Source organism: Azolla caroliniana, unplaced genomic scaffold (genome assembly GCF_043228905.1).
Source record: "Azolla caroliniana isolate FFs.n. ecotype wild unplaced genomic scaffold, voAzoCaro1.0.p SCAF_2, whole genome shotgun sequence".
NCBI lineage: Eukaryota > Viridiplantae > Streptophyta > Polypodiopsida > Salviniales > Salviniaceae > Azolla > Azolla caroliniana.
This window is the reverse complement of record NW_028230437.1, coordinates 10311805-10383893: the sequence shown is the minus strand read 5'-3', so window position 1 is coordinate 10383893 and position 72089 is coordinate 10311805. Positions and strand designations below refer to the sequence as shown.

Below are 72089 nucleotides of genomic sequence, written 5' to 3'. Positions count from 1 at the left end.
TGAAGGCGAACAAGTGTACGACTGAAGCCTCGAAAGCAACGATCAGTCCACTACCCAATATATTACTCACAGCCTTGAACCTGAGCATGCGAGTGGCAACCACATGCAACCCTGTGCATCCTCCATGACTGCAAGAAAACAAAGCTCCAGATCTGAGAATATGGATCTCGGCCGCCTAAAAACCTACAACCTCTCCAAAACAATCTTAAAAGACAAAGAAATTAGGGCTAAAAAGACTAAGGTAAGGTTACTTAGTGATATCTATGATGCAACTAAGGACGAGGTTCTTGAAAAGTCAACATGTCACTTCGTAACAGAGACAGAGTCCAACATATCCATCTTTGCAGCCATCATCGAAGGAGACAACTACGACACAACTCCAATTCTCACCTTCAAGCAAGCATTAAAAAGTAAAGAAAAAGAAAATTGGGTTGCGGCTATTAAATCTGAATTCTCAGCACTCCAAAAGAATCACACATGGACATTAGTACCGTGGCCTTGTCACTCCAATGTCATCACTTGTAAGTGGTTTTTTACGAAGAAATATGATGCCCTAGGTACTCCCGTGAGGTTCAAAGCAAGATTAGTAGCTTGAGGATTCTCACAAATACCAAGTGTGGACTACCATGAAACTTTTTCACCCACTCTAAAAATCACTGCACTTCGATTGATTCTTGCCATTACAGGCATATTTAAATCTTGAACTTCACCATGTTGATGTTGAAATAGCGTTTTCACATGGTGATTTAGAAGAAGATATATATATGGAACAACCCCAAATGTTAGATAATTATATAGACCCTAATTATGTGTGTAAACTTAATAAACCTCTATATGGTCTAAAACAATCCCCTAGACAATGGTATGCCAAGTTTCATAGGTTCCTCTTATCAATCAAATTTCCACAACTTCTATCGGAACCTAATCTATATATTTGGAAAACAAAAACAGAATTCTTACCCTTGGGAGTCTATGTGGAGGATTTAACTATTGTTGGGACATCGGAAGACTTGGTGGTGGAATTTATTGCAAAGTTATGACAACAATTCCCTATCAAACATTTGGGCCACTAGAACATTTTCTTGGGATTCATGTAAAAAGGAATCAAACTCTAGGTACACTCTCCCTATCACAAGAAAACTTTGTTGATAATATACTAACCAAGTTTGATATGTTTGAGTGTTCTCCAATCTCCACTCCCGTCACAGTACCATGCAAATTATCATCCGAATATTCACCACATACAACTAAATAAACTTGCTTTATGAAGAATATCCCGTATCGCCAAGTGTTGGGGAGCATTCAATACCTCGTCAACTGCACCTGACCCAACTTATCTTTTGCCACTAGATACCTATCAAGATTCATGGAAAATCCAGGAGTTAACCATTGGAAAGCGCTTAAAAGAGTATTACAGTATCTGAAGTACACAAGGGATATGACACTTACTTACACATCATACTCTAAAACCCAACATTCAAATATCCAAGCTTGGCTATCTACACCACTACATGGTTGGACGGATGTAGATTGGGGGGGTGACAGGGATACCTCTCGATCCACCTCCGGCTATGTATTCCTATTTGCAGGTGGTGCCATTTCATGGCGAGCAAAGAAACAAGCTATCGTCGCCCTCTCTTCCACTGAAGCAGAATACATAGTAGCTACTCTCACTACTAAGGATTATGGTTGAAGTCCATCATTGATAAAGTTGCCATCCTCAAAATCTTTGAATTCAAGTTATGGTGTGACAACCAATCTTGCATCAAAATCACTAAGGATCCCAAGATCACAGAGCAAAACAAGCATATCCGCACACGGCATCACTTCATCTCAGAACTTCTTGAAGAATCTAACCTTTCTATTGGACATACTTCAACACAAGCTATGTGGGCTGATTTTCTTACCAAGCCAGTACCCAACGCAAAACATTGGAGTTGCTACCACCATATTGGATTAAGTATTCATCCAAATAGATGAGTTGGTGGTGTCACAACTAAGAGGGGGGTGTTAAGATTACCTGCTTACACCACAAATGATAAAACATTAGTTATGAGGATAAAGACAAAATATGAGTTACAAAGAATAATAAGAAAAAGACAAAACAACAGTTACAAAGAAGTCGTTACTTCTATGTATATATATGTATGAAGTATTGTTTAGTGGTGTGTGTGATACTATATCTAGAGTTGTTACTGTAGGTTCTTACATTGTAATACACCTGTCTTAATCTAATATCTTACCTTGTTCTACATTGTTCCAAAACTCTCTCTCTTTCTCTATTGTCAATCCAGCCCATTATGTTCTAAACTTTTCTTGCATTCCTTTCAGCCATATCCTTTGTTGCTCGTCGTACGATAGAAAATTCCTTTGACATTTCAACTAAGGCCGTGTCTAACTTTTTGCTTCGGCATGATGGCTTTCTGAATCATCTCCCTTTCCTCACTTTCTATTATCATCCGGGAGGCTACCAATGTCGTCTAAAATCCTAGCCATTTTATTGTCGCGAATTCATGGGTGGGTGCTAGGATGTCCGGATACTAGAGCATTGCTTCCTCTTATGCTTGTGATGCCTGACCTTCATAGAACTCTTCTCTGTTTATCTGTATAATGGAGGTATTGATTGTGGTTTCCCCCTCGTACACCATTGTTGTCGGCACAATTGCTAGCTGACTTCCCTTCTGCTTTTCTATTGTCTATTCGCTCCTCTCTTGAGCTTCTTCAACCGGTTGGAACTTTGTCTGAACATTTTGAGTTGGCCCATCCGTTGTCCGCACCACCACTGCCAGCTTTGTTTCGCCCGACACACAGTCCTCACCCTGACTCGGCTCAACACTGTTAGGAAACAGATCCCTTTGGATGGGAAGGAGGGCATGAGCCGGACTAGAGTTCAAGGAATCAACAAGATGAAGAAGCGAGACCGCATCCAAATCCGGATAGGATCTGGAGAGGCATTCGGAAAAGGCCAAATTTGTAAATAGGTTTAATCGCGCCTCTTCAAGCCATAATTGTAAATAGCCCAAAAAGATGTATTAGTATAAATACAACTAGGGCAAATCATTTTGCATGAGTAAATAGAGTCATTGTGTAAAGTTATTGTTGGTTTTTGCCTTTGTAACTAAGAGAGCGTAAGATAGATAGATATATAGATAGATTATATTATCGTCTTCGAAGGTACAATATGACCTATGAGACCAAAAATATTACATTTCACGTGATACATGTGAAAGTGAGTAGTGACTCTCGATGTTCAAGAACTTTACCAATGAATGTTGCAATCAAGAGTGCACATTGTGGTTGTGAGAGAAATTCGTGCAAGGATTGGGCTCAGTTGAAGAGATGTGGAAAGCATGATCGAATATGATCAAAGGCAGAGCATTGTATCAAAGTCTGATACTCAAACTCTCGAACTTGTTTAGGGAAAAGTGGGCATAGCCAACAACTCTCATCACTTGTGCCCTAATGCCTCGTCTCACATCACAATGCATGTGAGCTAAGTCACATGGAAGCAATGGTTTGAATGGCAGATAACGGGATGGGCTCTACGGTTTCCTCGTTCCGCGAAGAATATGGTTTTGTAGTTAGGTGCAACATGTGTAGTATAATGTGTGAAGTGTGAGCCTCCACATTTGTCCCATATCATGATACATTGGCATTGCAAAAAGGCCTCATTTACTAAGGAATCTAGTGATGCATCATGAAGCAAGTGTCTTGCATCCCATCTACCAAACCATTTTTCTATATCTTGCATCCAACCGGAACACAAAATTTTGCTTTTATGCAAGAGAGAGAGAGAGAGAGAGACTCCCTTGTAACCGTCGAGCTGACTAAGAAGAACTCAAGGTTGTTGCCTTGAAGTTTCTTATTGTATACCTTACTCATATAGTGATATAGTTCAGAGTTTGAGGACTCCCGTGGTTTTTCCCTTTAGGGGTTTTCCACGTAAAATACTTGTCTCTAAGTGTCTTCTGTTTTTCTGACATTTTTTATCTTTCCACCCGCATACGCACGAGTATCAACCAGTTGTGGCTGGTAGTATCCTCACAAACTAGTATCAAAGAGATGGATGGACATTTTGGTGGAATGTTCCAGTTAACCGGCTCCAACTATTCAAAGTGGAGGTCAAAGATGCAGGATATGCTCGTGTGTAAAGATCTATAGTTGCCGGTGTCGTGAAAATCCGCCAGCTAGTGCGGATCGTGAGGTGGAACCGCTGGGGTTCTGGACTGGAAGGATTTAGGGCTAAATGATTTACGCACTTTAAGTTTTAAAACGAGATATTTCCCTCGAATAAGAGTAAGATAGTATGAGAGATCAAATCATACTTAATTATATTTATGCATAAGAAAATCTTCAAGTAAGAGATTATGTGAGATCGAATAATACTTAATTATGCTTATGAGTAAGAACGATTAGAGTAAGAGAGTATGAACACCACTTAATTTTAGTTATACATAAACAAAATTGTTAAAGTATGAGAGAATGAGAGAATAAGAGAGGAAACACGAAAAGCTTTTTATTACTCAAGGGATGATTCTAATTCCCTTTTAGGGTATAGGAGTATGAGAGAGGAAACATAAATCTTTTCTTCTTCAAATCCCCATCCATCTCCCCTCTTCTTAAGAATAGCTCTTATTTATGGTTTTCTATGGCTTGCTTTTTTTTTTCTTCTAAAAAACGTTTTGTTATATGAGTCGAGTTTTATTTCTATCACTATTTCTCTTTTGTAAGCCCAAATTAGACATTCAAGATATTCTTAGAAAGCTCTTGATGTTATCTTTCTCATATATCTTTCCATTTCTAATTTGAACATCGGACGAGGCAATTACGAGCTTCTTACTATACCTTGCTCCTCATATCCACGCCTAGCTTTTCTTTTCCCATTTTTTTCTCTACTTTTGAAAAACCGTTTCTACGTTTCTATCTTTTCATCTTTTGTTACAAAAGTTGACTTCACAATATTAGTTTACTACTACTTTTTTCTCTTTCGATGGTGGTTTCACACTATGTGTTGAAAACATCACGACACCGGTGCAATATGGCAAGACCAAACCTGAGAAGATTGATGCATCGACTTGGGAAGTCATGCATCTAAAGGTAGCAGCATACATAAGGTAGTTTATTGACATGAGTCTATATGTAAAGAATCAGGAGTGATTCTATGAGGCAGAAGAGATGTGTGTGTGTGTGTGTGTGTGTGTGTGAGAGAGAGAGAGAGAGAGAGAACACAATGTATACAGAAAACAAGAAAATTGTATTAACAAGAACCTGCAAGAATGAACCAACAGTTACAAAGAGGAGGAGAAGGTGCTTATGTAGTCACCCTCTCTACGTTCTCTCACTACAACCACCACTTGAAAAAGAGGTGGAGACTTAACTACCTACTAGATATGTGTCATAGGACTTAACTTCTATGACACTTAGTTTATGATACAAGGAGGTGGGATGTTCACACACTTGGGTATTTCTAAGGTGTGTTCCCACACTAGAGAAGTTGGGTTTGATTCTCAACATGCCCCTTCAAACTCAACTTCCAATCGTTGAATAGTTGGTTAGGACTAGTGTTCGGGTCAGCTTCGTGTCGGCTAACTTCCCGTCGTTGAATAGTTGGTTAGGACTGGTCTTCAGGTTAGCTTCATGTTGGGTACGGATTGTCAGACGACTCTTTATCCATACTCCCCCTCAAGCTCAGCCGGTTGGTGAGCGAAAGACCTAGGTTTGTCATGTACTGTCGTAACTTGTTGGCTCCCATGGCCTTCGTGAAGATGTCGGCCGTTTGCAGATTCATATTGATGTGTTGCAGGTCAACATCTCCACCCAAGACAAACTCTTGGATGAAGTGATAGTGCACCTCAATGTGCTTGGTTCAAGCGTGAAAGACTGGGTTCCGAGCCAGATGAATCCTGCTCATATTGTCATAGTAGAGGACAATCGGATCCATGATGGGAACGCCCAAGTCCTTCAAAATTCATTTAATCCAAACGACTTCACATGTAGCGACGGTCGCGCCCATGTATTCGGCTTCAATGCTTGACATTGCAACTGTTGGTTACTTCTTACTACTCCATGATATGGCGAATCCTGATGTGGATTGCATGTTGGCTTTGAACCTGGCCCAATTAGCAACGGTGTACCCTTCGAGTCAAACCGGTGTGACTGATTTGTAAAGGACATCGTCTCCACGGTTCCACTCACATAGTGTAACACTCGCTTAGCACAATCCAAGTCAATGTTTCGTGGTGTCTGCATAAACTGGCTAAGGAGGCCGACCGGGTAGTTGAGATCAGGTCAAGTAATAGTGAGGTAGATCAGACTACTAACTAGTTGTCGGTAGTGAGTCGACTCACACTCTTCTATGATGAAGTCAACATCTAGCTTCAGGTTTCGATCGAGAGGGGTAGCAATGGGCTTACACTCTATCATCCCAAACTTGAAGAGCAATTTGAGGATGTAGTGTCGTTGGGAGATCATGATGCCGTCAGGAGTCCGAATTACTTCTTTACCTAGAAAGTAATGGAGTTCCTTCATGTCCTTCATTTCGAATCAGTTGGAGAGTAGCTTTTTGATATGTTTGATATCTACTATGTGCTCTCCTCCAATAACCAAGTCATCCACATATATTATGATAAATAGCTATCATCAAGAATTATGATAAATAGTTGACATTTGGAATCGCTCCGAATGAACAGGGAATTGTCAGACTTGGATATTTTGAAGCCGATTTGGTGAAGATATTGTGTTATCTTCGAATGTCAAGCTCTAGGTTGCTTGCTTGAGGCCATAGAGAGAATTTTTGAGTTGGCATACCACTTGTGGGTGTGTGCTTGACTTGAAGCCGGGTGGTTGTACCATGTACACCTCCTTCTCTAATTCGTCTTGAAGAAAGATGTTCTTTACGTCCATTTAATAGAGGTGCCACCCTTTTGTTGTTGCAAGCGCATTCATGGTTCAGATGGTAGTCATCTTTGCCACCGGGGCAAAGGCCTCTTCGTAATCAACACCGTGTGTTTGCGCATGGCCCTTTGCTACAAGTCAGGCCTTATACCGATTGACAGTGCCATCGGCATTGTGCTTTACTTTGAATATCCATCGGCATCTAATTGCCTTCTAATGGGGTGAAGAGGGGACGAGATCCCACTTCTCATTTTTGGGACATTACCGACATACTGAATGGGGTGAATCGTGTCATCCCCAATTTCCACATAGTCGGGTCATTCGGGCTTTTGTAGCTCTCGAAACCGATCTTCATGAGACTTCATATGATTGGATGCACTCGAGTCGACAAACAATACATTTTTTGAACTGGAGGTGCTGGTTGGGCACGATGTCATCATCAAATTCGTTCTATGTTGCATCATAAACATTTTGTCACGATCATCGTAGTCGGAGTTTCAGGCGTAGTTGGTAAGTTGTGGGCTTGTGAAGGCAGCCTCACTTTTCTTCTTCCGGCACTCTACCTTGTAATGACCGAATTTGTCATAGTATCTGACCTGGATGGAGTTGTGTTGTCGGTTGGATCTAGTGTGGTTGCTCCCCCTTCTTCCAGACATTCCACCTCATGTGTTTGCAACATCTTGCCGGTAGTAAAGATTCTTCGCGGGGTTGTCCCTAGTTGTGTCGACCTTGGCCAAATCGGCCTTTTCTTCCACAACTTTGTCCCCTTTCTCCATTCAAGTTTCAATAGAGCATGTGTCCTTCTTGCACATTGCTCCTCGTTCAGACATGATTTTCTTCGACCAACAACATTGATTGAAAATCGGAGGGAGGATTCTCCCTTGCGAGGACAGTCAACCTTATTGCACCAAACTGGGGTGTTAGGCCACCGAGGCATATCTGCACCATTTCATCATCGTTAATGTTAACATTGATTGACCCGAGGGAGTTGCACATCTCCTTGATCTTCAAGGTATAGCTGCCGATTGACATATCCCTCTTTTGGATACTATTCAACTCTTGATGTAGTTGAAGTTTTCATGCGGTTGTGTTGGTTGCGAATATCTTTTTGAGGTTCTCCCATGCCTCCTTTGGCGTTTTGGCCTCTCTAATGTAGCCGAGCATGTGATCATGAATGGATGATGCAAGGCAATACAGGATGCAACTCGCCACTTGCCCCCAAGATGGGTGGTCGACATGTGCTGGGTTGGGTTGATTTTCTTGAGCTCCCTCAACATAACTCCAATAGCCTTGATGTGTGTGTGTGTGTGTGTGTGTGTGTGTGTGTGTGTGTGTGTGAGAGAGAGAGAGAGAGAGAGAGAACACAATGTATACAAAAACAAGAAAATTGTATTAACAAGAACTTGCAAGAATGAACCAACAGTTACAAAGAGGAGGAGAAGGTGCTTATGTAGTCACCTTCTCTCTACGTTCTCTCACTACAACCACCACTTGAAAAAAAGGTGGAGACTTAACTACCTACTAGATAATGTGTCATAGGACTTAACTTCTATGACACTTAGTTTATGATACAAGGAGGTGGGATGTTCACACACTTGGGTATTTCTAAGGTGTGTTCCCACACTAGGGAAGTTGAGTTTGATTCTCAACACTATACAACAACTTCAACGAGGAGACAAATGTTGAACTCCAATAGAAGAAGATCAATATAATGTTCGAGAACAAAAATGTTGTCAACAAATTCTCTGTATTCCGGAAGACTGTGACACTCCGGTATCATGATGGCTCTAGCATGGCGGAGCACCTGAATGCCTTGCAGGGACTGATAAATCAAACCACCTCTCTAGAAGTACCTCTTGTGGATGAAGCATTGGCTCTGTTGCTGCTGGGATCCCTTCTAGATAGTTGGGAAACATTGGTTGTCACATTAGGCAACACCGAACCGGAAGGGAAGCATCTATCCCTAAAGATGGTGAAGCTAAGACAGAACACAACCAGCTCAGTCGTACAGCAAGAGAGAGAAAACTAGAGATACATAGAACGTGGGAGAGATAGAGAAAGCAAAAGACTCAAGTCTAACCTCAGATTCAAAATAAACCTATGATTCAAACTTCGTAGACCATGTGAAAATTTGTGTTTTCTACATGTGAACCCATCCATTTCATTCCTTAAAGATAAAGTACCACTTGTGGTGATAATTTTGGTGCTATTGTCCAAGTGTTGAAGTGTCTTCCAAATTTGATCTGATTCTTTTTCATCTATAAAATTTGACTGCATATATATATACACCCTTGAAGTATGTAGAGTTCTTGTATGAGCATTTATGTCACATGAGGAGGGTAGTTTGCGAATTTGAAGAAAATTGTAAAGATGTGGAGAGGGGTATTTTGGAGTTAAAATATTTCTTCTTTTTCTTCTTCTTCTTCACCACGGACTATTTCTACCTCTTAACTCACTGTCTTTGCTGAGGTTTCGTAACTTTGAGACAGAGGCGATGGCGATGGCGATGGCGGAGACGACAACAGGAACTGATCCTGTAGCAAAGACGAGGAATAACCCTCCTCCTGTTCAACAGAGGAGACCTCCTCCTCGCGTCCCTTTTGTCGTCGATAGAGAGAAGGTATGTTTCTTCCTCGCCATACATGTATCTTGAGACACAGACAGACAAAAAGAGAGAGAGTAGAGAGAGAGAGTGTGTGTGTGTGTGTGTGATATTTTACTGCCTTCCTCCCGGTTTCCAACCCAAAGAGAAAAAGAAAACGGTACAGAGCTATCTGATATTACGTACGTTATGTACTAATGCTGGATTGTCAATGTCTCACGAGTTGCGTGAAAAACTAGAAAGAGTAATCCCTGAGAAAGAAGAAGAGAAGGGGATTACTTTCCTCACGAGAACAAAAATATGCCAACATACCATGATTATTTATCTCTCGTGGTGTAATCTTGAGAGTGTAATTGGCTCTTCCAAAAGTATTCTTGGTGTGTGAGTGGTGTAAATAAATAAGAAAGCATTATCTTTAGAGAGAGAGGAGGTTCAGAGTTCCTATCTATGAATAGCTTCCCTCTAGAAAAAGCCAGAGAGAGAGCAAAGTTTGAAAGGGTTTAGGGATCTTGTTGACTCAGAACACAAGCCTACATATTCACAAATAGAAAAAACTCAACCATGACCATTCAAGACATAATGGAGAAGACAGGGATACCTTAGGCCTAAAAACTATAAGGAAAAGATTGACGCTGACTCTCTTGATTTTAGGAATCAGACAAATAGGTGTTTACACAGATCTACATTTAAAGTTGAAGAAGATGCATTAGATGGCAACTCTTGTCATTGGAATCAAGAAAATTCTCTTGTAATATCTGGTGTGTCTGTGAATACAAGGAAGCTTGCTGGAAACTCAGGAACACAAATCAGGTAGCACTCAAAATAGAAAGAGCTGAAACAAATGTACAATGCAGTCGCAAGGAGGAAGCAGAAACATAAAGTAGTACAGAAGGAGAAAGAAACTGGCCGCTCTTATGGACGAAAGCCATGAAATGCGTGAAAAATGGCCAGAAGTTTGATTGAAGAAGATATGCCCATATACTATGCACCCACAATGCAAAACCAATGCATATATTTGCCTCCCTGATTGGCATGATAATTGTTGAGGAGCAAAGGAAGGCACTCTCTAGCTAGCAGGAAAGCATCAGATGCACTCCACACAATATTGGAAATCATCAATTCGACATAGTCCTCCACGAGAAAATGTATATGCACATTGCTTAATCAAGTAAAAACCTCAAGAGAAGGCTCCAATGGAATGGCCAAGAAAAATTAAGGGTGGAAACAAAAGTGGGATCTCTACATACTACACTATCGTGGTAGACTCTGTTGTGGAAAAACTATGACACGATCATGTGAAAGTAAGATAGTCAATTGGCAGAGGATCGTGAGAAGGATACATTTTCCAAGCTAGTTTAAGTCCGAACTTATCCATAACAAATCATCATTTTACACTCCTAGCCTTAATGGAAGATAGTGGTCTCTATCCAGAGACTATCTATTGTTGTGTTGTGGATTTCAAAAAAGTGCCTCGAAAAGAACTCAGAGAACATTGAGGATACCAAATTGTGGTAGCCAATGACTGTAAACAATGCATGATGTCTCCAAAATCACAACTTTGTTCTGTGTTCATTTTGGAAGCACCTTCAGGGTAAACCAAGGATGCCTACTCAGGCATGGATGTACCAGAAAACCTTAATCAGGAAAAATGCACTAAACATTAGTGAAAAGAAAGATGGGTCAGTTACCTTACTTCAAGCATAAATGCAATATTAATAACCTTCATAAGTGATAGACAAAGATCAGACACTTCGTTGCATTGATAAATCTTATTCTTTTTATTTTGCATAAATTTTGTGAAGGAAGTATGTTTCTTTCCTTATGGGACAATATTGAAATGATGCAAACATGACATTTGGGTAAGCCAACGTGACATTTAGGTAAGGCGATTAGCCCTTGTTCAATAATTTCTCTTAAAAAATGGGGATTTGTGTCTGAGACCTATCTAAATAGAGGCCATGATGGCACATGATGTAGGTTGCTAGTGACAAAATGTAGGAGAAACAAAAGCAAAATTCTCTCTTTTAGCTACACAAATGGTTTTAAGGGATTGAATGTGGACACTGGATAGCTAACAATGGATGCTGAATCATACCTTGTAAATGCCTTTGCAACCAAATGGAACAAAGATGCTAGAAGAAACAAATTACTGTCCTATTGCAGTCACATCAACCCAACATGCTTGGACACCTACAAGGAACTGATGGATGCACCCAACCATTGATTATCATGCTCATGCTATTCAAATTTATAGGGGCATGTACTCTTCTCTTCACTTGTAATCATTCTTACAATTGAGAACGGAGCATGGAGAGAAGGAGAGGATCAGACCGCATCTGCACACTTTCCCTTAGTCAGGATAAAGAGCACCTTACACTGCGATTGAAGAATATAGAAACCTTATGACCTACTTGTAAGTGGCAACAAGTAATTTGTATGATGAAAGTGTTGGGAATAAAGGGCCATCGTGCCTTTTATTAGTGCACGAGTGTGAACGCACTCGTAGCACACTTTTGACTTGTATATACATAATATCTAAAAACCAAAAAAGAGGTACACTCTTTGTACCCAAGACAGCATGCATCTCTCTCTCCCCCTTTGTCTCTCACTCAGACTGTCCCTCTCTGTTTTTGACCTAAACCCTAATCCTTGTGCTGCCTTCAGAAAGGCAGAAGACTGTCAAGAAAATGTTTAATATGAACGAACCAATTTGAAAGTTAAAAAATATAACTTAAAATCTGCTACACTATATGTAATAGATATTAACCCCGGGGTTATGCAGAACCATTAGAAATAATTCTCCTTAGCAGCTAACTTCATCACTGTAGTATGTTGCTTTCTTTTTTTTCATTGTGTTCCGTGTTATGCAGTTTCTGTTGCTTCTTTAATGCAATGTTATTTAAATGTATGATGAGAAATGTCAAGAAAATGTTTAATATGAATGAACCAATTTGAAAGTTAAAAAATATAACTTAAAATCTGCTACACTATATGTAATAGATATTAACCCCGGGATGTATGATGAGAAATGTGCAAAAGATGGATATTTCATGAAGCTTTAGTCCAAATGTTTGGCCACTTCTAGAGCTTCTCAAAAAAATTCAAGACAAAAAACAAATTATCCTTAAGTTAAACTTTTGATAATGGGTTATCATTTTGTCTTGCTGATTTTCATAAAGATGTGCCCATAATCAAAGAAAACCCCAGGGTTACTCCAGAGGTTTTTTCAAAAGTTTAACGGATTGCATATTATTTTCTTTTTAGATGCTTCAAGATAACAGAAATTTGATTATGGGTTGTCCTTCCCTCTCTCTCTTACACATATGCTCTCTACTCCCTTCGACTCACTCTACTACTACAGGTAGTTTTGATAGTAGCAGGAGCAGCAGTTGAGGTAGTTGTAGTTGTAGTAATAGTAATAGTAGTTGTTGTTGTAGTAATTAATTATTGTTGATTGCAATGCAGATATGCCCACTGCTCATTCGTGTTTTTACTAAGGTAAGTCTCTTTCAACTCTCTTCAAACTTCATCCTCTCTCAATAGGGGTGCAAATGAGAGCAATTTTGCTAAACCTCTCCTTGTTTCCTATGATAAGACTGGGGAGCATCATACAATGGAAGATTATGCTAACAGAGGCAAGGTGCCCAAAAATGAAGTTCAAATATATACATGGATGGATGCAACATTGAGGGAGTTGACGGACTTGGTATCTTAATGTCCCACATAAAACACTATATATATGTATATATAAATATTTTACTACTTTGGTTTCTTACTTTTCATGTATACCCCTTAGGTTAAAGAAGTGGCACCAGAAGCTAGGAGAAGAGATGCAAGGCTGTCTTTTGCATTTGTTTATCCTGATCGTCGAGGTCGTAATATTGTTCGCAATGCAAGTCTCCTCCACATTACTCCATTTTTTTTTATTTTACTTTAACAAAGCTCATGCGTCTCTTCCCTGTTTTCATTTCTTTCTTTCTCAAAATTCCCTTGGTTGTCCTCTGGAAAGCAATTACGTGCACTATTTGAGCAATTATATTGTCCGTCCTTCCTCTATTATCTTTTTCAGAGGTTAACCAAGGGCGTTTATGGGAATTACGAAAAGTCAGGAGCATTAAGAAAATAAAGAAAACCACAGAAGTATTTCAGAGTTTCTGTTTTTGCTTTGATAAAGTTCATTTGTCTCTTCATATATCTTAAACTTTTAAGCCACTGCTTGAACTTCCAGGTGGGAATAACAAATGCAAATGGAGCTAGGAGAGGAGGAGATGATCATCGAACACTCTCTGAACTTGGCTTTCAGGTATTTGATTTATTGATTTTTGGGGGAAATCATCAATATATGCCTTAATGTTTTCATATTTGCACAGACAACAACCAATTGTGATACCCCTTGGTCTTAAATTTGACCAGGATGCCCCTCAAGTCATTTTAAATATTACCATAATACCACTCAAATTTAACTAGGCGTAATCAACTATTCATTTGGTTATACTCAGAAATTGGTTTACTAGGCTATTAAGTACATTGCACTCTAAATAACGTGAATTGGTTGCTAATTAAATCAATAAGTTCTCTATTGTATGCCTAAGGTAAGTATTTAGTGACATTAGAAAAGCTGAGGGGCATTGAGTATATTGTTAAGTTTGAAAACTGAGGGGAATATCCAGGTTAATCTGTGAAACGTTCGGGATGTAAGGGTTGTTTGCTTTTTCAATGATGTGAACCTTCTCTTATTCTGTTAAGTTGATTCATGATTTTTGGTCTTGCAGACCGGGGACTTTCTTGACGTTGCTATACTTTGATGGATGACGTATCCTTGTTTTTAGCGATTCAACCAAGTCAATATCAGAAACATTGGTGTTCTTTGCTGAGTAACATTCTGCTAGAAAATATTTCTGCTTAGGTAGAAGAGATTTAATGTCCGTCCCTAGATTGATTACTCTCAACACTTCTCAGGAATCTTAGTATAGAAAATTACTTGGCTTACTTTGTAATACTAAAAGTAACAGACCAATGAACATTATTATATTAATTTTAGAAAAGCCTATTTTGCGCAATGGTGTCATATTGATCTTTCATTGCCTCTTTGGTTGTATGTGGGAAGTACAACAAATCATTTGTTAAACGCTGTATAGTTAGACGCAATATTTAAATGCTCTGTGACTCTAGGTTCAATCTCTTATATGCCCATGGCCCATGATCGTGCGTTGCGTGTGTGTGAACATTTTCTATTGTGAAATGTGATTACATCAAGCGATTCTTTAGCTTCTACATGTCTGGATTGAATACCCTCTGTAATCATATTGATCATTTCAGGTACATTTGATTGCATCTTTTCTTTCGTAGATCCTATATCTAAAGGTATATTACACTGTTGTGATCGTATTGATCGTTTGTGCGGTACATATCTGATCAGTTAGTGCGTGAATTATCCATGTAGCATTTTGTTTGCATGTAATGTCGAATGCTTTTACTTTGTAATTAAAGATTTTGATAATTTGAGTCTATGAATGCACCATACTAGTCATGGTTTTCAATCAGAGTTTTATTTATGTTGCAATTGCCAATAGGAACATTGTGTCAAAAGTTGGTTTACTTGTTTAGTTGTTAAGAAGATGGAAAACCAACATTATTGACAGAGTCAATGGATGTTATTTATCAATATCCATGTAAAACGCATGGATGCCCAAGGTTTCTTTAAGGAATTTGAGAATAAGACCAGATGTACTTTCTAGAAAAGGGCATTCCCACATCTATTTCAAACCTAAAATATTCATTTGTAGGTGTTAAATGGTAGTTGGCAAAACATGTACAAACATGGACCATGTGTTTCAAAAACGAATTGTTTTTTAATTATCTTTTGTACAATGCCTTGTAGATATGGTCTGAGTTGGGTTAATGTGAGTTACCTTGTATCCTTTTGGGAAGTGTTCGGATTGGATTGTGGGCAAGCATTGTAAACTGTTGTATGCTGATTTGTGGAAGTCCAAAACAAAAAGCATTGAAAATATTGGAACTTGTCCATAGGAAATTATCACTATACTTATTAAAAGAAAAGCTCTAGGGAAATTCCGATATTATATGCTGATAGATCTATTATGATTGGATTAGAAAGGTGAGCTGAAATTAATGAACAGAAAAAACTTTATGAAAGACAAACACCGGCCATTTTAAGGAAAGGCAAAGCTTACATCTAACATTCTTTATTTAAACTAACGAGTAACTTAGTGTTTGTATTAATTAAATCATAGAAAAGAAGCAATTTGGATTGGAATTTGGCATTTATGATCAATGTCATATACTTCACCCTCAATATAATAAATGATTTGAGATAAAGACTTAAATTCAATATTGGTATACGACATCAAATCATGGATTTGACAACGGATCCAATCCGTGTTGCCATCCAAGAAATCGTGATGAAACATGTGAGAACATGTTGTGTTCACGTTGTGTATACTTCTACACCATGATTCATGAATATGGCCATAGACATAACAATTATTATGAGACGTGCAACAAGTGGACCTTGATTCCACAAAATAATATGCAAGAATAGATAGTTTTCCGTTTTGTGCTTGTATAGGGAGCCCGAATAAGATGGAAAATTATTTATTACATCATAATTTTTAATGTGTTCACATGTAAAACCAAAAGGCCAAAGGAATATAACCGCAATACTTTCTATACATTCCACACTTGCCCGTGAACCAATGGGATAGTATCATCAATTATATCTAATTATGATAACCACACGAGAATTAAAAGTAGGCCTCTTTTTTATATATCTAGTTGTAAGGTGTTATGGAAAAGCATCTGTTTTAAGTCGTACTAGGCATATACTCAACAACTTTTTCATTCGCGCATTACTTTCTTCAAACTTCCATTCCTTTTTATGTTTCACTTTGATGATGAGCATGTTGCATTATATTGTCGAAAGTAGTCATGGGACTTTCTAACCATCATCATAGTAAATTGGTTCGTCAATTGCCATGAATGAGTTCCACAATCAATTTTACACTATCTTAGAAAAAAGTTAAGAGTAGGTCAAACCAAGTAGTCGCTATGTGGATGTTGACATAAATGATATCCATTCGTGTTTATTACACGAGGATTGAGATGGGGTAGTTTTTTAGGATTTTGATCCCAAATTTACTTCTCAGATTTTAATGGTGATGAATAAAGTAATAACACATATTGGTTGTGTGTGATACAAATTAATGTTTCTCATCACCTCTCTGAATATTTGTTTAACAAAAAATCAACTAAAATTAGAGTTGTTGGCCTAGAAAGATACTTCGTTTGGTCGTCTTTTTTTAAGCTAGCCTAGAAATCACGCATACTAGCATTAAAATGTGCAAAGCATGTGTTTAAGATCCACATAACATGCACACACAACATTTCCAACAATACACCTTTATTACTTTGGAACCTCAATACGGCATGAAAACGTAAATATTTACACCATGTCAAATTCAAAACTTTCAAAAAAATGAGACATAAATATGCCCATCAATATATGATAGACGTAATACCGAGCGCCAAAGCCTCCATAATCCATATGGATCGGAAGTTGATTACACACGTCTCTAGTTGTTATGAATAGACTAGGGTGTCCATACATCCCAATATTGGATCAATGCAAAAAAATGACACAGGGCTCAAGTTCCCATGGTAAAACACATAAACGCCAAAAGAACTTCTAGAATTATGACCAAGGCTGTACAAATTTGGTTAATTTGATGTAAGAAAAGTCCAGAGTAGATGATGAGCACACACTCAGCCACACATGTATGCATGCAAACACATGTATATGTGGTCCCCATAATACACACACACAATCATCTTTTTGCTTGCACATGGAACTTAAATATATCTCTTTACTCCTACCAAAGTCTTTGATATGCTTCTTAAATAAGGGAAGATGGAAGGATTGTACAACACTATAAACAAAACATTTTATTTGGCATAAATGTTAGGGCTTTACCTTTGTAACTCGCTCATGCACTACTTATATGTACCAACCTTATCTTGTTGGTTGTAGTGCATGTACAATTTGAAAATACTACACATTTGTCATATCTTCCTCTTGATTTTTCTATGCCTTGTTTACAGTAAGGAGGACAATGGTAAGTGAATGCTTAAACCACATAATGCAAGGATGTTGATTGAAAATGATATTCTGTATGGCTTGCATGTGAGGTTTCGATTTAGCCCCTGTGAAATGGAAAGTGAGTCACCTGAGGTTGTGCGAACGAAATTCTAGTATAGTTGTCCTAATTGACATGATTTCAATGATCATGACAACTAGAGAACTTTTAAAGAGATTTACTTAAGTGGATGTGTGTAAACATAGGGTGGGAACAGTATCATAGGACAATGAGTGGCTACCTACTTTGGTCTTGAAAAGTAAAAAGTTTCGTTGATGAAGGAAGGGTGTGGAAATGGCATGAGTGGCAAAGAGATATGATGATAGAAGGGTCATGATATGTCAATGATATGATGTGCATGTGGCTAGAGAGAGATTGTCGAGGCCGCATAACTTTCTAGGAGCAATAAAGGTTTTCTTTTTAAAAATGATGTGAACTTGTTTCTAGTTTATAAACTGACATCAAACACCAAAAGATCACTTGTACACTCTAAACTAATTGAGGAGTTGACCCACATGAGGTAATATGAGAGGCGTTAACTTTAGTGAGATGTTTACATTGCATACAAGATGAATATTTATAGGCCACCTTGGTCATTTATCTATGCAAGACTTAGTTTAGATTAGCAAGATGCACAATAAACTAGTTAGCTAAGGTTTCTTGCTCCTATTTGTTGGTGAATAAAACATACCTTTTGCTTTAGAAATTTTATTTTTAGTTGACATAGAAGTTTCGGAACTCCAATCATAAAAAAGTGCAGCTTCTTTTGACACTAATTGATGGCAATCAATTATTCTACATGACCATCATGCAGGAGTTGTGAAAGTTGCCACTAGATTTCAATACTATAGGTCCAAATTTGTTTGTTGGACATGTGTTGGCCAAAAATGATTGGAGTTACATATTAATAGAAAGCAAAATATCTTGGCATGTTACCCACAAGTTACAACCATGGCCAAATGGCAAGAGGACTTTATGTGAAATCTCCTTCACAACGCCAAGATGACTTGGGAAACATAATCATTACCAGAAGCATGGAGGTGAATGATAGGAAAGTGAGACGACTATGGGCATGATGATTGTAGAGTGCATGTGCATGTGCATGTGTGTATGTACATGTACGCATCGGGACGGAGCAAGTTGCGAGCAGAAGAAACAATGTTGTCAGAAGCAATAGTTTTTTCTATGAGGGCAAGTGGGGTGATGGGGGTGAATGGAGATAAGTTTGCAATGTAATGCAATGATGGCAAAAAGAAAGAAGAAAGAAAGAATATATTATATAGGGTGGATAGGTAAAGGCTCCTTTTCTTTTTTATGTCCGGACAAGTGTGAGGATGGGCCTTCCGTACAAATTCTTGAGAGAAATTTTAGGAGCTCACATGGGCGTGCATGTGCTCCCATGTGCGCCCAAAAAAAGACAGAACATACAAATGGATATAATAGCTAAGCACTAAATTTGAATATAATATTTGTGTGTGTGTGTGTGTGTGTGTGTGTGATGTCATGTGAAAATTTCTGAGCACAGCACGTACCTTCTCATATCCGCACGTGCCACTTGATTTGAAACTCACAAGTCATTACTTTTTTCTGTTTTAACCACCCCCCCATGTGAAGTGAGCTTTCAATTGCCTAACTACCACCACCACTTTGTGAGCTCCTATCCTAGGCCATTTCATTGCAGGCCCCTTCGGAATAAGCACTCTATGCATCGTCTCTCAAATACAGTAGAATGAATGTGTATGAGTATGTTGCGTGGAGTGCTATAGTGAACCCACAGTGTAGAAGTGCTCCAGTGTTCGTGTAATAAGTAAAGCTTGAGTAACAAGGATTTAATGAGGATTCTAACGATAAACCTTTATGTATGCCCTGTCCACATATTGTACTTATAATTTGTGCTTTGGGTTGTATGATACTAGGCCCACCTCTATTCGCTTTGCTACTTGTATCCAAATACCATGTGCCAATGTCTATCATGATTGGGCTTGTGAAGCATATCAAGTCATATTTGCAAAGGAACAAAGTGGTGGTGTGGTAGTGATGAAAATGTGAATGTGAATGGTATTCGTTGTCTTACGAGCTTATGCATGAAACCATAACGTTTTTAAAACGATACATACTATTGTGTTGAATATGTTTCCATCATAATGGCATCCAATCATTACCTTACACAGTATACATACTTGAGTTAGCAACATATATTCGTAAGTATCATGCGTCTATGTTGTATACCATACACACTAGACATGCGTACAAATGAGCATTTACATGTGCATATGTTTGCATCTGTTGGTGTACCACACTAGCAATGTATGCTCATCTCAATGAGGTGCATTTGACATACACATGCAATGTATATATAAGGGCCCATTTACATTCAATGCATGGTGACATGCAAGGTTGTTCATATTCAAACCCTTGTGTGGCATGTGGCTACTTGGAGGAATGGTCATTGATGACCTAATATAGCAATACGATAAATGGATATGCTAGAATGCATCGATGATTAAAAGAAGATGAATTGTATGCCTAGTCCCATGCATAATACTAATAAACACTCCGTGCTACATGTACAAAAATCGGTTATGCTAGGGTAGTAGACTTCCTTGGCGTTGGGTACAAATTGGTATCTCTTTTTAAGAAAGATTCTTCCTAGTTGTTAGTAATAGTCTCTAGTAGAATCAAGCCATCCTATGTTGTTGACATGGGGTTGTAAGCTATTTATTTCTAAGTGGATGTGAAATCATTAGCACAATATGAATTAAATAGTTGTTAGTGTTACTTTTATCCATGAATGTCACGATATGAATTGAATATGTTACAAGTTATTGCTTGCCCATTGACACCTTGATTTTTTATATTTTCCCTGACTAGAGAGATATTTTATTGAAAGAAATAATTCCATAAAATTTATTAGAATCGTAGTTGTTCAACTTCAAATATTGTATGCTTGTAGCTCATATTGACCTCGCCACAAGCTAGAACTTAATAAGTATTGAAAGTTATTGGATGCCCACTTGTGTTGACCATCTTTAGGTGTGTCCTCTCTGCACCAGTGGGAGAGCACTATTCCTGACGTTATCAAATGCTTAATTTCTGGAATTGAAGCCCAATTTTTTAGTTCCAGTGCTACCTAAACCGATAGAATCTATATGCAATCATCATGATTCTTAATGTTGTCAAACTATCAAGTGTTGTGGTGCAAGTAGAAACACTAAATCCAATGAGTTAGTTGAACCACTTGTAATTCGGATGGGATATACATATGGCATTTGAAAGGAATAAACCTAGTCGTCCCTTTAATTGAAGTACAAATAAGTTGACATCTCATCATGGCTTATTCCTTGACTTCTAGCATGCGATTCATCAAAATAATGTGGAGATATTTTCATAGGTTAATCAAATCCCATAGTGTATGCTTCTAGGGAAATCTCCTCCATGGATGTTTAGAGAAAGTCATCTTCAGCTCGTGCGAGGATTGAAGATATATTGTTGGATCATCTCGGTGCCATGTATGGAAGAAATGACACACAATGGTGAATAGTTAATTGTATTACCTTTTTGACCATGATGATTATCTATTAGAGTAATAATTCATGTCACATCACTTCACATTTACACTTGGTACATACTACAGTCTACAACTTGTTTATAATATCTACATCCACTAATCTGGAGTACACATGTTGCATTACATTAGTTCGTACTAAGCCAAAAGACTTAAATAAATGCATATTGTTTATCTTGTATTTGTTTCTTTCCTTTTCGAATATGATAGATCATAGAGATTAGACTATGGGGTCCACAATATGGAGAGCATTATCCTTACATTTTACAACTTAAGTTATCTCCACTAAGACCATAATACAAACTTCATGTGCATTTACAACGTTGCAAGATGAAAATCCCTCCTCTTTACCTTGTCTTATTTTATTGGTAATCAAAACGTTGTCTAGTTGTATATGAATATTTTGCATGAACTCATAACTAGACTAATGGACCACGAAAATAGCACTTCAATCGCATCTGGTTGAAAAGACTACACCCAAAAGGCAAGAAGCAATTTACCTAACCGACTAAAAATATGAAAGAAAAAGTCTTTTTGCCACATAGAAAGAATAATGAGTGCAATACATAACTTCAAAGTCACATAAGTCATTTCTATTAAATTCATCACCTATTCAGAGCATGTTTGAGTGTTGATCATCTTTAGTCATCAACATGCTAATTTATGATTTAGTATTTGGGTGTCCTTTTTATCAAATTGAGTAGGATTTATAATTTTAATACCATATGATGTCAAGTAACTTAACAATAAGCCTAATTGGGGTATGCCATTCACACATGTATATATGCCAATATATCTCCTCTGGTACACAATCACATGCACATTACATAATCGACAATACACATGTCACAATACATGTACAATTGCTTTATTCAGCATAGTTCTATATGAAATTGAGTTTTTAACACACCATGTGGCGTGTAAGAAAGAGCTCAAGCCAGTAGACAAACACCCTCAATCACATGTTTGAATTTTTTTAAAAGATGTTGACAATCCAACGAAAATATACAAAGATAAAATATAATCCTATCATGATTCACGGGTATTCATGTTTTGAAGGAAAGTTTCAATTATACCCATCACATTCAAACTTTTATCAAATTTACTACTTGTAGTTTGAGTAATAGCATTACATACATACATACGGTGATAAAATATAGTTTATCTTCCCAAAGGAATGTCACGTCTCAACAATTAGGCATGAAGAAGTTTTTAATGTTTATTGGTTTTAAGGAGTCATCATGGCAATCCTATGCTTTCCTATCAACACCAAAATGCTTCAAGATGAGTGATTTTCAATGTGAAACTAATGTCCTACTAGAGAGAGATGGATATTATATTAACATGTGTGCTTTAGTCATGAGTGTTTATTGGTTTATGGCGTCGTCATGTCATTCTTATGCCAAAACAAGAAGTCATCATGGCAATCCTATGCTTTCCTATCAACACCAAAACGCTTCAAGATGAGTGATTTTCAATGTGAAACCAATGTCCTACTAGAGAGAGATGGATATTATATTAACATGTGTGCTTTAGTCCTGAGTGTTTATTGGTTTACGGCGTCGTCATGCCATTCTTATGCCAAAACAAGAATTCTCATAAGTGTATGTATGATCTCTTGTGGGATAAATGATGTAACAATATGAAGACATGGATATTAAGATGCGTGGTTGATTACGTGGAAATATTGGTATTTCCTTTTGAAGGGGGATGGCATCATTTTCAGTCATTTTGTTGTGAAACAAATGGCACCATCAATGTCATCGAGCTACTTTTCCATCACAAATGGTTAGTTTAGTGGGCACATATCGCAAACAAAAATTATGACAAGTTTTAACAGTGATGCTAAGACCCATCCTATTCTTTTAGAGGCTTGAGCCCAAGACAATTGATCTAATGAAGAACACAAGCTTTAGAACTAAATATACTATGGTGTGTGAAGAGACTACTTTTCTCGTAAAACTTTTTTAATGAATCCTTTTATCTTAAGCAGATGATAACGAGTTTGTGTATGCTTACTACATAATGATCTAATTTTGGCCACAACACCAAATGTTTGCTCTCAACTACAATCTGGTTATCCTCCTCCATATTCATTGAAGTTTTGTGACCCAGTTTTCCAATCATATGACATGCCAATATTATTCCACCACCTTGTTGAATATATCGTGGATGTCTCCAATCAACATTGATACATATATTAATTCTAAGTATGAAGTTCAAAGTGTTACTTTGTTAGATTATCAATTTTTTAGGCATCTTCTATACACTTATTAAAGTAATATTTACATGCACAAGTTTAGAACATATGCATAAAGAATACCGAAGTCATGGGCATAAAAGCATAAAATTTGATTGTTCCCATTGATATGCAAACATTCTAACACACCTTTAGTCAACACCTTTAAAGTAGTAGCAAGTTTGGATTTTTGCTCGAATCCATAGACAGTAGCTAGGGTATTGTTTTTTGTTCACATTCCTTGGGGACTATAAATCTAGACCTGTCATTGTGGGTCACCCACCCTTATGATATATGTGATCTTGATATTCAATGATTAATCAAAAGTGACAAAAATAGTTGTTGTAGGGACGGTACACGGTTTGCCAATAATTTTACCAAAATCAATATGTCAATCAGAAAGAATGGGATGGTTCTCTTTGCATACTGTCCATTGTCACCCACATCGGTTGTTCTAGGAGCTATGCTATAGGCCAATTCTTAAAGCATCAATCTACATTAAAGAAAAGAATTGCATTCTTCTTTTAGGAAGAAAAGAAGTAGCATGATTAGCTCCTCACCAACCAAAATAGCGGAATTGATGGGTGAGAAAATGGTTCCCTTCCCTTGTTCGAAGAAAAGGTTCTCAAAGCACTTTTTGTGGGTCATGGGTCATGAACAGAACAAAGAGTTGTTGGAAGTTATTGAAATTTAATCCGGGGGAACAATAAAATCTAATCTTGAGGAAGTATCCTATAAGATAAATGGAAGTATCTAAGGACAAACAATGTGTCATATCATTGTCCAATGAAACCTTGTGGGGAGTAGATGGCAAACATATTTCTATGTAAGGAAACAAATAGAGCATATTTGATTTGTCATTCTTTTGAGTTGAAAGTTAAGATATATTCAATTGCTCAGCAACGATGTGGTCCAAAGGTTTCGGTTTCCAATATGGAGCAACCTCAAATATCAAATATGGAAGCTACTTTGCCGAAGAGACTCATCATGCTATAATATAATATCACATAGATTAGAACAATCCTCACTCTAACCTTCATGGGCTATCATCATATAATTAAGGTAAAGTTACTATGATCTTCAATGATACATAAGTCGCCAGTTTAATAAAATTTTAAAACCGCTTTTCAATGCAATGTAGCAAAATCGAGGTTGTGTCGATGCAACCGATCCCATTTCGTGCCATTCTTAACCTTAATCATATCCGTAATGTTTCAAATAACAATTTGTACATGATACATGGATCATTTTTGGCAACAGGAACGCTGATTTCATGGCCGCTAAAAATGTCCCTTAGCATTGTGCAATGTTGTAGTGAAAAATATCGTCATTAGATGATATTCAAAACTATCCCAATATGTCAGCTATTGTGTAATCTTGATGACAACAGGAAGCTCCCTTTCTTTAAGTGAGAAAGCTACCTTCCACACCTATACGATCTCTATCTCTTCAAATAAACAACCGTAAACCAATTGTGGTGCCTCTCAACACAAAAATAGAAGTAAACACAAATGTGCATTGTGCTTAGGTCTTCTTGGTACTGAAGAGACCTTATAACCTATGTTTTTGTGAAATAAATCGATCTTTTGTGGGAAAGTGAATTGTCAAGCCATGCTCATGATTTCCATCTACAAAAGATGAAGTATATCTATTTACAATAAACCTCAACACACAAAATCAAGGTTGTCACGCACAAGGAGTGATGATTATCATAAGACAAGGTCTTTACTCGATATAAAAAATAATACGCCGCACCTAATCGGTGCAATATCTAAAGTGTCCTATAAGATGAATGAAGGTAGCGGGTGAGCCCACATTGTGTTTTGAAATGGTATAATGTCTTGTTAATAGCCACTTCTTTGGTTGTCTACGAAAGCAATGAAACGATTTCTGTAATATTGAATGTGAGGGGGGTGAGAAACATATGAAGGAACAAATTACACACTTGTCAAGGTTTACATCTTAACGTAATATGGGTGTTCCTCACATGATGGATGGGTTAGAAAACTGAGGTCGAGGCGGCATTGGATTGGATTGAATTGGATGCATCATCATGGGGATACATATGTGTTGGCATGGTTTTGCTCAAGCCAAAAAAGCTTGCTTCCTTCATAAGAATTGGTAATGGTAAAAGTCTTATGTTGTTTAAGTGAGATCAGCAAGGAACAGGTAGGTAGGTAGGTATGTTACATATATGTATTTGGGCGGAAGGAATGAATGAATGAATGAACAGGGAGGTGTGGGAATCTCATGTCTCTCTCTGTCTCTCTCTGTCTCTCTGTCTGTCTCTCTCTTTCACACACACACACACACACACACACACACACACACACACACACACGTACGCACACACACTCATGTGAGCTGTTGCCACCCCCCGCCCACTACTCGACTATTATTATTATTACATATTATAAATAATTTATACACACGTAGAAATACAAAAAGTAGGTATGTGTATGTGTATGTATGTTATAAACTTATATCTATATATATATATATATATATGTACATATATATGCATAATATATGAAGATATAACACAGACTAAATAAATAATCCCCATACAACATATTGTCATTCATATACATATCATATACATTTCTTCGCCTTCTTCCTCCTCTTCTTCTTCTTCTTCTTCTTCTTCTTCTTCTACTGACTGACTATTTATTATATATATATATATATATATATATATAAAATCGTGCAGCAGCTCATCTCAGAGTGAGACTGAGAGCATAAGAGCACACATACATACATACATATATATATATACCAGCAGCAGCAGCAGCCGCTCTTTAGAAGCAGCCTTCTTCTACTGACGAGGAAGAGGAAGAGGAAGAGGAAGAGAATGGCCCCCGCCCGGCGGCGGCGCCGCCACAGCCCCACAAGAAGCAGAAAGCCGCCACAGCTCCACAACCACAACCACCATTCCTTCTTCTCCCGCCGCCGAAGACGCCGCCTTTCTCGTCCCCTCCTCCTCCACCACCTCCTCCATCATCATCATCAACATCATCATCATCATCCTACCTCCTTCTCCTCCTCCTATTCCAAAGCTCTGCACCTCTGCCGCCGCCTCCTCCGCCACCTCCCTGAATCGAATCTCCATATCATCGCATACGATCTTTACGTGACTATTAATTCTACGCCACTAACCGCCTCCTCCTCCTCCTCACCACCATCACCATCAACACCATCAACACCATCACCATCACCATCACCATCACCATTACCGAAGAGCGCCGCCCATCCCCATCAGATCCAATTTAACCCCATTCAAAACTCTCTGTCCGCCGCGAAATCGTTGCTATCATGCGCTAATCCCCCTCCATCACGGGATACTCTCACTGGATCAAGCTCTAATCACTCTCTACCTACCACAAACGCCCTTCAACCTAGAGCTAATCCCCCCCAATCATGTGCTAATAATTATACTCGATCATGCCCTTCTCACACGTCCCGACCAGGAGGCGCTTTTCCGACTGGATCATGTGCTCCTCCTCATCACACCGGGCCATTCGCAAATCTCAACCCACCATCCATCGCCACTCACCACATCATCCGATTAAGGCCAAGTGGCAGTCTATCCAGAATCATTAAGAATCACGCCCCACCAAGCCTTCGGTTGGACTTGGAGAAGAAGCCATGCGCAGTCTTTTCCCAAAGACGGCCAAGGTATGCCAATGGTCGAAGGAAAATGGGCTTTCATCCAGGGCCTCCATTGGTGCTGGAAGGATCTAGAAGAGCTCCCAAAGAATGCAGTTCTAAAGATCGTAGCGAAATAGCAGCTAATTATGACGATGATGACATTGAAGCTAATCATGGGCAAATTTCAAGGTTTCGGGGGATAATTCCAGGAGGGCATGAGATGGAGATGGCCAAGCTCTTGGAAGAAGCTGCCCATTACATCGTCTCTCTTCAGATCCAAGTGGAAGCTCTCAGCTGCTTGGCCCATGAATTATGTCAATTCTAGGTCTCAGTTTAGGGCATTCTCTCTCTCTCTCTCTCTCTCTCTCTCTCTCTCTCAATCTCCCTCTCAATCTCAATCTCATATATATAATATGTAGTGAGCAGAGACGACCCAAAACTACAGAGAATTTATGCCAAATCCCATTGTCAATATGTAATTTTAAGTGTGTCTGTCTGTCTCTCCCTCTGGATCATTCCATAGGATATATATCTACATATATACATACATATACATATAACAATGTATGTCATCAGTTCACATGCCCATCATTGAGCATTCATTATGTTGCGTGCAATCGAATCAGTAGACTTTTGGATGATTAAAAATGGGATGGAATGTGAAATTTGCCGCCTTGACATTTACTGTTTTTTTTTGGAGCCCTCGACACAAGAAGGCATATGAAATAACAGTTTGGGCCTTTGGAGGCATGCAATGCAATAAAATTTGTGAAGGTGATGCTTGGGTCATATTGGTTGTGTCTTCTATCTATCTATCCTTTCAATAATAAGTTAGGAACAAAGGAGTCATCTCATCTAAGCCTTCAGACGCACATTTTTCCTTCTTTTTGTTAATATGAAGAGCTGTCTGTGCTTTCGATTCATTGCATGAGACTTGAGTTCAGATTTTGCCATTAATAAATTATATTTGTCCACCCACCCCCAACTTTGGAAGTGATGCATGTATCTATCTATGTACATCTATTCACTTAATATGTATGTATATGTATCTATATATCTTCTATTCACTTGTCAAATCGTTAAGGAGGAGCGGTTATTCCAATCGATGGGACATCTTCAAGACGACGATTAATTTGTATGGATGTATTGTATTCGGCGATTATGCCACAGAACACTTAATTGCTAGACCTTAGGGTTCTTAATATTCCAATGGGAGAGAAAATTATGGCCGCTTTAAGATTGGATCCATACGTCCCATGCTTGATTCAGATCCTTCCTTGTTATGTATGTATGTATGCATGTATGTCCTCTTTGTGCTATTATATGTATATGTATTCCACAGTCGGTGATTTCCGGGCCCCCCAAGACTCTTCTGGGTCTCGCAAAGACCATCTTAATGTTTATAATGGCACTTCTATATGATTATTCATATTTATTGTCAATCTTCTTGATTTCAGGGTTCCGGACTGGATTAAAAGACCTAAAAAATAGGGACAAGGATTTATGTGACCATGTAAATAGTCATAGTTATGTCCATCTAGAGTTAGACTACCAACTTGTCACACACTTCCTACTCACATCATTACATGTCCCAGACCTCTTCTATTTTAGTTCCACGCAGACTCATATTGTGGTTTATGTGACCATGGTAATAGTCATACTTATCTCCATCTAAACTACCAACATTTCACACATTTCCTACTCACACATCATACATGGCCCAAACCTCTCCTATTTTACTTCCACGCGAGTCATATTGAGTACATTGTCCATCTCATCTACAAATGCAATAATAAAAAATAGTAAGACACTCACCAATAGTACGTTGTTAGTCTTATGTACTAATACAAAATATAGGATAAAAATAGTGATCCGTTCACGTTTTGGTTGGACCACATGTACATGATGGGAGATTATATGAAAGCAATTGAAGATCTTCTTGGCTTGGAACACCATGCTTTGAGGGAATGCATTTAATTGTGTAAATTGCCTTTTGGCCAAGGCGGGATTTCTTGCATTAAATATTTGTTGGGCTCGAGGAATCAAACATATGTAAATGAGTCAATGACTATGTTTGAATTCAACGCGTTTAAAGATGAGTAAGAATGTTCGAGTTTGCATATGGACAATGATTTGAAACTTACCGCATCAAACATGTGGAGACGAGTCACATATACATATATGATATATGGACATAGAAGGAGACATTGCTAAGCACATGAAATGCAGAAATTGAGAGTGTGCACCCAATGCAATTCAAGAATTTTTTTGACTATCGGAAAGTTACATGGTAATTGACATGCACAATCTTGAAGCTCTTGTTTTGACATGTACAAATTTGCCATGACAATTGGCAGATTGTGATATCGTCCCAACTTAATAATTTGGGTTGTACAAATGATTTGGGATCAATTTATAGCCCCATGTGTGGAAAAATAAATATTGTTTTACACACACAGTCCCATGAGGTTCTTCATCAGTGCTCAATGAGAGTGTGGAGCGGGTATGGAAATATATAATGAAGCTCACGATCTTACCCAGAAACCGTTCCCAAATGTGCACACAAACACTTGGGATTTAGAAATCATGTATGAATTTGATGTTTGTTGATATCACTATTATTGGGGTGGGGTTGGGAGGGTTTATCAAAGTCTTGCCCATGATGGAGAACATTACAACCCAAACCTTTTTGTGGTGAGAATTGTGAGAAACCCTTATGTTCCTCTTGTTTTTATAGAGGAACATAAAAAGGCAACATGATTTATGTGATCATGCAAATGGTTATAGTTATTTTGTTAGTTCCAACCAAACTACACATGTTGACATGGTTACATGGACTAAATGTCTTACATTTTAATTACGTGCATCATATGGAGTACATTGTTCATCCTATCGACGAATGCAAAAATGCAATAAAAATGAAGACAAATTCAAGTATATGTTGGACCACATGCACATGGTGGTAGATTATATGAAAGGAATTGGAGATCTTGGCCTCTAACACCATGCTTTGAGGGATAAGATTTAATTCTATTTGCACAACGCCGATCTGAGATTTGACCTATTCAATATGTGTAGGGCTTGGCTTGGGGAATCAAACATAAATGAACGATTATGTCTAAATTCAACGAGTCGTTAGAGGTTATAGTGGCACTATAAAGGTTGAGGAATCATTTTGGAGTCTACAAACTTGTCCGATCCGAGCGGCTTGGTGAAGATGTCGGCAACCTGCCGATCTGCGTGAACATATCGAAGTTCAACTTTACCGCTCAAGACCCGCTCACGAACAAAGTGATAATGCACTTCTATGTGCTTTGTACGAGCATGGAACATTGGGTTCTTGGCGAGCTGTATGCTGCTCATGTTGTCGTAGTAGATCAGGATCGGGGTTGACACATCGACCCAGAGGTCTCGCAGCAGTCGCCAAAGCTAGATGGCTTCACAGGTGGCAATGGTAGCGCCCTGGTATTCAACCTCAGTGCTTGACAGAGCCACTGTTGGCTGCTTTTTACTGCTCCACGCAACAACCGCGCTACCAAGAGAAAACATGTAACCGGAAGTGGATCGGCAGTACGATGCATCACCAGCCCAGTCGGCATTGGTATATCCAACTAGCTTCCCAGCTATACCATGTCGGTATAACAGTCCCCAGTCCTTCGTGCCGCTAACATATCGGAGTATTCGGTGTGCGCACTGAAGGTGCTCGACGGTCGGCTTCTGCATGAACTGGCTGATCGCTCCGACCGGGTAATTGATGTCAGGTCGCGTGATTGTCAAGTATATGAGGCTTCCAACAATTTGTTGGAACCGTTTCTCATTGCAGGTCGGTCCGGAGTCGGGATGTAGCTTCAGGTTCCGGTCCAAGGGTGTAGAGATCGGTTGGCATTCCATCATGCTGAACTTGTACAACATATTCAACACATAATGGCGTTGTGAGAGCAATATGCTGTTGGGGGTTCAGATCACCTCGATCCCAAGAAAATAATGAAGGTCCCCCAGGTCCTTCATCTCAAATGCATCCGACAACGAGGACTTCACACGAACGATTTCATCCAGTCTGGGTCTGGTGATGACTAAATCATCGACATAAAGCAAAATGCAAATTGGACCGTCCGGACCTTTCTGGATAAATAGTGACAAGTCGGACGTTGAGGCCGCAAACCCCATCTTACGCAACCGGTGCATGATCTTCGCATTCCAAGCTCAGGGGGCTTGCTTCAGTCCGTAAAGCGACTTCTTGAGTCGGCATACCGCCGACTTGTTCATCTCCGATTGAAAGCTGGGGGGTTGGATCATATAGACCCGTTCGTCAAGATCGCCTTGAAGAAACGCATTCTTCACGTCCATTTGGTGAAGATGCCACCCCCTTGCTGCAACAACAACCAGTACCACACGAACTGTCGTCATCTTCGCTACCGGAGCGAAGGTCTCATCGTAGTCGATTCCGTGGGTCTGTGCGTATCCCTTCGCAACTAATCGGGCTTTGTACCGGTTCACTGAACCGTCAACGTTGTACTTTACCTTGTACATCCACTTGCAACTGATCGGTTTGCATTGTCAGGGTGGGTCAACCAGGTCCCATGTGTCGTTGGCATCGAGTGCCCACATTTCTTCTTCCATAGTGGCACGCCAATTTGCATCCTTTGCCACTTCTGCATAGCTCTCCGGCTCACACACTTTTGCCACCTTAGTCATGTATGCATAATGATGCACCATGTACTCATTGTACCCGTATCTCTTTATGGGATTCTTCTGGTAGGATGACCAATATAACTTGTCGTTATCTGGTTTGGGGCCCTTCTTGGCCAATTCAGACTTCCTTTCTAAAGGTCCACCTTCTTCCTTTCCGGAGTTGGATTCTCTTCGGTCCGACTCATCAGTGCCAGTTTTGTATTTCGACATCTTCTTCTTCCCCTTCTCCTTGCGCGTGAACCGTCTCCTCGGTTCCTTGCGTAGGGAGAGCACGACAGAGTCTCCACTACTCGTCGGTTCTTCATCCGACTGGTCATTCCGGCTCAGTCACTCATTCGGCCCACTTAGCCGGAATGAGATCGGACTCTCATCTAGAGTACCGAGTTCTTCATCTTCTACTTGAACCTCTTTGGGTTCACTAGCCGCATCCTCCGGAATCGGGTCTTTGTTGGGAGTTGGAGTCGGTAAGGAGTGCCATGATGCCGTCTCATCAAACTCGACATCTTGGCTTACTCGGACGTGCTTAGTCCGGGGGTTATAGCACTTATACCCCTTTTGCTCATACGAGTAGCCGACTAGGATGCACTTCTCTGACTTCGGATCCAACTTCCTCCGCTTCTCATCCGGTACGTGCACATATACTATGCTACCGAATATCCTAAGGTGTCTCAAATTCGGCTTCCGCCCGAAATATAGCTCATGTGCTGACACCTTGTCTCCGATCTGGTTTTGGATGTAGATGGCCGTCCGGACTGCCTCAGCCCAGTAGAATTGGGGCATGCGCTTCTCCTCCAGCATTGCCCTTGCCGCGTCGACAATCAATCGGTTCTTCCTTTCGGCCACACCGTTTTGCTCCGGTGTGTATCTGCAGCTAAATTCTCTCCGAATTCCGTTCTACTGCAGATAACGGTTGAATTGGCTGGAAAAGTATCGTTTTCCGCCATCCGACCGCAGACACTTGATCTTCCTCTCTGTTTCCCATTCAACTAAGTTTTGAAGGTTCCGGAAACATTCAAAGACTTCGCTCTTCTTCTCTATGAGGTAGATCCACGTGTGCCAGCTGTAGTCGTCGATGAAGGAAACGAAATACCGACTGCCACCAAGACTAACGTTTTATGATGGTCCCCATACATTCGAATGGATTAAGTCGAGCTTGTTACGACTCCAGTTTCGTTTGGTGGGGAATGGAAGCCAGTGTTGCTTCTCGAGTTGGCAAGCTTCACATATTTGGGCCTTCCGGCCACTAAACTTTGGCAATTTGAACACAACTTGTTTCGATTGCAAGTCGTGAAGCCTTCGGTAATTGACGTGGTTGATCCGCTTGTGCTAGAGATCGATGTCCAATTCAATATTCTGTCCTTTAGCAAACATGGTGGTGCCGACGTCATTAGTGTTGAGGATGAAAATCCTCCCTTCTCTGCACCCTTGCGCAATTATCCGGCCTTCTTCCTCAATGAAGCACTCGAGGTGCGTAAATTGCACTTGCATCCCCTGGTCGACGATTTGTCCAACCGACACTAGGTTCTTTGTGATAGTCGGAACGTGTAGTACGTTCATCAACTTCCCCTTTTGTCCGACATGGCTTGAAGGGACTTCTCCGACATGCACAATCGGGTGAGGGGTGTCGTCTCCAGTTTTGACAATCCCCGGTTGTTTGGGTTTCTCCAAAAAAGAGAACCACTCTTCATGGCTCATGATGTGGTTGGACGCCCCGGAATCAACGTACCACACTTCCTCTTATTTGGAAGTATTCTTCTTCATTGGGTTAGCCTTGTGCTTCATCACGAAGGCTTGCCCTTTTCCGGTCTTCCCGGTTCCGGATCCTTTTGATCCTTCTGCGTAGTGCGAGCTTTGCCGGTTTCCCTATCCGGTATTCCTAGATCCGGATTTATCTGAATTGGCGCACTTCTTCCAACACTCTCTTTCTCGATGGCCTTTCTTGCCACAGTACTAGCATTCCGGGTCGGCCTTCGATTGCCGGTTTTCGGCTCCGACTTGACTCCCCTTGCTTGTGGAGGGTCCGGAACTACTGTCGGCACCGTCTTTGTGCCTTCGGTTCTGCTCTTGCCAGCTGCCTCCATTGCGTGCCGACCCACTTCGTCCTCCACGCCCACGGGGTCGATCCGCCTCCGTGTACAGCATCCGACTGTCCGATTGAGTGGTCCTCGACCCACTCGCGTGGTTTTTTTTTACCATGGACATGGATTGTAAGTCAAAGAAGAATGGTGGCTTCTCCCGCATGCAGATCGTAGTCCGGATTGGCCCGTACCATTGTGCTAGACCACCGAGGCAGATTTGAACCATCTCGTCTTCGTCCACCGTCACGTTGATGAACCCGAGCGCGTCACAAATCTCCTTTATCTTGGTGTAGTCGGTCATGGACATATCCCTCTGTCAGATATTCTTGACCTCTTGTCGGAGTTGCAACTTCCGTGGCGTGGTACTAGCGGTGAAAATCTTCCGGAGATTTTCCCAGGTCCCCTTTGGCATTTTTGCATCTTTGATGTAGCTGAGCATTTGATTGTGCACACCGGACGCGAGGCAGTACAATACTCGGTGGCTCTAGTGCTACCTCGTTGATTCCTTCCACGTAGCTCCAGTGCTACCTCATTGATTCCTTCCACGTAGCTCCAGTGCTACCTCGTTGATTCCTTCCATGTAGCTCCAATAACCATGCCCTAGCAAGTATTGGTGCATTTTATAGGACCAAGTCGCATAGTTGCTCTGGTCGAGCTACTCTGTTGGAAATGAACTCGCCATACCTCTGTCCATACCTTTCTCTATCTAATGTTACCAGTTATTAGGGTTTGTCTTCGAAAGCATCCGTCGGCTGCAAAGATTCTCAACCCTCGTGCTCTGATACCATGTGAAAGTAAACGTGCGGAAGCGTTCGACAAACCGGCTAAGCCGGATAGCAATAGAAGATGAGAAGAAAACTTAACACACACAGAGAATACACGTACGCAGGAGATATATATATATATATATATATATATATATAGAGAGAGAGAGAGAGAGAGAGAGAGAGAGAGAGAGAGAACATAAACTCTATTAAAAAAATACTCTAAAACTCTGTGTACATAAAATGTGCTCAATGAGCACTTTTATACAAGTCCATAAAGGACTGATAGGTACTTCAATGCTCATACGAGCGAATGTCACTGACTCCCTAAAATATGCCTACGTACTAGGCTAGATCCGTAGGTCTCTAACGGCCTACCGGTTTCAATCCGATCCGGCTCCTGGTTCCGGAAATCATTCGGACACTGATCCGGCTCTCTGTTCCGGATACCGATCCAGATCCGGTTGAGCTTGGTCGCTCAACATGCATGCATATTTTCTAAGATTTTGTAATGACAAGAAAAATCACAAAAAACTAGCATAACGATCGTCAAATTTCAATATTGCTAGCTTCTAGTATGTAACCATTATGACATTCCCAAATTCATATTCGTACGTCGTATGAATGCTTAGGGATAGTGCTAGGATTTGACGTGTAGCCTAAAATGTCATTAGGTTTGTGGTTTTAAAACTTTCTAGTGTAATTGGAATCGTAGATTTTTTAATGTGGATGTCCATTGGCATTCAATTGTTTTCGGTAAATGTTGAAAAATACAAAGGTAAGACATTCTCATAAACCCACATATTGTTATAGGATTTAGGGTTTAGAATCTCAACTTATGGACCTTTCGAAATGGAAATAATGGATATTAAAGATCACTTTCAACAATACTATACTACTCAAATTATGTCGAACTAGAATGGGAACTTGGGGATTTCAGGTGGAAACATGATGGTAGACTCCACCACTTCTTCGAATACAACACTAAATTGGGTCTAACTTTACAACTGCAGCTAGACGGTTCCCTACGCAATGGCTGGCGAACATTGGGCATCCATGACGAGGTGCTCATTACCTTTTGGAAGGGTCTGTGACCTCTCCACATGCCTGAAAAGATCAACTCTTTTGGTGGCAGATCAGTCATAATGTGGTTCCCATTGGCGAATGGCTAGGTAAATGTGGCAGCCCGATAGGTTGCCCACTTTTCTCTTCACCTATTGAGATTTTGAGACACTGTCTGTGGGATTGCCCTCAAGCTCAAAAGGTATGGGATAGAGTGACTCGCCTCCTTACGACATGTGAAGTGGAAGGAACAACATCGTGGAGTGATGTGGCATGGATTGATCACTCGGTTGATATGTGGACGGACGCAGACGCCTTCAATGCGTTGTTGCGGTTTTCCGTGAGCGTGTGTTGAAACATGGTGGACCACCGGGGTCTTAGACCAAGGAGCCGGTGAGAAAAGATGGTTGTCTGGTCCGGATTCTGGATGTGTATCTGAACCGGTTCGGTTCCTCGATGTCGGACAACGAGCGCACGAGGTCAGAGATGTATACCGTTTCAGACCAGTTGACGAATAACAACGAGGAGCTCACGGGCTCACGCACACGGAAATGGGCGCTCAAACAAAAACAGAATTGACGCAAGAACACAGAGAGACACAACAAGATTAATGAGTAACAGAGGGAAATAGTAAATTACAACCGGCTCGGCCTACTGTACAACTTCAAACTCTTCACGCATACGCACACACTCATAACAACGGGCCTCCGGTCGAGAGCTCACGAACTTCTTACACGAGTAGAGGACTCCGCCTTCTTTCGAGAATCAACATAGAATAGAAAACGGAGGGAATGACAGGGCTTGTATCTCAAACCAACATCACTTCGTTCTCCTCTAACGTGGATCCCTCTCTACGTCTTACCTCCCTCCTTTATAGCTCAAGGAGAGAGAGAAGTTGTTCCATCAGGTTGTTAAGGCAACCGCTTTTCTCTCAGATTTTCCCTTGATTCTCTCCCTTCAGTAGGTCCCTTTTATTCCTCTATTCGTGTGACCATAAAGTACCTATCACATCCTTACTACCTAGTATTCCTCAATGCTCAACTATTACTATGTTGTTTACACATGTTTGTACACTAAAACCTATTTCGTGTGCATTCGTGCACATCCCCATTCACGCGCTCTCAAGCTCCCTTTTTCCCAGTAGCCGGAATTCCCCACGACAGCGGATAGTTGGTGCTATGTATGCATGAGAGGTAAAATCATTAAGATCCGTTTTGAGAGAGGCTTGCAGTCCACATCCCCTAGGTTAACGGAAATTTGGATGTTGATTGCGGACTTCACCCTGTGGTATGTATGGAAAGCATGCTGCCTAAAAGTCTTCCAAGCTTTGGTATGGCCCCTAGAGGAAGTGATCATGGATATATGGTTCATGCTTATCCGCTGCCTACAAGGACGATTGGACGAGGTTTGTTGTTACCGTGATTGATAAGTGTGATAAGTGAGGGTGAAAGATGTAATGTGTTGATATGTATGTGTAATGTTATACGATTATGAGTGTGAATGGCGTGAGTGTGGTTGATACAAAGAGGTGTGAGTGAGTGATTAGGTGTGAATGCCAAGGGGGCTTGCACCCTTGTGTATCTACCCTTTTGTACCTATTTAACCCCTTATGGGGAATGAATGAAAAATGAAGGAATAGTTCTCTCACAATCTCTCTCTCTCTCTCTCTCCCCTTACGTTGAACCCCTTGGAAGGGGGGTGGAGCCATTCTAGGCACCACCCCCCACCCCACAATACTTCTCAAGGTTTGTCAACATCTTCATGATCTCTCTCACCATCATACTCTCCATCAATTTCACTATTATACTAGTTACGGTGCACGAAGAGGGCTAAGCGGGCCAGGAAAAGAGGAAGGCCATTTCTCCATATGTGATCATGGCATCCAACTCGAAGGAGAACATTGGCACGAAGACCAAGGGAACAATGGTCAACTTTAATGCGAGAGCATACCAAAAAAGAGGGTGAAGCAGGAAACATGCACAACAACCATCTAAGGACCTAAATGTCAACATATAATTGAAGAAGGGGCTACAAAAAGTAGTCAAAGTCAATATTCGGATGGGGCCTAACGAAACCAAAAGCGGATCAACATGAGAAGGAAGGTCGAAGTGACTTGACCAAGGGAACGATAGGAACAAGGGTGACACATGTTTGATGCAGTAAGGGTTATGCTTGGGGAAAGTGGATGAGGTCACGACAACCATTTGTGGTAGTGCAAAGTGTGGGCGAAAGGTTTGGTGGATTGGATGGTCTTCATGGCTATGGTGGAAGGAATAATCATGGTGGTGTTGGAAGAAGAGAGATAAGGAATCATTGGTTTAGGTTCTAGTTTAGTATCTAGCAAATGTAATAAAGGTTATGAATAAAGGAAAAGGTTAGGAAAAGGGCGTTAGCTAGGTGAGTCGACCCAAGGTGTGAAAGGGCCGAAAGGCCGAAAAGAGGAATTAGCCAAAAAGTACGAGTAATATCTTAAGCCGAATAAATATGCCAAGTAGAAAAATGTAAAAATACTAGGAGTAGTTCTAACTGTTTTGTTAGTTGCCAAAAACGGCGTGAACTTTCTTGATGAGAATCTTCCATGCTACCTATATAAAGGGGGCATGAAACATTGTAACATCGATCGGTTTATAAGTTAGTGCAAAGAGTAATATAATTTTACTTGGAGTATATTGTGTATGTGTTGATATCAATTTTATGTATGCTATGTTAAGTTGATCGGTTGTAGCCGATTCAGACAGTGTCTAAGTATCTCCATAGCAGTTGATAAGTTAACAGGTATAATCTGTGTGATTCACGTGTTTGTCCACTTTTAATTTCTAAAATGTCCATCTCACAAACCTTGATAAGGGTACTTAGGGATTAAGTATCTGAACTGTGTTCCTAGAGAGTAGTAACAAAGGGTTAAAGGTTCCAAATTGGCAGAATAGCCCCCTTGGTACCACACTTGGCACATACCTTTGACTCTGACTTACCTTCGACTCTGATCTACCTTCAACTCTGAAGATCTTACAATTATGTAGAGCATTTGAGTGACGATCTTTTGACTTTGGGTAATATATTTGACTCTGACTAAACTTCAATTTTGATGATCTTTTGACTTTGGGTTATATATTCGAGTCTAACGATCTTTCGACTCTTAGGATTTTTTGACTTTGACGAGCCTTCTAGTCATCCATCCTCTCTAGTTCAAGTCTTCGATGGTCCCGCTCAAGTACACACATATGCGTGTGACTTCATGACATCGTTTCCCCCTAGTGTGTCTTTTGGCATGACCAAATAGATTCCCTAGTTCATTTCATATGTCTTGTATTCGATCATTGCAAGGTATATTGGTTATTTGTGGAAAAATGGAACATTTTCCATCTAGGGCAAATATTTTTTGCACATGGCCAACCGAAGGCCATGAATTGAAGTAGTTGTGCAATTCACACGACCTAGGCATGGAATTCAGGAAAACAAAATTCTTTTGTTACAAGGACATATATCGTAGACTTTGTTACACACATACCTTGGGTTATCTTACATATAGCGATGTCCATTGCGATGTAATACTCAACTTTTGCCAAACATATTTCACAATGTTCTTGGTTGGAATTTGAGGTTATAATCACATGGTCGAATACAGAAACAAGCCTTTGGCTTCTCTCATTCGTCTACATATAGGGTTCTTAGACCGTCATATTGCACAGCTAAGGAGAAACCGAATACATCATGATGTATATAGAGTATGTCACAAATAACCCATAACATTATACTCTAATGTTGTTTTCAAAGAGGATTCATTGGCAAACATATGCATGTGATTCGGGGTCTCGGTAAGGGAATTAAAGAGCCGAAAGCACTTTTGTGGGCACAATGACTACGTTTCATTCATGAAATTTCATGTGTGAGCGATGTGTCTAGGTAGGCAACATGGTTGAGCTTCATGGACTCTACACCAAAGTCCAAAGTTGAAATCATATTGGAATGATGAGATAAATTCCTTAGAAAGCAATTCTTCTATCATGAACTGGGCGCGTGCACGTGCTTGTGAAATGTGAGGTGTACAGAATTTGTCAAAGATTTATAGAAATTTTGGTGCCCAAATTGAGAGAAGGGAACAACATCTAGCAAACAGTATTGCCAATAATATGTTGTTGATGTTGAGGTACTAAAATAGAGAAAAGGGTACATTTTACTATAATCTTGTTTGTGCTTTCATTATCTTCTCAGACGTGGAAGATGTAGAGCTTTTTGCTCCATAATATAGGAGACAATGGTAACAAGCATGGAAGGAGATAGTAAATCACATGAAAATCCATGTGATGCATATACATAAATAACTCTTCATGTTTCTCGCCGAAATCGGCGTGGGCCGCAATAATTAAATGGGGCCAATGCTCAGACTTTCGGGAGTGTTAAAGAACTATGAAAACCCACCCAAATACATACATACATGTAGTTAAATGGGGATCTAGATGGTAACTAGAATTGAGTGCCGACAAAGGTCTGGCCAAAGCGCCAATTGGAGGGAGCGGCATTATAAGAGATGGAGGAGCGACCGTCGGACGTGACGACACGGAAGGAGAGAGCTTGGCCAACAAGGATGGTGCTTATCTCCCAATTTACGCCCCAATTGCGCTTCATTTGCATCCACCCGGTTCGTGTGCCCTTGATGTATGTGGCCACCACGTCCCCGGCACCCCCCACGTTGAACACTAGCACCAAGTTGAAGTGTGGGTTCCCATTCATCATGAACCGGATCCCCCCCTTCTTCGCACACGCAACCCTGGAGTTACAACATTTCTATACTTTATCCTCTAATGTCCATGATTCTCCAATGCTTAACTCATCTTAAATGTGCTGCATTAATATGGTCATTCTACAAAGTAAATTCTGTGGGCTATATATATATTCCTTTCACAAATGCAATGGGAATCACAAAGCTCATTAACTTTTAAATATTATACATCACTATGCTCACACGTAATGGGTTGAAGCCACATTGTTCATGAATGTAAAACAAATGCCAGAATGTAAACACCAAACATTCATCTTATTCTTCTGAATTTCATTTTACCTACGATAACGAACGGGAACGATCCCACCGCGGATTATGGCAATCTTTTGAAAGGCGGGTTGGGCTAGGTCGAAGTGCTTGCGCGGGGGGTTGCACCAACCTCCACCATTGGTGGGTAGGAACCAATTTGGTGGGCAAAAGTTGGTCACAGTTACAACCACTGATGGGTTCCCGCGCAAGCACCACTTTGGCTCGTTCCAGCACTTTATCTCAAAGCAGGCACCACAACTTGCCCCAAAATTGAACAGCATTGTGCTTAGTGCTACAGTGTTGGTGCCATATCCCATGCTATATAAGTTGTCATACCCACAAGCTCCACCTTCATGAAATAATGCCAGCAATATTTTCACATGTCTAGCATCATTTTTTTTGTAAACTCATGTTAACAAAACATATATACATTACATATAATCTAAGAGATTATCATAATTTATGTAGATTATATGAGGATATAAACTTTAACTTGTGTCATAATTAGCACATCACTCACACATATACACTTAAATGCCTCCTTACCCATGGTCCCTGAAGCATCATTCCCTCCGTAAAATGTTGCATGTGCGTCGGTTCTCCATACACCTAGTTTAGGTGTCCCCGGAATGGATGGGATTGTTAATGCATGTGCCCCTTCATTGTAGTTCCAACATACCATCATGACTATAAGGCACATGATCATGACCAATTTCATGGTGCTTGGTAATCTTGTCATTGTGTTTCCTAAGACAAACATATTCACATTCATTACCTATGTATATATTAAATTGATCAATCCTAGTTAATCGGACCTATGGAATTGTTGATCAAATGAATTCCTTAGACACATTCAACATGCTTAAAAGTCATTAGACATCCCTTCAATTTAAAGCAAAATATAACTGAGAACACTTAGCATTATGTAAAATCATCAAACCTTAGTGTAGTATAAGGGAATGAGAGGCAACACGTGTGTTGAAACCTTAGTGTAGAAACAGAGATATAATGAATCGGTAATTTGGGCTCTTCGGGAAGCACAATTTATATGTTTTCTAAAGCGGTTTGCTCCCGTAGTGGAGAAAGTGTGCCGAGAATCATTTAACACGTTGAACGATCACAACGTGTGTCCTCATTAGCTATGCTCTTTTCATTTAAAAAGGAAATTCAAGGTCCACACTATTATTTAACTTTGCATCAATTGATACTATCAACAAACGACCGAAACTTGGAACTGTATTTGCAACTTGCAATCCGTGATCAAATGATAAACAATTATAGCACTTGACATGATTGAGCATGATGTGTAGTTTTACTATAATAAATAGCATTCCGTATTTCTGTCTTTCATGTTTTCCATAACTAGCCACGTTAAGGCAAGGTTCCATTAACCTTTATAGAAGATATAGTGCAACTTTCTAATAATAATACCACCATTAACCATTCCAATGTCAAGTTTTAGCAGCTTGGCACCTTGACATCTTCCAGCATTTCTTGTGAACACTACCAAAGCAAAATAAAATTAAAATCAGAAATATTGAAGTGGGATTTTACTTGTAAAGTCATTTTGAATAGAAACTTAATTCATTTACAAAATATATATGTATGTATTTAAACAAGAGTTTTGCTAGACAGCCAATTAGATAATATATATAATGAAATGACATTTTTGTTCCAAAGCCAATTTAATGACATAAATAGTTCAATAACCATGTACAATGTTGGGCAAAGTCCCAGGAACAGTGTTAAGGTTCCGGTTGAATTGGGACTTTTGCCGGTCACCATGAGAGACAGCCGGAATTGATTCCGGCTAGGTTTTCCACCTGGCCGGAATCTAGCCGGTTCATATTTTATGAGCCGGCTATTTATATAGATTAGAGAAAAGTTTTGTACATTTATGTAAAGTTTTCTTTTTCCCCTCTTTTTTCCCTATTCTTCCTTAAAACGTTTTTGATTGTTCACGAATCATACGCTTTCCCTCTTCGTGCTGCTCTCTGTTCCCTCCCTGTCTGTTCCATTCTTAGCGTAGGGTTGCTCCATTCTGTCTTCTTCGCGTCGTGTTCTTCCATTTTTTGATACTCCTTGCTCGCTGATTGTTGATTGCTCCTCCCTGCTTGCTCGTTGCCCATTGCTCGTCCTTTCTTAGTTGTTGCTGATTGATCCTCTCTGCTTGCTCGTTGTCGATTGCGCCTCCCTGATCGCGAATTGTTGATTGCTCCTCCTGACTTGCTCGTTGTTGGTTGCTCCTCCCTACTCGCTCGTTGCCGATTTCTCATCCCTGCTCGCTCGTTGCCGATTTCTCATCCCGGCTCGCTTGTTGCCGATTGCTCATCCCTGCCTGCTTGTTGCCACTCTACCACTGTAGCACGTATGTTTGTCTTTCTCTATTCATGAATTCTCTCTATTTTCTCTCTTTTATTAATATGTTTTCTCTGTTTTTCTCTTCCTTTGAATATGTTCTCTATTTTTTGTTTTTCTATATGGCAAAAAAATGAGAATGTGTTTTTTTAAGACCAAAAGAACACATTGAAATTCAATAGCATTGCTAAAGGGACATTGTTTTGACAATTTTTCTTTAGTTCCTAGTTTGTAGTAATCCCTTGTGGTTGAAAAAAACACCTGAATTATACATGTTATCACATATGTACAAGTTTGCATGGCACAAATTTGTAACAAGGACATTTATCTTTGATGACAATATCAAGAATGTACGATTGACCAATTGTTCATGACAAAATGATCATTTAATTGTGCCTAGAAGGTCAATGACCAAGTTCCTTGTACTCCTAGCAAGTCTTCAAGTTTCACTAATGTTGAATACCATGGGAAATTTCTATATACACCCAAATTGGGTTATTCACAAAAATGCTTGCCAAAACGTTTTATAAGGACATACATTTTACTTACTCTGAATGTAATGGAAATTCAATGGAACAAATATATATGTTGATGACACTTGACAAAATATTCTCTAAGACTGATATGAAAAGTTTCTTTTAATAACATGAAGCATGGTTTATAGAACCAATGTACCACATTTGCACCTAGCATGTGCAAAGTTCCCTAGTGACTCTTGGCATTCATGAGTTTCACCAATGAATGCGTGAAGGATGAAACTCCACATCTCTCTCAAGCTCTCACATGTAGTGCATACCATTTTCCAAACCATTTTTCTTGCATCCATGTGAACTCACATATTTGTTGTTCTGTCTTTTTTTGTTTGGTATGCGACCAAAAAAAATTTCAATGTGTTCCGGTTGACATTGTCGTTGGTAGGAACATGGCCGGCTAAAATTTTAAAATTCCGGTTAGGTTCATGAGAAGCAGGAAAATTTCCGGTAGGGGCTAGAAACTTTGCCCAACACTGACCATGTACACAAGCTCACTAAAAGGTTTGTCCGTTACACAATCTCGTCGTATATAATGAGCTCCAACTACCAAAGAAGGATTATGGATCAAAACCATAATCGAAGAACTTGATATCTTTGAGGTCGGGGAAATAAAGATATTTTGTGACAAGCAATTGTGCACAAAATTAGCAACGAATCTTACGATCACCAATCAAAATAAGCATATTCGAGCAAGACATCATTTTATTAGAGAATTGTTGGAATCAAAAGAAATGTTGCTATATTACTCAACAACAATAATGTGGGTTGACTTCTTAACTAAATCGGTGCCACATTAGAAACGTTGGAACTGTTGGAATAAAATTGGCCCCTATCTACAAAAGCTGAAGAGCTAAAATGTTTTGAATTAAGGGGGGGTGTTAGAATAGTTTTAATGTAAGAAACATATTAGCATGATCTTATTTTAATACTTGGCTTTTAGGTAAATAATGTAACCCTTCAGATCTCTTCACATGAAGAGGTGCATGTTTTGCAACCTCCAATAATCTATAGGACTATAACATACAAATGTAACAAGGAATCAATCAATATGTTAATTACATACTCTCTCTCTCTCTCTCTCTCTCTCTCTCATTTAATTAGCTTACCATAATGGTAAGTTGTTTTACACTACTACCACTACATCTTGGGTTCGAAACCCAATTTTCCGGTTGGATGCAATATATGGAAAAATGGTTTGGTAGATGGGATGCAACACACTTGATTCATGATGTTTCACTAGATTCCTCTATAAATGTGGCCTTTTTGCAACACCAATGTATCATGACATGGGAGAAATGTGGAGGCTCACGGTTCTCACATTATAGCACACATGTTGCACCTAACTACAAAACCATATTCTTCGCAGAATGGGGAAACTGCACACATCGATACATGTTAGAGCCCATCCCGTTATCTATCATTCGAACCATTGCTTCCATGAGATTTAACTCACATGCATTGTGCTGTGAGGTGGAGCATTGGGGCACAAGTGATGAGAGTGGTCAACTATGCACACTTTGCCCTAAACAAGTCCGAAAGTCTATGTTACGGGCATGACCATATAATATCCTGTGGTGAGAATTTATCGTAGTATCTTTACACTCTCGTTTTACCCTCACACTTTATCCACATGTATAGAATACTACGATAAACTCTCACCACGGGATATTATATGGTCATGCCCGTAACAGTCTAAGTATCACACTTTGATACAATGCTCTGCCTTTTATCATATTCGACCATGCTTTCCACAAACCTTCGACCAAGCTCAACCTTTGCACAAATTTCTCTCACGGCCACAATGTGCCACATCTATATCTCTTGTTTAATTCTCATAGAGGTGGCTCTATGAGAATTAAACGAGAGATATAGATGTAGCAATAAACGGCATGCTCTACACACTCAATTGCAAGAGATATAGATGTAGCAATGAGAAGAGTTCGATTTATTTTATTTTAATTTTCTAGTTTCGTAGAAAGAGGGTGTAATACATATATTTTGGTTATCTACACAATGGAATGTCACTTTGTGCATTGGGAGACAAAGAAACTATACCTAGTTCAAGGAGACAAAATTAATCTTCAAATTACAAGCAAAAGTGAAGGACAAGCATGAACATGAATTCATAGACATGGAGATCCGGTTAAGGATATAATGTTCTTTGAACAACCACATGCAATTGATCAATACTAATGATACAAAAGAAATAACATACTTAAGATAAATAAAGTTTTCTCTCTTCAACAAAATAATAGCTTGTTGTTTACACACATGTTCAAGAAAACAACTGTATGGGCATCATGGAAATTTTGGTGTCTACAAATGCAGGTGTTGAAGTACAAAAATTTGCCAAGCATGTTGTAGGTGATAGCTCAATGTGTATCATTCATTGTCAAATGTTAGACAAATTGAGCCTAATGTTGTCAAGAACATTCTAAAAGTAAACTTAAGGAACATTCTCAGAATATCCACTCATTCCACAATGCAAAGAAATTTTCAGCTAATTCGAAGGCACTAGTATGTGTTGATTGTCCAATGGAAGAATGTCATGTATGCGGAAGTTCTACTAATGAAGACTAATGTTTTTGTAAAAAAAAAAGATAGATAAAGTTATAAGGTACTTAACCACACCAACCACCACCCAATTTAGATTAAAGGGATGAGCATAAAAATCCATTGGCATCACATACCACTGAGTTTAATTTATATTAGGGAAAAGTACCAGGATACCCTTGGAAGTTTGTCTATTTACCATAATGCCCTTGATTTGCCCTATTTACCAAAGATGGAAGAAATGGACCCGAACTAGCCTTATTTACCAAAGATTTGAGTGTATAATTACTTTATAAAGTGTAATTTTTTGGACATAAGGGTAGTTTGGTAAATTTGGAACTTCCAGGGGCATTCTAGTAAATAGACGAACTTCTAAGGGTATCCTGGTACTTTTCCCTTTATATTATACTTTGGCAATTACGATGAATACATGTTCTTATAATGAGAGCTTTGCCTCAGTAATAGAGCTTTACCTCATCATTATAAATGAGCTTATTTTTGTGATTGGACGTTTTCCCCTTTCTCTCTTCAAGTATATATGTAAGCTCTTCTTTTTTGCTCAAAGAAATGGTAATTGTCTTTTGGGTGCCCATTTTTTCTTAATATATGTACATTAAAGCAAAATGCAATTAGTTTTGTCACCACATTCATCATTGGGTTTTTTCTGTTTCTTGGTGAATGAACCTAGGTTTCAGTTTAATTATTTGGGTTGATTATTATTGTTTTTGGGATATAAAACAAAACACAATCTCTAACATATTTGAAAATCTAGGATGTTTATCATACACTATCTAATAATAGTCTAAATCATTAAGGAAATAGGCAAGAAATCATGTTTCTTCCTCAATTTTGGATTTCTTAACTTGTATTGATGTATGATGAACACAATTGTGAAAGGAGTGAATGACTTACTAGGGCGAATCATTAGATTTTACCTTGCTTTCATTTGAGAACATGGTTCTAGGAACCGATGTTTAAAATATGGACAAAGTTGGGTATTGTCTTCAAACTACTAACAGTCTCATGTTATGAGGAAGCCTTCCCACAAATATCATGAGTGAAAATGACATAGACACTTTGAATATGATGAAACTTGGGATATAGCTCAAAATTAGATTCCCTAATGACCCAACAATGTGCAAATTGCTTGTTCATTTTTTTTACTTTGATTTTTCCTTAACATGGCTTCACAATGAAACACCATGTTGGCAACATGGAATTTGAGATTATCATCAAACATTATGATGAAAGAAGGTTTGCCATGTTGACAACATGGAATTCAAAATGATCATCAAACTTTTAGGTTTTCAAATACTCATCAAATATGGTTATTGATGAGACTATGCCTAAACAAAGGCATTTGATGAAATAACGAATTCGGTTGACTCCAACAATGAAAGTTTTGCATTTTCATCCACATCGTGCTCCACAAAGGGATTTGGTTATCATAATTAAACTATTCAAAAACCAAATTTGAAATAGTTATAAAGTTAGTGTTCCAACTTCTAATAGCAAAATAGTTAAGAAATTTTGTCATTGCACATCCCACATGGACTTTGTCTCAACATAAGTCAACCATCGCTAATAAGAAGATGACTAGCCTTCTTAAATAGGCAAAAACCCAAGGCCCTAGTGTCTTCACACAAATGATAACACACTTAATATTTATCTCACACCATTGAAATGTAATTAAATTCACACCCTCATTCCTTTGAAATTTAACACGCACGTTGTCAACATAAGATTAGCGAAAATTTATCTCATTATATGGTTATGCACATAACAAGCAAGATGAGGATATGGTGAATGGGGACAAATTAAGGTGAGAGTATTTCTCCAAACATAGTTGACAAATCAAGCTTGAGAACACAAGATGGCATTAAGAGTGATGAGAAGGGAAGGGAGGGTACTGACCCCACAAAAGACCAAGAAGAAGATAAACATGGACCTAATCTACATCTTGCACATGGGACTATCATCCATACAACAATGATTGACCAAGCATGAGAAACAAAAAGTGGATATAAAAGTGGCCTACTATTTTTTGAACCTTGTCAACAACATCAACAAGATTCGACTAGAGATTGAGGCAAGATACATTGAGCTACATATGGCAACCATTGCCAAAACTTAAACATTCTTTGAAATCTTAACTGAGACTTACATTTAAGCTACTTCTTGAGTTTGGCTTGGAGGATGAAGTAGAAGAAACCCTCATTGTTCATGACCATAATACATTCATAGATGGTATGGCATTTGAGACAACCACGACTCAAACTATCCTTGCCGTGATAGTAGCCATACCCACCTTGGACGTTGTCGCAACACACATTCCTGAGAGCTAAAGTTGGATAAACTCATTAATAAATTCATAGAGAGTTGTAGACAACATAACATTTGTTGGGATAGGTTTGGGTTTGTCCATGGCTCTGCCACTACCTATGGGCACTCCATGGTGATGGCAAACTCACACTCTTGCATTATATACTTAATGTTTAAGTATGATAAGGCCACCAATAATAGTAAATGGTTCACGGATTAAAGTTGTGGGCAACATGAATTTATTATAGTATTGGTGAATGATGAAGAATAGTATGGTTGCCAAGTCTTGACTCTCAATCTCCTCCAAATATGAGGAGAAGAAGACATGTGAAGAGGTCCAAAATACACACAGTTGATTGTGAAGCGATGTATTGATTATGATGGTGTTGCTTTTCATCTAAATAACTTTGAAAAGTTCAATCAATATTTGTGTCCTCATTGCCGTTATTTGTGGTCAATGCAACTTCTTGTGTAGGAATTGAAGGGTATGTAGTTTGGTTGGTTGATAAATCATGTAATTAGTACCACTTTTTTGGGTTATATAAACTTTTAACTTTGTTACATCCCCCCTGCCCCCAACCCACCCCCCCAAAAAAGCAAAGGACATTTACCACTCACTAATTATCAATATAAGGGCAACTTTCTAGTTGTTTTATTATATAGTGTAAACTATACTACATATACACGTGATATAGACATGGGGGCAAAATGTCTAGGATAGTACTAGTTTATCCATAAACAATAAGGGCAATATGTAAAGGATGTGACTAGGTGATGTGTAAGTATAGCAATCACTATGTGCACACAAAATTCTAGAATCTCTATATTGGAACAAGTGTGCCGGTGAGATAATTTTTGCAAGTGCATACTTAATGTTGTATTATTCCTCTAAGAGGTCTTGCACACTCTTTAGATCACATTAAAATTGTCAAGAACATGCCAAGGAGAAGTATCAATGACTTTAACTCCAAGATATCATTATACAAATACCTATATATACATGTATTATGTATGCATATATCTACAAACACACAAGTTTGTGAAACGCAAACATACATATCAACTAACTAATTCGTAGTGTGGCATCTCATTTGACATACATAGGCAACAACTGATGGAAAAACCTATACATGTTATACATATGCACATGAATGACGACATAGTGTGATGTTTGGTGTGATTCCATTGGGTGTAAGTATGTGACAAATGCTAGAAAACCTATAAACAATGCCCAAGAGTGATTACTCTCATTTGGGCCACATGAATGACTACATCGTAATGTGTTTGTAATTAGGTCACAGTCGATTTATAAAATCACGATGCTTGGGCGAACTCAATTTCCCACACATGGCTGCAAAGCCTTTAGTTTCAAGCAATATCTCATGTGCTCGGAACCACCACCAGAGTTAGGACTAGAGCTACTACCAAAGTCTGAACCCGAGTTGTTGGAATCAGGAAGGCCATAACCAATGACGTTCCCACACTTTCCACATAAGAGCTTTGTCTTATATTTGTGGAAACCCATGGATCCGTCCGTATGGATGTACGGTGCACATTTGAACTCGTGAAATTGTCGGATCCGAGAACCTTCGATATTGAAGAAATTGAGGTCTCCTTTCCTTGAGGATCTTCGATCGTCGGAGCTTGAGGCCATCCTTTGGGATGAACAAAGGTGAAGTGGGTATCCACATGACCCACAACTACCATACCCAAGGGGAAATTCAACACCACAATCAATTAAAATCTTAAACACAATAGCAATAAAAAAATAAATAGAATAGAACTACAAAAAATAAAATCGCTATAAATGGATACAATAAATGAAATAAGTTAGAGAGGTATAGAGTTTGAGAATTGGGTCTTCTAAGTAAGCTCACCATAAAGAGAGAGCTGTAATATTCATGGAAATGAAAGAGAAGAGGAAGATGGATGGACAGAAGGAAAGAAATTCATTAATTAATATATACCTGTAGTAGACATCAGGGTCCAGAAGCATTTTTTGCAGACTGAATGAGGAGTAGTGTAGAGGAAGAAGAATGAAGAGTGAAGAGAAAGAAGAAAGGGTAAGGTTTAAATAGAAAGAAAGAACAAACGAAGCTGCTGTAGGAGGAGGAAGAAGATGAAGAAGAAGAAGATCCATCAATGCCTCCTAAGTTCACCACTATTAAAGAAAATAAAGTGCACTGTGGTACTAAGCAAACCTGCTCTGATATTCCCAACCCACCCACCCACCATAACGAAACGTTATAAGTCAAAAGAACAATCGTTAAGCCAATAAATTACTCATACAATATTTCGACTCACCATCCACTTTCACAAACAAATACATATATCCATACATTAACATACATACATACATATACATATATCATTCGTGAAAACCAATATTTGCGGTGTCTCCACATAGTGTGGTGACTAGAATAAACATGGAATGAATAGGACATCCAATTCGGGTCATGTCAATTTTGGTGAGCAATCGATAATATTACTATGGGGGGTTTTGGGGTTTCTTGGGTTTCTTAGAGAGAAAGAGAGAGAGATGATCATGATCATGAAGAAGATGATGATCACAACGATGATGATGGTCTCCTATCTTTCTTGAGTGGCCAATAACTTAAATTCTAGAACTAGAGACAATAGAATAGAATAGATTCTTTATTGTCCACGGGAGAGGAGGGATTTAGGGTTTATTGGGTTTGGGATGTAGTAAACTCATTAGGATCCAAAATTTGGCACCTAAAGGTTTTTAACTAAAATGAGTTGTTGATCCTGTTCCTAGAAACAATATTTTCTTGGTTCAAATGGAAATCCAACAATATTTTGTCATATTTATGCTCTTTTGACACACTTTACATGGGAAGCCTATTCTTTAAAAACTATATTTTGGTGATGATGCTAGGGATCGGCAACGGCTCGGCTCAAGCCTAAACCGTTTGGCTTAGCCGGCTTGAAAACGGCTTAGTGGCTCGTCTCGTCTCGGCTTGAGCCTCGCCAAACCGGCTCAAGCCGACTAAGCCAGATAAACCGTTTAAGCCGTTTATAAACTTTAGAGAGGGGGAGAGAGACAACAGACAAGGGGAAGAGAGAGAGAGAGAGAGAGAGAGAGAGAGAGAGAGAGAGAGAGAGAGAGAGAGAGAGAACTACATAGACGAGGAGAGAGAGACAGAGGGAGGGAGACAACATATAAGGAGAGAGAGAGAGAGAGAGAGACTACACAAACGAGGAGAGAGAGAGAGGGAAGGAGACAACATATAAGGAGAGAGAGACTACACAGAGGGGAGAGAGAGAGAGAGGAACTACATAGAGGGGAGAGAGAAAGAGAGAGAGACTACACAGAGGGGAGAGAGAGAGAGATAGAGAGACTACACAGAGGGGAGAGAGAGAGAGAGAGAGAGAGAGAGAGGAACTGCATAGAGGAGAGAGAGAGAGAGAGAGGAACTACATAGAGGAGAAAAGAAAGAAAGATATATTAACGTCTTCTAAGGCCAAATTTGGCCCATGAGACAAATAGGTTACAACAAAAAATGAGTGTTTATCCAATCATCAAAACTAAAAATAAAAGAAAATAGCTTAAGCTAAGAAAGTTCTAGTAGTGTACAAAACTTTGCACCAAGCCTAATCTCATTTCCACCCAAGTCTCTCAAAAAGAAGTGGGAGGTCAAAAGTTTTTGGTGTGGGTGTGACCCATGGTCCCGATGCATAGAGTGCCCTAGCCATGGCTTCTAGGCGGTGTAGTTCACGTTCCCTTATTTTCTTTATTGCTTCTACATCTCGTCGAGTTGCTTTGAAACCCGGCATCCGAGGGCGTTTGGTTCTTCTTTGATTTTCTGCTTCATCAAGGAGAAGTCCGAGTGGTGCAGGTGTGTCGACATTCATTGTCTCCCCCTGTTCCTGAAAAACTTCATTTGTTATATGTTGGTAAACATTAGCAACATTAGTATCAACGTTTTGTAATTTGTTCTCTCTGTGGTGTTTCAATTCTAAGATGTATCTACCTAATTTCTTTATATCTAGTGTATCTAATAGTTTAGGGAGGGTGGGAGAGGAACCAAGTATGTCTTGGTATTTTGCCCTTATCTCGGCATAGGTGGGGCATTTGCATGTAAAATGGTACTCATCCTCTATCTCTATGTGGCATAACCTACATATCCTTTCCTCCCTAGGGACTCCATTAGTACGTCCATTCTCAATCTCAAGTTGGTGAGATGATATTCTAAGTTGACCAATGGCAACCCTTAGTGCATGTGGTAAGAATACATCTAGATATTTTGGGCGCGTGATAAAACCTAACTCAGAGAAGTGCATAAAGTGTTCCTTATAGTACGACATTTTAGATGGGAGTGGCTCTAGTGGGGTGATCCATTTATACCGGGTATAAATTTGCCATATTTCTTGGCGTATTACTTTATTACGGTCCTCATGAGAGAGTAAAGTGTTACCATTCGTGTGGTCGTACTTAAGGGGGGGGAGGTTAGTAATGTCTAGACCGTTGGCAAGAAGCCAACTCACCATCATGCCATACCATGAGCTAGTATAGCCGGACTCATACAATGCATGAGAAGCCTTAAAGGCTTGGTGGGATATTCTATCAAGTGGTTGGTTATGTATCCTGTGTATAAAGACTACCAGTTGAAAAAGTGCTTCTACTAACATAGGGGGTAGAGTGAACTCAGCCCTAATAATGTCATGTGGGACCGACGATTTGCTTCGGAGTTGGCGTGATAACATCATCACCAATGGTCTCTCTAATTGCGTCCACATGAAAGATGGTAGTCCTGGGGCCCAAACCGCTGATGCATACATGAGAGAGGGAGTCACTAATGAGTCAAAGAGCCACCCTTTAGTTCGTGGCTCTTGGAAGTATGCTTGGTGGCATTGTCTCTCGAGGAGTGAGAGGGATGCATGTCCTCTTGTAAGTCTATCCTTCGCTGCTTGTGTCATCGAAAATTTACCTGAGCGGGCACTGAAAGTGACTTCGAGATAGACATATGATCCAACCACCTCAACTGGGCTATGGGAGATAGTTAGGTGACACTTAGCTCTAACTTGGGCCGACGTGTGGAAGATAAGGACTTTAGTTTTCCCTAGATTCACTACCAATCCTCGTTGTGTGCAAAAATCATCTAAGGCATTAAGGTGCCTTTGTAGGTCGTGTTCGGATTCAGAGAGCAAAACTATGTCATCTGCATAGAGCAAGATACGCACCTGCGTATCTCCAAGGACTACTCCACTGCCTCCCTTACGAGCAATACAATCTGTGATCTCATCAATGTAGATCCCAAAAAGAGTCGGAGATAAGGGGCAACCTTGTTTTACACCGATAGTGCTAGTGAAACTATCGGATATGCCGCTTGGGCATCGAACACACCCGGACACTTGTTCATATAGTGCGTAGATGGCCCAAACCATGTCATCTGGTATCCTCAAGCTCTTAAGCCTATCAAACAACTGCTCTCTAGGGACCGTGTCAAAGGCTTTGCGGAAGTCCACAAAACAACAATATAGTTTCTTCTTGCGAGCCTTAGTCTGGTCAATTAAGCATCTAAGTGTGAAGATATGGTCAATAGTGGAGAAGGCTCGTCTAAAGCCGGCCTGTTCAGGTGCACGAAGATTTAAGGTCTCCATATACTCGCTAAGCTCTGCCTCCATTACTGCACCATATAATTTAGCAAGGGTATGACCTATCATAATGGTCCTATAAGTATTTGGGTCCATGGGGTCCCCCCCCTTATGTATGGGGGCCACTGTGTTCATGGTCCATTGTGATGGAAAACCCTCTGCAAGGGCACGATTGAAGATTAGAGTTAGGAAGGGAGCTAGGCACTCTCTCGCGTATATGATGTGTTCTGCTCGCAATCCTGTGTGGTCCATGGACTTCCTATGTTGTAATTTCTTTATGACCTTCGTGACCCTAGAGGTCGTGAAGAGTGTCCCCACAGTAGGTCGGGGTGTGGAAGGCATTGGAATGGGTGGTTGGTTTGGGATGTGGTAAAGTCTCTCTGTATAAGTGTGCCAAGTTTCAAGATCTTCGATGGGTGTTTGTGGTCTTGGTTCCCGTAATCTCTTCCATGCAGTGGCACAATCGTTACTCATGAGCATGTGGTAGAGTTCCCAATATTGGGATGCCTCCCATGCTCGTCTCTTACGACGTGTCATCTTGCGCATTTCTTTACGAGCTTGTACTGAGGTAATACTACCACTGAGTTGCGATATTGTAAGTTGTCGATGTAAGCACCTACAATCCTCATCATACCATCTATTTTGTGGCATAGATCCTACTTTACCTTGATTGGAGTGTTTCGTGTATGGGAAGCTGCTAACCGCTGCAGAATGAAGGATGTGTGTGAGTTTCGTATTAAGGCTCTCTAAAGGCAGGGAGGGATCAAGGGAGGAGAGATGGGCTTGAACATGTCGAGCATATATGTCAGAGAGCTCATGTGTGAAATGTATTGTGATGTCATGGCGTGGTTGACTAGAGTTGGTGACGTTAGAGATATCGCATTTTATCTCGAAGTATAAGAAACTATGGTCCGCGCCAATAGGACATGGGGCCACTCGGAAGGAGTTAATCATGTGGGTGGCTTCAGGGCGTCCTATTAGATAATCGACTGTGCTTTCCCCTCCTCCATGTGGGAAACATGTGAGCTCTTCCGAACCTGGCCACTTGGCTAAACCATTATATATGACCATCTGGTGCCGACTACCGAGTTCGAGCAAATGATGGCCAAAGCTCGTGGCGTCTGCACCTTGATCCTTTGATCTACGTGTGGTGTCTATGTCTGAAGGATCGACATTTACCATTTCTAGGTTTCTATTCATTTGAAATATTGTGCATTGTCGGGATTGGGTTCTCGCATTAAAGTCTCCTACAAGGAATACTTCGCCTTGGGAAGAATATCGGATTATGTCATCCGATAGAGGTTCATATGGGGAAGGCCCATGTGGCACTCTGTCATCAACTAATCTCGCCTCGCCAGCCAGATTATAACGAGAGCCTTTTGGGGGGAAGTAACAAATGGCGAAAATTACTGCCTTGTCCTTGCTTGTGGAGACTTTCACCCACATAAAACGAGCTTCTGGGTCTGTGCTCAGTATTTCTATCCTATTATGTAGCTCCCTCCGAAACAATATTGCGACACCTCCAGATCCCCTGGTAGTGCATCGACGTGAGGTTTGTCTAAAAGCCGACTCCCAACGAAATCCTTCGACTCGTGGGAGTCCCCTATTTGGGCTTTGGTGTGTTTCTACTAGGCAAACTATATCTGATTCCTTTAATATCCCCTCTAGGCGGCCGGGGTGTGTCCAGAGTGCGCCGTTACAATTCCATAAGGTCATCCTAAGTGTGTTTTCTGTCACATGGGCCACACGCCGTCAATTAGTAGTGCGATCATTTATGATCACTCGCAGAGGGAGAGAGAGAGAGAGAGAGAGAGGGAGGGAGAGTCGAGACCATAGACGTGACAGAGAGAGAGAGACAGAGGAACTACATAGAGGGGAGAGAGAGAGAGAGAGGGAGGGAGAGTCGAGACCATAGACATGAGAGAGAGAGAGAGAGAGAGAGAGAGAGAGAGAGAGAAACTACATAGAGGGGAGAGAGAGGGAGAGGGAGAGAGAGTCGAGACCACAGACGTGAGAGAGAGTGGGAGGGAGAGCTTGTACAATGTATAGTATATAGTATATAGTATATAGTGGATCATTTGAGAGAGAGGGAGGTAGGGAGAGAGGGAGAGAGGGAGGTTTCTAGGTTTAGAAACCGGTTTACAAGCCGTTTACCAAGCCGGTTTAGCCCAAACCGGTTTGTGAACCGGCTCGGCTCAGGTTTGAGATCCTGTAAACGGCTTAGGCTTAGCCGGTTTGGCTTGGATCAAGCCAAACCGGCTAAGCCTAAACCGAACCATTGCCGATCCCTAGATGATGCTACCCATGAAGGATTCAGTTTAGGACCGGAGGAATCCATTAAGCCATAGTAATTACACAATGTAGCACAGTGTAAGCCTTTCATGTATCTCACTATTGCCTTCATGATACAATGATTATTTGGGGTGCATTTTTTATGGCAACTCGTGAAAGAATTTAAAAGCTGTTAAAGTAAGTATAAAATCTCTAACAAAGGATTAACCCACATTATTCTATATGAAATTCAAATCTTATTGCTAGGGTGTGGATCCATCAATAAGGGTAGAAGTCTGGGAATTTCTTCTTGGCTGCTATGTGGCAAATAGCACACACTCAGAGCGTGCTGCAATTCGAAACACTCACAGGTGTCAATATCTTAACCTTACCTAATCTCTCGTATTTTATGCAAATTCTACACCTTGTTTGTGGAGCTGTGATAGTAACATAGTAATATGGACATATGGCTAAGATATCCTTTTCGCTTAAAAGTATAATCAGCAACATATGATCTTTTTGCCAAAGAGAAGTATTTTCAGGTAAAAGCTCAATGCTCACTAAATCATAACCAGTATGTATGGGTTTAGTGGGGCTAGTGATTGTTTTGGACTGATGGAACAATGCTTCTATCGTCAAGGGGGGAGGCCTTTGTCAATTGAACTTAAATGATCTCATGTGGGGTGGATACTTTGCTATATATTATCGAGGACAAGGTAATGATTAGTGGACTCTCTATGTCCATATGTACATGGGGCCTCTTAAAGCCCATATGGTTGCATCATACATAAGGGTAGGGGAGGAAGTGTGTTGAAGTTCAAGGATAGCCAAACCTGCATACCCTTAAGTGAGTGGATCCATGGTGGCATGGACTTGTTAAAATTTTTAATTTCCGATAGGGGTGAGAAACTTTGCCCAACATTGTTCTCATCCATATACCTGTACTTGAAAAGCAACTCGTGATCACTTTATGGCTCTAGACTTCCAAGTTAGGTAGATATGGGAAATCATCTTTTGACCAATTTAGGGTGAAAAAAAATTAGGATGAGAATGATTTTTTGGGGGTATAGTCTTGAGCTTCAACGTGGTGAGTCAGCTATGGTCAATGCAATATCACCTTGGTCATTATAGGCCTCCCATGTGATTCACTACCCTATGATTCCATTTCGATAAAACTTGGGCATTCAAATATACCCAACAATGAGATCTTGTATTTTTTTGGGCGCATATTTTGGAGTTTCGATGTGGCAAGTCAAATCTATGATCATCAACAACATTGCCTTGGTCATTGTAGGCCTCCAACACATCCTTGTGGTTCCAAGTTTCCTTTTGTCACTTATGCATTTAGTGGGGATATTTTGGAGTTACGACGTGGAAGTCTATGATGAATAACAACATTGCCTTGGTTATTTTAGGCCTCCCATGTACCTTGGTGATTCCAGCTTGTATTTGCATTCATTGCACATTTCCATTTGTCATAGATGGACTAAGCTCATCTTTTTCCTTTACTCACATTTTCTGATCATTGAATCCTTGGGCCTTGACCATGTTGTGTCAATATTAGCTCTTAGCATTTATGCTACTGCTTTGTTGTTAAAATAATTTTCCTCTCAAATTTTCTTCCAATTATTACTTCAACTAATATCTTGACCTATTTTAAAACTTCGACTTTTAACACTTCTCTCCCTTTGCACATGCCACATCATGACATCATATGAAGCTGAATAAGCTCTACTTGTATGTGTTTGTTTTATTATTGTTTCACAAGTAGGCTACACAAAGCATTGAACATGAAGGATCTCAAGTTGTCTTACCATTAAGAACATTTGAACATGTGTTTTGGAAACAATCAAACACTAAAATCTGACTCATCAAAGAACTTGAACTATAATAGTATCTTAGTTACAAACTCCATAACATTATGATAATGGCTCACAATTCCACTTTTATAATTCTAATGTTGGAGATAAATATGTCCCGATTAATGAAAATAGATTTAACAAACATGTCTTACCTTTTCATAGTAAGAAATTATAAGATCTAGGTGACTCCTTAATGGTAGAAATTGATCATATACTTCATGAGAGGAATAACTTTTGAATATTAGCTTATAGTGATCATGTTGGATATCTTTGATATAATTTAGATACCAAATCTGTAAAGTATCCTTAGTATACGGGAATGAAGTGTGGAACCCACAAGGGTATTAATGATTCCATAAATTCTCTTTCAACTAGCAAATTCCTTGTCTATTTTGCGCACTCTCTAATATAGTAAATAAGATTTTTATTTACCATTGTAACATTATCTTTGCTATATTAATGATAGACATGCCCTTTCCTCAAATAATGTACCAAATGTATATTCAAATTGTAAAGACATGTGTTCACTTAGTTTGTAGGTTATATTTGACATTACTTCATAAGAAGATTACATGAAATGATTTTCTCCAATCTCAAAGATATATATATATATATATACTTTTAACACCAAATCTTTGAATAACTAATAAAATCTTAGGACCACATATAAAAAGATAACATAGATTCGCACATGTATATTGCTAAGCGCCAAAGGACATAAACTAAATATAATAAAAAGTGAAAAAAAAAGTTATGGTTTTGATTCACAAGGTTCTTTTCACTTCCAACCTATCATTTTGTTTTACAATATCAAAATTAGTTTTGATAAACCTTCAACTTTAAAAACAATACTCATCATTGTTGGAAATAAAGCAATGTTCCTAAAGTTAATTGATATCTCATGAAAAGAGATATAGAAAAGATAGTGAGGAGAAAAGAAAGATAGGTGAAAAGAAAGAGAAAGGAATGTTATATTATAATTTATAACCATTGATTGACACACGTGCGATATTCATGATATTCTTTATGCATGATATTCGCAATCTTTGAGAATATGAAATGGCCTCAAGAACATTGTAAAACCATTTGTTTTGCAAAATAAATATAATAAAAATTAGTTAATTAATTTTAAATAAATAAATTCACTAAAAAAAGAACAATCATTCATTAATAGATTATAAAAATATGATTAGTATTAAGTCTCCTTTAGAGTGTCAAATAAAAAAGGGGGTAGTTTATTATCCTTTATTTTATTTATTATTTGAAGAAACATGTATTTTTATATTTATTATAAAAATATGGTTAGTGTGAAGTTCCCTTTTTAATGTCACATAAAAATATCCACAAAATTTGGGAGGATAAAAAATGGGGAATTAATGAACCTTTATTTTATATTATTTATTAAAAATAAAACGAATACTTTCACATTTATTATAAAAATATTATTAGTGTCAAATCCCTTTTTATTGTGAAGTCTCATTTTTTTTATATCTAGGAAACTAAAAAGGAGGGGGTTTATAAACTCTTTATTTATTTATTTTTATTTTTACGAATATTTTTTCATGCATTCGTATCCATTTGTTTGGGAACACCTACGAATGTGAATATATCAATCTATTATTGTAACATTAGGGGACAATACAAGCTTTTTAGACTCCAACGAAAAACTCAACAAGATAGAACTTTTTTTCTTTCTATGACTTTAAACCAAAATAGACTTCCCTCCTTCTACCATGACTCTTCTCACTTCTTGTAGACTTGCTATTCTTCCTCTTCCTCCTCTCTCTCTCTCTCAAACATGATCTATTACGCCATTTGATTGCCCAAGAGATCAATCTTATTAGAGAGGATATAGAAATAACACTAAAAGAAGAAATGAACAAGGAGATTGAGAAATAGAAAACAAAGTTGTATGCCTCCCTCAAGACTGAGTTATTAGAAGAGATGCGGAAAGACATAATAAGCCATGTGAAGAAATCACACTTAGAGCTCAAGGATGACATGACACAATACCTTAAGGATAAAATATCCTGAAGTAAGGTTGAGTTAGGAGCTATAAAAGTGGATTTAAAAAAAGGACAAGAAGCAGTGGAAAAGATGCATCTCTACAGTGAAAGCCAATGTCATTAAGGAAATGCAAACATGGGCAGACATGGCCAAAGATGCCAAAGCTCAAGCTGAGCACGCCCAAAATGAAATTAAAGCAAATGCTCCTTGGATAGAGGTAGTGAAAAAGCAAAAAGGAACATCCATGGATAGGATAACAATGATAAATGCTACATTAGAAGAAGAAGCCAAGAGGAAAGCTTGTGCGTTGCATGTACGAGTGGTTGGTTGGGCCGAAAAAGGAAGTCCACAAGAAGATGCCAAAAATCTCGGAACAAAGATTGGAGCATAAGATATTCTATTTGCTTTGGCGTGGAGGGTGGGAAGAGATGAGTCTAGAGCTAAAGCCCTTATCATCCACTTCATGAATATTGACAAGAAAAAAGCTTTCCTCTCTAAAAGAAAGGCACTCAAGGGTGAACAAATATACTTAGTGCTTGATGCAAGAAAGGAAGGAAAATGGGCCGTATGTAGAGATGGCAAGGTCATTATTATAGAGAAGAGAATCGCATGCCTATATATGGCCAATGAGACCCTACACATGACCATATGGAATTGCACTGGCTCTCTACGGACATATGTCAGATATTTTGAAGATACCTTGAAAAACACAGATATTGCTATGTATACAGAGACTCACCAATGCATGACTAGCAAACTCCCTGAGGTACAAGGATATAGACGGGAGTCAATATGTTGCCCCCAACCTCGGACACAAGGAAGCACTAGAGGTTCGGGAGGAGTGGTTGTGCTATACAAAAATGAGCTCCATGATAGAGTGCATGTTGTCCATAAGGATGTCGATGTGCGCTACATATGGATACGAATCAAAAGAGGGGATCTTAGGGAGTTATATATTGCAATTTGCTACTTTCCACTAGCCTACTCAAGGTTTGCACCTCTAGGTGAATCACCATATCTACCATTATATGATGATATCATAAGATTTGCTACTATGGGGGACATAATACTATTAGGAGATTTTAATGCATGAACCAAGAATGAACAAACAACTATGTTTAACACCAACGAGGTTGTTTATGGAGAAGTTATGGCAGAAGAGGTTGGTCTAAAGCGATAAGCTCAAGATATGAGTGCCATAATTGAATATGGAAAACACTTTCTAGCCTTGGGAAGTGCGCATGGATTTGTGATATATAATGGCTTGTCACAATGGCCTGGATCAGATGCTTTGACATGTTGGAACCCAAAAGGAGGTGGAAGCATAATCGATTATCTATTGGGATCCCCATATCTTATACCTGAAATAAAAGAGTTCACTATATCGAGTAGACCTATTGTCTTGGCAAAAGATCATGCATATCTACGCTTCGAGGTAAAGGATGGATGCACAAAGGATGTATATGCGAAGGAGAGTGGGCTGCCTATGTATCTATTTACTCGCGAGACAATTGATGTGTATAGTTGTGGTGTATACAATGACATGCTCAATTAGGATCCTTTCACACCCCTTGAAGAACTTACCCAAGGATTGTCAAAATCATTGCATAAAGCAGTCACAAATGCCTTTCCTCACACAATAGCCAATCCCCCCAAACACGGTAGAGTAATACAAAATAGTTGGTATGATGAGGAATGTCGTGATACAAGGAGATGCTTGCAACGTGATGTAACTTGGGGCATTTATACACACAAACAAGTGAGAGCAACATTCCAACGCCGCCTTGTAAGGAAGAAGAAGATTGAATTTGGCTAAATTTGAAGATAATTTGTATTGTTTGTTTCTAGGACAAGAAAGTAAAAGAGCATGGAAAATGTTTAATGAGAGGCAACCTACTAGACAACTGACCTCACCTCAAGTGTGGCATGAATATGCAAAGGTTGTATATGATATCTCGGGGTAACCTCCTCTTCCCTACCCACATGGATCTTGCCCACATGAATCAACCTTTTTTACTCCACAAAATGTAAGAAATGCCATTGATCGGCTACAATTGGGAAGGCCCAAGATCATGATGGATTGGTGGTTGAGCACTTTATCTATGCTCGTGACACCTTGCTCCCATTGCTAGCACACATCTTTAATAGAGCCATGTGTGAAGGTTTCCCTACTAGATGGATACAACATACCATTGTGCCAATCCTCAAGCGTGGTGGAGACCCCATGATGCCAAGCAACTATAGGATAATCATGATTGGCCATTACTTGGGTAAACTATATGGGTCGATTCTAGAATCAATATTGAGTATATGGGCAGAGTAGAATGGATGTGTTCAGTTGGACATGCAGGCTTTCGGAAGGGGTTCACAACTTTGGATCACATATTCACCCTTCGGGCCCTTATCGAGGACGGTAGAGCCCACAATAAGAGGATTTATTGTTGCTTTTGTGGATTTTTGAAAATCCTTCGATATAGTGCCACGTGCTCGACTTATGTGGCGGCTAGAAGCCTTTGGCATTCCTACAGATATGCAATGGGGAATCTATGCACTCTATGAATTTGCGTAAGGAAAAGTGCGGTCTTCCAAGGGCTTGTCAGAGGCGGTGGCTAGTACAATCGGAGTGAGGCAAGGATGCCCACTATCACCCACTCTCTTTGGTCTCTATATAAATGAGGTATCACATTATATAGAGAGATTCGGGGGTTCGGGAGCACGCCTAGCAGGTATAGCTATACAAATATTACTATATGCTGATGATATTGTGTTGATTTATGACTCTCCAGAGGGCCTACAAAGACATCTAAATGCCTTAAAACTATTTTGTATGGACCAAGGTTTTTCAATCAACATGGATAAAACTAAGGTGATGGTGTTTAACACCACTCAAACATGGCTAACAAGATAAGAACCAAAATTCTTCTTGGGAGAGTAAAAGGTGGAATACACATGCTCCTACACATACCTAAGAGTAACATTTACAGGGTCTAGTGTGAAATTGTTTTTCGAATTCAAGCTATTGAACTCTAGAAAGGTATGGACCATTCACATTTGGAGGCTAAGAACACGAACCAAGACCTTAAGAAGAAGTCAAAAGTAAAAGTAAGAGACACAAAGAAAAGTAAAAAAAGAAAAAGGGGCCTCAAAAAATAGTAAAAAAAGAATGGTCATAAATCTTTTGTTTGTAACCCAAATATCATGTTTAAATATGGGTTAGAAAGCTTGTAAAGAGAGATATCTATATCATTTTAAATCTATAAATTTGGAGCTCGGATGAGGGAGATATAATGATTAGAAGGTCACTGTGTCTTAACTAAAAATAGGGGATAAAAAGCCTCTAAAAATAGCGTGAACGAGGAAGAAGAGGAAGATTATAAAAGAAGAAGTGATATCTTTAAAGAGGGGGTTTTTGGGAGTGGAAAAAGGAATCTTAGAAGTGGAAGAAGGAGGCATAATCAAAAGGAGAAAGCGATTAATGAAGAATACTGAAAGACATTTGGGGGTTTAGGTGATTGGAAGTCTAGAAGTTGTTTGGTTTTTAGTTGAATTTGGAGTTTATCCCCTTTTTATGGTCTTGATAGTTGAATATTATAACATTCTTATCTCTTTCTCATCTTCTCTACCTTTTGTCTTAATTTCTTGAGTTTCCCTCTATAAGTCGTAGGTCCCTTGGTCGTTATAATCTATTTTAATTCACAACTCTCTCTAATTGGCTTGGTCAAGCCCTCATATTGTGTACGACTATCCTTTGTCTTATACACTCTATCACCTAGGTTCTCCTTACAAGAGGCTTCTTGTGCCCGACTTTCTCGTGGATATGCAACCCTTGGTGCTCTCAAGAGACAATGTGCACATTTCCAGTTCCAAGAGCCACGAACTAAGGTGTGGTTATTTGATACACTTGTCACACCAACTCTTTTCTATGGAATAGAAACATGGGGACCAAGTCTTAGCAAGGAAAATCATTGGAAAGATTTAGAGAGACCTTTAGTGTCAATGATTGCTCGCATGATAAGGAGCAAAGCATTAGTGCCCCGGGATATAATCCGAGTAGAGATGGGAGCAACACCTATAATCACTGAGGCATTGTTCCGATCAGTGACATTTATCCAACATCTTTGGGAGCTCCCGAAACAAAGGTACCGAAGGTTGGCACTTATGTCACTTATGACAACCGGCTAAAAATGGAGACATTCATTGTTGGTATGTTGAAATGCAGCAATGGTTCAAGTCACATGGCATGAGTATAAATGCACTACCCCCGTTCCAATATAGCTTGGACTACCCCCATCTAAATATGATCAAAATGGAAAAGAATAGAGTGATTCGAATTGATATTATTAACTTGGAAAACAAAATAACATGGATCAGCCCCAAAATACCACTTGGTACGAATATGGCCCACTGTAAGACACACTCCTTACACACATCGGAGGATAGATTCATCATCAAGCCACCTTATATGGACATACATCTATCCTATGTGCTACGTAGTGTGATGGGGCAACTGCGAACTTCATCACATCAGTTACTGATTGAGGTAGGAAGATATACACGATTACCTCTAGAAGAGAGAATTTGCCAATTGTGTCATCAAGGATTGGAATATGAAGAACACTATGTTTGTCATTGTGTCTTTTATGAAATCAGAGGGAGATACCATTGCATGTTTAAACAAGGCTTTGCCCCACTATGCAAGGTAATGGAATATGAGGACCGACGGTTCCTAGGACTTTTCTTGCTAGAGCTCAAGAGACATCGGGAAACGTTGTTGAAGAATACAGCCACACAAGCTCATCCACAAAGAACAATCACAACTTTCTTTAGCCCCATCACTCCTACTAATGCTATAAGTCAATCATGGGATACACAAATGGGATCCCGACCAGGACATAACAAAGGGGTTACAATTGATCGGGCAATAACAATTTTCCGTGCACGTAGGCCCGACCCCATGGACAATGACCTTGACACCCTTGTCATTAACATATAACTTCCTCCTTTAATACTTGATCCTTTCATGTTAGCCTTTATTCTTAGACATTTTAGCATCCAACATATTTGTAATAGTCTTTTCTTACGAACAAAAACGGACTTCACAATATCTAAAGAGGACAAGTCATAACAAGTGAGTTCAATAGAAGATATTTTGAATGTCATTTGTGTTGGGAAATCGGTCCCTCCGGATGGGATCCGGTTATGAATGAAGAGGACTCAGTGAGAACTGGAAGAGAAGACATATTTGTAATATGTTTTCAGTAAGCCTATTGAGGCTATATTTGTAAATAGCCCTATGTTCATATAAGTATAAATATGACTTAAGGCAATCACTCAAATAGAGGGGTCATATTGTTGTATAGAGAGTAACAGATAGAGAGAGAGAGGAGATATAGAGCGATACTATGTTGTAACCGTCGCTTGGCAAAGAAACAGAGCTCGAGGTTGTTGCCTCCGAGTCTCTGATTGTACCTTTCTCATATAGTGATAGTTTAGAGTTTGTGGGGTCCCGTGGTTTTTCCCTAATAGGGTTTTCCACGTAAACATCCTGTGTAATTTCTTTTGGTGTACGAGTATTCATCTCTATTCCCATTTTTGTGTTTGATCCTTAAACGAAGTGATCTAAAGACTCGGTTGTGGCCGAGTAGTATTCCGCACTATTCTCCAGAAATTGGTATCAGAGCGAACAACACAGGAAATGGAAGAATTGTTCGACGCCATGTTCAAGCTCACCGGCTCCAACTACTCAGTGTGGAAGTTGAAGATGAGGGATATCTTGGTGGTTAAAGATATTTGGTTGCCAATTCAGTTCGGGGACAAGAGACCGGATAAGATCGACGCCAAAGTGTGGGAGGTGATGCACATGAAGACGACGACATACATCCGGTGCTTCATCGACGAGTCTGTACAACAACTTCAATGAAGAAAGTAAGGCTCATGAACTCTGGGAGAAGATCGACATCATGTTCCAGAACAAGAATGTTGTTAATCGTGTTTCAATATTCTGGAAGCTAATGAGGCTCCGGTACCAGGTGTCAGGAACAGTACTAAGACAGAGAAGGAATTAGTACTAAAAGATGAGGATTAGTACTAAGGGAGGTGTAGAACTCTTGAGAGAAGGAAAGAGTGAGTGAGTGAGTGTGTGTGTGAGAGAGAATCATGATAACAAAAGATATATATTATGTTAAGAATATACTATAGTAGCTAGGAGGCTTAAGAGTGGTGTTGAACCGATTTGGTTCGAAATAATGCCTTGTGCCTCCTTTTATAGTGTTCTCATGAGTACTCCTGAAGTTTCTAGAATGTTCCAGAGAAATTTGGAATATACCTCAATTTTCTATCATGACACTATCCCTCCTTTAAAACGACAAGTGTCACGTGTTGTTTTGGATTGAGGACCCGGTTTGTCTGGATATTGACGATGGAAGTCTTCAAGGAGAGCATGAGCATTGGTAACATTCTCTATTGGTTCCCAAGTACGCTCGCTGGGACTATATCCTAGCTAATCGACTAAATAGTAGAGCTTGTTGCGAACAATCTTGGAATCGAGGATGGTGGCAACCTCGTACTGAGGTCCATCTTCAAGTTTGATTGGGGGAGGAGGTTGTTTAATACGACCTGGGATGGTGCTATCTTGATAGGGTTCAAGGAGAGAACTATGAAACACCGGATGTATCCAAAGTTGTGGAGGTAGATCGGCACGAAAAACAACATTAATAATTTTTCCAATAATACGGAAAGGACCTAATCGCCGATAATCCAATTTCTCACATGGGCGAGTAGTATTGATGTATCGTCGTAGTAGCCATACCCAATCTCCAATGTTAAAATTGGATGGAAGCTGATGATGATTCGCGTAAACCTTGCGTGTTTGTTGAGCTCGTTGGAGATGAGTTGATAAATCCACTTGTATCTTGCGTAACTGCTCCAAACAATCCTCTGCACAAGGATTTGTGGGTAACTCTGTGGTTTCAAATACACACCACCGGGGGTGACAACCCGTATAAGCATAAAATGGTGTAACCTTTGTCGATGAGGGGATAGAGTTATTATACGCAAATTCGGCGAAGTGGAGAATATCCGCCCAGTCATCTTGATGATAGCTTAGAAAGCACCGAAGATAATGCTCCAACGTTTGATTTGTTCGTTCTGCTTGGCCGTTTGTTTGCGGGTGGTAGCCGGAGGAGAGGTTACAAGTGACCTTGAGCATTTTAAAGAGGTGCTTCTAGAATTCGAGATGAATTGGGGTCCACGGTCGCTGATGATACTATTGGGATGGCCATGATGCCGACAAACTTCACGCATGACAGTTTTGGCGGTTTCCTCACTGGAGATTTCCTTAGTACATGGTAGGAAATGGGCCATCTTCGTATATCAATCTACTATTGTTAAGATCACATTGAATCCCTTAGAGACCGGAATATCTGTGATGAAATCTAGAGCAATGGATTGCCACAGCTTGCTTGGAATTGGTAATGGTTCTAATAAACCATATGGATGATGCCTTGCCATTTTTGCTCTGCAACATATATGATAAGTCTGAACAAAATCTTTGACAAATTGTCACATATGGGGCCACCAGAATGATCATTGTACTAAATCTAATGTTTTAGTACTACCAAAATGCCTAGTTGTATATGTGTCATGACAGTTTTGGACTACTCAAAGGCAACAAGAACCATTAGGAACATACAAGAGTTTTTTAAAGAATAGTAATCCATCATGACATTCGAATTGTCGATAGTCCGTACTTGGTTGTTGCGACTGTGAACAAGATGCTCGAGAGGGATCAATTTGTGCTAGAATGTCTTGGCGAAAGCATTTGTCTTCAAGTTCTCACGTATGGTATCGATAACGTGGGAATCCAAGGGCATACCGAAGACCTGCGTTGCTTGCAATCGTGCCAGTTCCAGGATTACTTGCTTTTGGTTATCGAAAGCTGGCTCGCCATGACACGGTGCTAGATACGAGCGCTGTGATAATGCATCTGGCTTCCCTTGTTGCTTCCCCTAACGATGTGTAATTTTGAAGTCGAAACGAGTAAGGAATTGGGCCCACCAAGCTTGACGTCAATTTAACACACGAGCATTCTGAAAGTAGGCAAGGTTTTTGTGATCACTGAATACGGTGACTTGATGAGAAGATCCCTCTAGAAAATGCCTCCATTGCGTAAAAGAGTGCATTATTGCTAATAGCTCCTTATCATGAATTTCATAGTTGATTTCGGCGGCGTCAAACTTGCGTGAGTGGAAAGCCACAAGATGTAGCTTTTCATCATCGCCATGTTGTGACAAAATGCTACCCATGGCGAAATCCGACGCGTCTGCTTCGATGATGAATGGTTTTTCTGGATCAACATGAGCTAGAATCTTAGCTGATGTAAATGCCTTCTTAACACTCTCAAAAGCCATGTTTGCTTCTTCAGTCCAAACAAACGATTGTCCCTTCCTGATAAGCTGTGTGAGAGGCAGAACAAGCTTTGAGTAATCCTGTATAAACTTGCGATAGATGTTACCCCGTACGAGATGTACGGAGAGTCAAGTGTGATGATTGAGGGTCGAATGTTATCATGATGTTGTTGTGTATGTGTAGGAGGCATAAATGTAATTGTGAGTCTATACATATGTGAACACATGCACACGTGTGTGCATGTGGATGGATACCAGGAGGTGTGAGTGAGTGTCCAATATGAATGCTCGAGGGGGCTTACACCCCTATGTATCTACCCCCTCTTGTACCATTTAACCCCTTATGGGGAATGAATGAATACAACAATAACCATATTTCTCTCTCTCTCTCTTTCTTCCTTAACGTTGAACCCCCCTTGGGAGGGGGGTGGAGCCATTCTAGGCCCCACCTCCCACCCCGCAATGCTTTTCTATATGATCTCTCTCACCATCATACTCTCCATCACCATGTATATCTTCATTACCAATCATCATAGTTATCATTCATCATCATCATCGTCCTTAACCCTAACCCTAAAACGTATAACAATAGAAATTGGCAAAGCCTAAAAAGCATTGCACATCTCGCAACGAACATGGAGTCTGCCACTCTACCACTGTTTTGACCTTAGCTGGATCCATGGAGATGCCTTCCTAGGAAATGACATAGCCCAGAAATTCTACTTGGTTGCACTCGAAACTACATTTTTCCAGCTTTGCACAAAGACCATGTTCTCGAAGTCATTTTAGTACTAATAATACATGAGAATCATGCTCTTCTTGGGTCTTCGAATAAACCAGTAGATAATTCAAATAGATGATCAAACTAGCATCCAAGAGATCTCAAAATATATCATTTGCCATGTGTTGGAAGACTATTGGCGCATTAGTGAGGCCGAATGGCATGACCGTATACTCGAAGTGCCCATATCTGGTGTGAAACGCAGTCTTCCATTCATCTCCTGGTCGGATCCGTACAAGGTTATATGCTCCTCGTAAGTAGATCTTTGTGAAGAACCTTGCACCATTGATCTGTTCTAAAAGACTTGAGATAAGGGGAAGTGCATACCTATTCCTGATGGTGACCTTATTCAAGCCACGATAATCTACGATGAGACGAAGTGATCCATCCTTTTTCTTCACGAAGAAAATGGGTGCGCCGGCTGGAGATTTCGAATGTCGAATGAAACCATTTGCCAAATTCTCCTCTATATAGGCTCGAAGGACTTCTATCTTGGTTGGTGACAAATTGTAGATCGGTCCCCATGGTGGCTCTTTTGCCGGTTGTAAATCAATGGGGCAATCATACGGTCGATGGTGAGGAAGCGTATTGAATTGTACTTTATCGAACACATCGGATAATGACGATACTTCTTTGGAAGTTGAGCGATGAATTCCTCTTTAGTGGTGTTGGAGGGTTTTACTGATATTGCGAAGAGAAACATTTCTTCCTTGCGTCCTTCCTCATGCAACTGATGTAGCGAAATGGTCGCAATCTGATGAGTAGATCCTTGGGTTCGTCGATACCGGATTTCTCTTGTTCTCCAATCTATGCCTGGGTTATGTAATTCGAACCATGGTATTCCCAAAACAATGAGATGTTCTAGGATACTAATTATATTAAAGGATACTACACACGCTAAATGATCTAGGACAATATTAATGGGCTCTGACTCTTCTATGATATTTCTGGAAGCAATGGGATGACCATCAATGACTACTATAGAGGCTGGACATGGGAGTTTTCCTAGGGACATCTGATGGGCTTGGGAAAAATTCCTATCCATGAAGCAAGAATTAGCTACGGAATCTAGGAGTGATGAGACATGTAATAGAGAGGTACTTTTAGTACTAACTGTTACTTGGGCTAAGAACACATTGCTAACTTGCTTAGAGGGAATGGAACCACTAATGGGCTACACAGATCTAGGGCTATCCAACCAAACAACCCCTATTTTGGCTGGACTTAGTTGTTTAACTCTTCTTCTGACTAACTAAGGACATCAAATTTGTTTGATAGATTTGGGCTATTAGTACTATCAGATATTCCTACTGAAATAGACTCGGGTTTAGTACAATTAGAACTAGCAACTATTTGGTTTACCTGTCTTCTTGGCCTATGGGGACAGTTCATTGCAAATATGACCTATGAGACCAAAAATATTGCATTTCACGTGATACGTGTGAAGGTGAGTAGTGACTCTCGATGTTCAAGAACTTTACCAATGAATGTTGCAATCGAGAGTGCACATCGTGGTTGTGAGAGAAATTCGTGCAAGGATTGGGCTCGATCGAAGAGATGTGGAAAGCATGGTCGAATATTATCAAAGGCAGAGCATTGTATCAAAGTGTGATACTTAGACTCTCGAACTTGTTTAGGGCAAAGTGTGCATAGTCGGCCACTCTCATCACTTGTGCCCCAACGTCCCGTCTCACATATCAATGCGTGCGAGCTAAGTCGCATGGAAGCAATGGTTCGAATGGCAGATATCGGGATGGGCTCTAACATGTATCGATGTGTACGGCTTCCCCATTCCGCGAAGAATATGGTTTTGTAGTTCGGTGCAACATTTGTAGTATAATGTGTGAAGTGTGAGCCACCACATTTGTCCCATGTCATTATACATTGGCGTTGCAAAAGGCCTCATTTACAGAGGAATCTAGTGACGCATCATGAAGCAAGTACCTTGCATCCCATCTACCAAACCATTTTTCTAAATCTTGCATCCAACCGGAACACAAAATTTTGCTTTTATGCGTCTTTTGGATCTTTTTGCTTGCTTCCCATGCAATTCTAGGAAGTCGATGTGAGGGGTTTTTTGAACCTTAAGCATGTATTCAACAACCCTTTCCATGGCCATGATCTCAATGGGATGCGATCCCGTCTCAAGGAGGAGGGTGTAGGGTGTTTGTTTCTTAACTTGTAGAAACTTTGTAAGAAAATGTTTTTGGACATTTTCAAACTCTTTCCACATAGATTTAGGGATGCTACCACCCCATACTTCCACCCCATAGAGAAGAACCGGGGTCACCAAAGTGTCAAAAAGATATTTATTGAGGACCCAACACTTAATATCTCCAAGATTGCATGTGTTCTCAAATGCATAATATGTTCGCTTACCCGCCTCTAGTAGCTAGGAGAGAGAGAGAGAGAGAGAGAGAATGATGATAACAAAAGATATATATTATGTTAAGAGAATATACAATAGTAGCTAGGAGGCTTAAGACTGGCGTTGAACCGATTTGGTTCAAAATAACGCTTTGTGCCTCCTTTTATAGTGTTCTTAGGAGTACTCCTGAAGTTTCTAGAATGTTCCAGAGAAATCTAGAATATACCTCAATTTTATGTAGTAAAACTTAAATGAAAATAATATTTTTTGTATTACAATGTATA

The 72089-nt window shown here is 39.6% G+C and overlaps 4 protein-coding genes, 2 long non-coding RNA genes and 1 pseudogene across 8 annotated transcripts in view; 4 read left to right on the top strand and 3 right to left on the bottom strand.

Moving 5' to 3' along the window:
- The window catches only part of LOC147867347 (uncharacterized), a 1427-nt gene extending 1223 nt beyond the window's left edge, over positions 1-204 (bottom strand). The window contains exon 1 of one of the 2 annotated variants that reach the window (XR_015532391.1): positions 1-204. This exon is cut by the window's left edge and continues 283 nt beyond it. This is a non-coding gene — a long non-coding RNA (uncharacterized LOC147867347). The other variant, XR_015532390.1, reaches the window with a different exon arrangement.
- Positions 205-9337: 9133 nt separating this feature from the next.
- Positions 9338-14556, top strand: LOC147867345 (histone deacetylase complex subunit SAP18-like). Its single transcript, XM_087315134.1, has 6 exons — positions 9338-9514; positions 12962-12994; positions 13092-13202; positions 13293-13388; positions 13725-13799; positions 14269-14556. Exons 1-6 carry the CDS (start codon positions 9389-9391, stop codon positions 14299-14301), a joined length of 474 nt encoding a protein of 157 aa, XP_087171260.1. The 5' UTR covers positions 9338-9388; the 3' UTR covers positions 14302-14556.
- Positions 9582-12340, top strand: LOC147867346 (uncharacterized). Its single transcript, XR_015529342.1, has 2 exons — positions 9582-11963; positions 12172-12340. It is a non-coding gene; the product is annotated as an uncharacterized LOC147867346 (long non-coding RNA).
- Positions 14557-26226: 11670 nt separating the features above from the next.
- Positions 26227-27854, top strand: LOC147867344 (uncharacterized). Its single transcript, XM_087315133.1, has one exon. The coding sequence runs from the start codon at positions 26305-26307 to the stop codon at positions 27424-27426; it is 1122 nt and encodes a 373-aa protein (XP_087171259.1). The 5' UTR covers positions 26227-26304; the 3' UTR covers positions 27427-27854.
- An 11929-nt stretch (positions 27855-39783) lies between these two features.
- On the bottom strand, positions 39784-41785 carry LOC147867343 (expansin-A16-like). 2 transcript variants are annotated; one of them, XM_087315130.1, is made up of 4 exons: positions 41667-41785; positions 41273-41473; positions 40757-41075; positions 39784-40465 (listed from the first exon to the last, which is right to left on the bottom strand). In XM_087315130.1, exons 2-4 carry the CDS (start codon positions 41463-41465, stop codon positions 40162-40164), a joined length of 816 nt encoding a protein of 271 aa, XP_087171256.1. In that variant the 5' UTR covers positions 41466-41473; positions 41667-41785; the 3' UTR covers positions 39784-40161. The 2 variants fall into 2 exon arrangements, with proteins under 2 accessions (XP_087171256.1, XP_087171257.1); XM_087315131.1 differs by having other exon boundaries at positions 41700-41718.
- Positions 41786-49543: 7758 nt separating this feature from the next.
- LOC147867342 (uncharacterized protein At4g08330, chloroplastic-like) lies at positions 49544-50555 on the bottom strand. Its single transcript, XM_087339597.1, has 2 exons — positions 50460-50555; positions 49544-50192 (listed from the first exon to the last, which is right to left on the bottom strand). Exons 1-2 carry the CDS (start codon positions 50486-50488, stop codon positions 49826-49828), a joined length of 396 nt encoding a protein of 131 aa, XP_087195723.1. The 5' UTR covers positions 50489-50555; the 3' UTR covers positions 49544-49825.
- A 9841-nt stretch (positions 50556-60396) lies between these two features.
- Positions 60397-65300, top strand: LOC147867341 (uncharacterized; annotated as a pseudogene).
- Positions 65301-72089: the final 6789 nt, after the last annotated feature.

Excerpts from the sequence above, each read along its gene's own strand:
- LOC147867345 (XM_087315134.1), top strand. The coding sequence starts at position 9,389 with ATGGCGATGGCGATGGCGGAGACGACAACAGGAACTGATCCTGTAGCA. Across the intron at positions 12,995-13,091 it reads TCATTCGTGTTTTTACTAAG|ACTGGGGAGCATCATACAAT; the intron begins GTAAGTCTCTTT and ends TCCTATGATAAG. Across the intron at positions 13,389-13,724 it reads GTCGTAATATTGTTCGCAAT|GTGGGAATAACAAATGCAAA; the intron begins GCAAGTCTCCTC and ends TTGAACTTCCAG.
- LOC147867344 (XM_087315133.1), top strand. The coding sequence starts at position 26,305 with ATGGCCCCCGCCCGGCGGCGGCGCCGCCACAGCCCCACAAGAAGCAGA.
- LOC147867343 (XM_087315130.1), bottom strand. The coding sequence starts at position 41,465 with ATGACAAGATTACCAAGCACCATGAAATTGGTCATGATCATGTGCCTT. Across the intron at positions 41,076-41,272 it reads TGATGCTTCAGGGACCATGG|GTGGAGCTTGTGGGTATGAC; the intron begins GTAAGGAGGCAT and ends TATTTCATGAAG. Across the intron at positions 40,466-40,756 it reads GTTCCCGTTCGTTATCGTAG|GGTTGCGTGTGCGAAGAAGG; the intron begins GTAAAATGAAAT and ends TTGTAACTCCAG.
- LOC147867342 (XM_087339597.1), bottom strand. The coding sequence starts at position 50,488 with ATGCTTCTGGACCCTGATGTCTACTACAG. Across the intron at positions 50,193-50,459 it reads GACCCTGATGTCTACTACAG|TTGTGGGTCATGTGGATACC; the intron begins GTATATATTAAT and ends TGGGTATGGTAG.